This window comes from Bos mutus, unplaced genomic scaffold, assembly GCF_027580195.1.
Source record: "Bos mutus isolate GX-2022 unplaced genomic scaffold, NWIPB_WYAK_1.1 CTG172, whole genome shotgun sequence".
NCBI classification, from domain to species: domain Eukaryota; kingdom Metazoa; phylum Chordata; class Mammalia; order Artiodactyla; family Bovidae; genus Bos; species Bos mutus.
In genome coordinates this window covers 556,132-628,220 of record NW_027219175.1, presented here as the reverse complement: position 1 = coordinate 628,220, position 72,089 = coordinate 556,132, and the positions used below count along the sequence as shown (strand labels likewise).

The window sequence follows — 72,089 nt, the reverse complement described above, 5'->3', positions numbered from 1 at the left end:
AGACTACAGATCCCTTCAAGAAAACTAGAGATACCAAGGGAAAATTTAATGCAAAGATGTACAGAATAAATGATAGAAATGGTATGGACCTAAGAGAAGCAGAAGATATTAAGAAGAGGTGGCAAGAATACACAGAAGAACTGTACATAAAAGATATTCATGACCTAGATAATCACGATAGAATGTTCACTCACCTAGAGCCAGATATCCTGGAATGTGATGGGCCTTAGGAAGCATCACAGCGAACAAAGCTAGTGGAGGTGATGGAATTCCTGTTAAGTTATTTCAAATCCTAAAAATATGATGGTATGAAAGTACTTCACTCAAAATGCCAGCAAATTTGGAAAACTCAGCAGCGGCCAGGGAACTGGGAAAGGTCAGTTTTCATTCCAATCTCAAAGAAGGGCAATGCAAACAATGCTCAAACTACCACACAATTGCACTCATCTCACACACTAACAAAGTAATGTTCAAAATTCTCCAAGCCAGGCTTTAGTAATACATCAACCGTGAACTTCCAGATGTTCAAGCTGGTTTTCAAAAAGGCAGAGAAACCAGAGATCAAGTTGCCAACATCTTCAGAATCATCAAAAAAGCAAGACATTTCCAGAAAAAAAAAATATTTATCTCTGCTTTATTGACTATGGCAAAGGCTTTGACTGTGTGGATCACAATAAACTGTGGAAAATTCTGAAAGAGACGGAATAACCAGACCACTTGACCTCCCTTTTGAGAAATCTGTATGTATGTCAGGAAGCAACCGTTACAACTGGAAATGGAACAACTGACTTGTTCCAAATAGGAAAAGGAGTACATCAAGGCTGCCTATTGTCACCCTGCTTATTTAACTTCTATGCAGTATATAACTCGAGAAATGCTGGGCTGGATGAAGCAGAAGCTGGAATCAAGATTGCAGGGAAAAATGTCAATAACCTCAGATATGCAAACGACACCACTTTTATGGAAGAAAGTGAAGAATAACTAAAGATTCTCTTGATGAAAGTGAAAAGGAGAGTGAAATAATTGGATTAAAACTCAGGATTCCAAAAACTAAGATCATGGCATCCATTTCCATCACTTCATGGAAAATAGATGGGGAAACAGTGAAAACAGAGGCTACACCTACCCTCTGTATGTCACCCAGATATGTATGATCGTTGCTCTTATACACCACTTGGAAACATCCCTTATTCCTCCCCTCAAATCTGGGAAATGCAAACAGATCTGTCAGTTCATGAACAAGGCAGGCCTGTCAAAATCCAGCTGCCAGCTTCAGTCTTTATCTTCATCATTTATCTTGAAAGAAACTTGAGTGTGGTTCATAATCTGCTTTAGGTCAAGAAGCCATTCAGGCCACATGCCGGCAAAGACGAGTCAGGATAATCAGCCCTAGTCTGGGGTGGAAGAAGGACAGTGGAACAGGCATCTGCAAGGATGTTGGGCACTTCCACTTGCCCAGCCAACAGTGATGTCCTCAGGCCCTGCCGTACCATTAGACACGCTCATGGCTCTGGGTTCCTTGTGGTGTTTGGCATCTGAGGTGGTCTGCATTCCCCAAAGAAGGGCTGTTTCTTACTGCTACTGAACTACTCCAGACCTGTGTATGCTGTGCATGAATGTCACTGCTTACATGGTCAGACTTGCAGTCCTTGTGACAAACCATGTCTTAAAGCAAAGGGGTTGGTGTGTGTGTCTCCCATGTCTCAGCTATATCTTGGGATCATCCACATTTACAATAATTATCTGCAGGGGCTACTCTGGTGTACTGTCTCTGGTCATTGCTGACTTACAGGTCTCGTGTGCTGCTTCTCCTCAGATGCAGGCCTGATGGAGACACTCAAAGGCATGGTTGTGACATGTACATGTGTGGCTTTGCCAAGATCCTACTCAGCTGTGCCTTTGGAGCCTGCCAATTGCCCAGGCCCACACTTCCTTCAGAGGACTCCAGAGCCCTTCCTGTGCCCTAGCCCCCAACCCTCCTCCTGCTCTGGCCCCTCCTCTGCCTCCTCCTGAGCAGTGGACCCCAGGAAGCAGCAGGAAGGATACAGCTCTGGCCCAGAAGCCAGGGATGCCCTGGATGATGGCATTTCTTCAAGTGAAACTTCCTTTTCTGATGATTCTTTCACATGAATCAAACATAGGCCCTGCGGTTTTTCTCATGCTCAGAGCTCAGTTCCACCTACAAAGCGGCCAGTGACTGCGGAGCATCTAGTGCTGGGCGCTTACTTGGGCCTCCAGGTCTTTCCTGGCCCAGCTGCTCCACCGTCTTCTCCTCAAGCTCATGGGAGGACCACTGTTCCTGCTCCTAATCCACCACAATCTCCACCTCCATCATGATGTCTCCCGCCAGCAGCTAGAACTCCCACCTGATCCCTACCACGTCTCTGTCCACCAGGGCCGTGCTGTCCTCCACTACCTCCACCATGAAGAGGGTGGCTTTTTGCCTGGCGTGACAACTGGTGGCTGAAAGTTCCCAGCCACGCACAGCATCACGAGGGCAGGCCATGGGGCCCTTGCCACCTGAGCACCCGGGCTCACAATTAAGAAGGTCCAGGGTCCTGGGACGCTCCCGCCTTCCTCTGACTGTCTCTTATGCTCCTCTTAGCCCTGGCTGTGACCCCGAGCTGGGGTAGATGCGAAGGGACACAGCATAATAGCACAGCAAGTGGTATGCAATGGTGGCCCAGGCTGCAGTAAACCTGTGGGACCCACTAGGTTTTTGGGGGCGGGGAGTGAGGGGGACCATGCACCCACCCCCTCCTCCCAGTTCAAACACACACAGCAACATGGTAGAAATGGTGAGCATGTTTTGTATTTGGTCTAATTGCAGATTTCTGGAGCCATGGTCCAGAGTTATCACTGGCCATACTTTCCTCATTCCCATTATGGATAGGGTTACTGTGGAGATTGGGCAACCAACCACCCTCAGACTGGGGATGCCTTGTGCCTCCTCTTCTGGTTGTTTGGCACCTCCTCTCCTGTTGCCTTCATCTCAGCATCTGTCCTGGGCTGGACACATGAGGCCGGGATATGGCAGGACCCACGGAAGGATAGTTCTGACATAGATACTTAATTCACCCTGCGTCTAGTAGTATCACCTAGGACTCTCACGCTGCAACCACAGCTGATTTGAGGGAGGCTTGATTCGCTTATGGACACACCGAGTCCCCAATCCCCTAGTCTCAGCAGGTCACCTGCTACATGCATGACCCAAACTTAGGCTCTGAAGCCAGCTAGCATGAGGCTGAGCATTCCCATTTGCGAAATGACAGTGTCCTGGCTACTGCACGGCTATCCCTTCAGGGCCCTCCTCCAGACCCCTTCACCACATGTGTTTCTGTTAGTTATCTCTCATGGAAGAACCTTCCGCCCTGGGGTAGTACTTCATGGGATCATCCCACACATCTTCACTGATGATCTGCTGAAAACACAAGCAAGTCAGCCCGGGGCTGACTAGGCCTCGACACCCCCGTGGGCAGCCAAGAACTCCAACATCAATTTCCAACTGTGTGTAGGCCCCAAACAACACAACCTCAGCAATCCTGTTCAAATCTGGACAGTTGTGGCCTGACAACCAGTTGAGAAAGTTAAGGCTCCTGGTGTCCAGCCTGTGGCTGATTGCTCCCAGTTCAAAATCCCAGAACCAGTGGGCTGGAGTTGAACAATATGCCATGTACCCTGCAGAAAGACAGGGAGACTGGGGCGGATCCCACAGGTAGAGCATCCACACCTTTGTACACCCACACTTATCACCCCAGGAGTCATGTTTTACCAGTGATTTCAAGGTAATACTCCTTAATGATCACCATGTTCAAGAAGTAGGAGCTGTCCTGAAAGGAAAAGATCAGCTTGTTACAGGACCGTGGATGGCTCCACACCTGCACCTGCCAGGATAGGGAGAAGGGAAAATGTGCAAGCGTCTTGGGGCCTCAGCTTGCCTCCCAGGCCGGCATTAACAGCTTCTATGATGCCTCTCCAAAGTCTCACAGCGCAGGAACATGGATAACATGATCCTCCCACTCCCTGACAGATCCCATAACCAGACATGCTCAGTCTCCCTCACTGACCCTCAAGTTGATCATGTAGCCGAGAAACTTTCGGTCACTGATCCTGACAGAAACTTGAGGGTGGTTCATAATCTGCTTTAAGTCAAGGAGCCATTCAGGCCATATGCCGGGCAAGGAAGAGCCAGGAGCATCAGCCCTAGCCTGGGGTGGAAGAAGGACAGGCATCTGCAAGTATGCTGGGCACTGCCGCTTGCACGGCCACCACTGATGTCCTCAGCCCCTGCCATATCATCAGACATGCTCATGGCTCTGGGTTCTTTGTGAAGTTGTACATCTGAGGTGATTTGCATTCCCCAAGCAGTGACTATTTCTGACTGCTACTGTTCTCTTCCAGACCTGTGTATACTGGGTAATGGCATGCCACTGCTTATATGGTCAGACTTGTAGTCCTTGTGACAAACCATGTCTGAAAGTAAAGGGGTTGGTGTGTGTGTGTGTGTATACATGTGTTTGTGTGTGTGTGTGTGTGTGTGTGTGTGTGCGCGCGCATGCGCGCACATGACTCCCATGTCTCAGCTATATCCTGGGATCATCCACATTTACAACAATAACTGCAGAGGCTGCTCTGGTGTACTGTCTCTGGTCATTGCTGACTTAGAGGCCTCAGGTGCTGCTTCTCCTCAGATGAAGGCCTGAAGGAGACACTCAAAGGCATGGCTGTGACACATACATGTGTGGCCCTGCCCAGACCCTACTTGGCTGTGCCTTTGGAGCCTGCCAATTGCCCAGGACCATATTTTCTTCAGGGGACTCCTCAGCCCTTCCTGCACCCTTGCCCCCACCCCTCCTCCTCCTACTGCTCCTGCCCTTCCTCCTCCTGAGCTGCTGACCCCAAGGAGCAACAGAAAGGATACAGCTTTGGCCCTGAGGCCAGGGATGCCAGGAACGTCCGGGGTCTGGGGATGCTCCTGCCTTCCTCTCACTGCCTCTTACGCTCCTCTTGGCCCTGGCCATGATCCCCACCTGGAGCAGATGTGAAGGTACACAACATAATAGCACAGCAAGTGGTATGCATTGTCAGCCCAGGGTGCAGTAAACCTGTGTGACCCACTAGCTCTTTGGGAGTGGGAAGTGAGGAGGATAGTTGGGAACTGGGGGCTGGTGTGTGAGCAGTGGGCTAAGGCTGAAGAAAGGGGTGCTGAGCAGCCAGGACAGGGTGAAGGGACCCTGGGAAATCAGCAAACCAGCAGGTCCCTTGGCTGTGAGCCATGCACAGGCTGCTGGCCCAGATCTAGATCAATGGCTGAGAGGGTAGTGGGCGGCACTCTTGTGGACACGCCCCTAGACTGGAAGGCATCTTTCATGGTTCCTGCGATCTTGCGCCCACAGGTAGGCAGATTCTTCTCCAGGGAGATAGCGGGTTTTTCATTTGCCTGCAGATGGTGCTTGTAGCCACGAGATTAAAAGGCGCTTACTCCTTGGAAGGAGGGTTATAACCAACCTAGATAGTATATTCAAAAGCAGAGACATTACTTTAACAACAAAGGTCCGTCTAGTCAAGGCTATGGTTTTTCCTTTGGTCATGTATGGATGTGAGAGTTGGACTGTGAAGAAAGCTGAGCACCAAAGAATTGATGCTTTTGAACTGTGGTGTTGGAGAAGACTCTTGAGAGTCCCTTGAACTGCAAGGAGATCCAACCAGTCCATTCTGAAGGAGATCAGTCCTGGGTGTTCTTTGGAAGGAATGATGCTAAAGCTGAAACTCCAGTACTTTGGCCACCTCATGGGAAGACTTGACTCATTGGAAAAGACTCTGGTGCTGGGAGGGATTGGGGGCAGGAATAGAAGGGGTAGACAGAGGATGAGATGGCTGGACGGCATCATCGACTGGATGGACATGAGTTTGAGTGAACTCCGGGAATTGGTGATCGACAGGGAGACCTGGCATGCTGCAATTCACAGGGTTGCAAAGTGTCGTATATGACTGAGCGACTGAACTGAACTGAACTGAACTGAATTGGGGTAGCCCCAGTCGCTGTCATTGACCTGGCTCTGGAAATTCCAGCCACGGGTTCCTGGTCTGAAATCCAAATACCACACTCCTGTGTCCCCCAGGACCATCAATAACTGGGAGCTCTCCCTGAGTATCCAAAGGATATGCAGGGGCGCCAAGTGGTTGGATACTTTTCTCTAGGGACAAAGAGTCAGTTGCTGTCTGGATGCTACTGGTGCTGCTGCTAAGTTACCTAAGTCGTGTCCGACTCCATGTGACTACATCGATGGCAGCACAGCAGGCTCCACAGTCCCTGGGATTCTCCTGGCAAGAACACTGGAGTGTGTTGCCATTTCCTTCTCCGGTGTATGAAAGTGAAAAGTTAAAGTGAAGTCACTCAGTCCTGTCTGACTCTTAGTGACCACATGGACTGCAGCCTACAAGGCTCCTCCATCAATGGGATATTCCAGCAAGAGCAATGGACTGGGCTCTCAATGCCCTCTCCATGTCTAGATGCTAAGTGGGTAGGGAAAACCCCAACCGTTTGCTACAGTTGATTTCCACTGTTCATGGACACCAGAACCTTAGGATACAGAGCTCGCTCTATGTCCCTTTATCTCTGCTTCTGGCATAATTCTGTTTTGGATAATTCTTCTGTGTGTGTACCAGTGGCTAGTGTCTGTGTGTCTCCTTCTCTCTAAGTGGTGCTGTTGCCATCTGCCACTCTCAGGACACCAGCACTCAGAAGAGATGCTTATCCTTGGCATGAAGGCAAGCCCTTCCCCTCCTGAGTGAGTTGCACCAATGGGAGATCAGATTGTTATAGTCCACACGTTCAGAGAATGCTTTCTCAAACTTTAAAGCTAGCAGTGGGTGGTCACTGCTGAACCACAGAAAGGGATGGGCGACCCTCCCTCCCTCGCTGGACAGACATGAATACTCCACAGGCCTGAGGCAGCTTGGCCACACTTTTCACAGAGGTAGAAATAGGGCACGCTCTGCTGGCATGAGGGAACTCCCTGAACCTTGTTAGAATGCCTTCAAGGGAGATGCTAAGGACAGCTCCCCGCTAAGTTCCATGACTTACCAGTGCCAGAGACATGCACATCTGCCCATTTACCCTATCAAGGCCCTTTCAAAGTGGTTCTATTCTCCATGTGAGATCACATCCCAGCCTGCCCGGTTTTCCAAGCCTATGGGGCCGGGAGCAGCAAGAGAATCAAGCTGAGCCATTCATCTATAGTCCTGATGCCCAATATATGCATTCTGCAAAGAGTACAAAGAGTGATGTTTCAAACTGGAAGACTGCGGGTAGCAGGTGCTTATCTTGCAGTGCTGATACATCTCTGAAACATCACAAAAAAGGCAAGGAGTGCTCATGCTCATGACAAGGTCAATTAAAGAATGTCTGGTATTTGAGAAGGAGGGAAAGACCCCAGTATCTGGGTGTCAAAGGGGCTGTGGGGTCACCTCTCACAGCTTCTGTGTCTGGGATTGCAGCCTGTTCTTTGTCTCAGCTCCTATGCACTCTCACTGGTCTTCCCCATGTGCTTTCCTCCTGCCTGTTCTTTCTGCCAGGCATCCTCAGTGCACCACTGTGATTCCACTTAGAATTTGCTCACTCAGTGAGATAACAGGGATTGATTCCCTGGCTTCAGTGCTTCTGGTGGCCAGATTCTATGTACCTTTCCCTAATACTTTCAGGTTTTTGCTCTCCACCACCTAGCTAGGTCACTCACAAGCATACTGGCAAGCACTTATGCGCACACTTGTGCACACACATGTATATGTACACACTAACATCTCTGAGAAGAAATTGCACATATGCAGATGTACACACTTTCTTCTCCAGGAACTGAATTTTGATAAGCACCAGACTTTCTTTGTCCTGGTTATTTACTTTCACTCGCTCATCGATCATGTCCGTTTGCACTACTAACTCTGTGACTTATTCTCAAAGGTTACAAAATCTTGGCGTTTTCTCATGACAGGGACTGACCTGTAGAGCAGCAGGCAGGGTTGGAAGTGCTCGCCTTTGACAGCTGAATGACATGCACCTGTGTTCTGCATTCTCCCATCACCTTGGAGAGCTTCATGGTACCAGTAACATTGGCCTGATCCATTGCCTGTGCATTCCTTCAGGGAACCAGAAAACAAGGACCACTGGGCTCAGCTGACTTGGAGAACCACTTTCTCAGTGTACACCTATCTAGATCATTCCATGTCAATGTTGTGGCCCTGTTGCTAGCCTACCACACCTTAGGGCCCACAACATTCTTAAATAGGACCCCTGTTCTTCCTATCTGTGTAGCTGTCTGTGTGCCTATGTCTACCTGTGCCCCAAAGCACTATCTCCCTGTATCAGGAAAAAGTCAAAGAGACGCCTGAGCCTCCAAGAGCCCCAAGAGACTGTGACAGACCTGGGTAGGTCCAATGTTGTGAAGTAGGTGCAGATGAATACAGGGTCTCTTCTGATACAAGGCATGGAACCTGAGGCCTTTAAAGGTACGGTGGCATCCCTACACATCATCCCTTCTGTTTAACACTACTCAGACACATGGAGTCCTCAAACAGATGATGCCCTGGGAAACCTGCCTTTTCTGGGCCCACAGTTCATGCCTTCCTTGGGCAGAAAACAGTTTTTCTATTTAAATTCACCAAGAGGGCTTGAACCCCCCAAGCCTCACTGACTTGCTAAATGCCAAGACTCTCTTTCAGTTACTCTCGTTAGCCCCAGGTAGGACTCCCTACAGTCAGGCATCGCTGCTTGCCTACACAGCCCACATGCCAGGGAGCCAGCCTCCAGCTGGGCCCAGGGGCATCCAAGACTGTCGGTCACCTGGAAGGCAGGGTCCCTCTGAGTGTCACCTGGTGCAGATCCCCTAGGACAAAATCCTGATTCTTCTTCAGCTAGTATGCCAGAATCCTCCCTCTGGTGCCAACACACACCTTTGTCCCTCTGGCCCCCACAGCCAGAGGCAAGACCCCAGAGGAAGAAAGGAATTCGCATCAGGATTTTCAGCATGAGTCTTGGAGTATCTGGCAGGACTGCTATTGCCTAGACCCTTGACCTTGGAAATCAGCAGGCTCTGAACTGCCTCCAGGGGCTTCCCTGTCTCCCACTCTCCCAAGGCTGTTTCATTTTGTGTTGCATTGTGCCAGGGTGTGCCACCCTCTTGTAGAGGGTGTGCTGGCTGATGGGCTGATCCTAGGCAGCACTGGCCCAGGACCTTCCTGGGTCTCCTTCTATATGTGGAACAAGTCTCCAGTGCCGCAGGCAAACTGTGCCTATTTTCTTTCGGGTATCTGCCCTTTTCTGCAGGACCTTAGCCTCCTCACCATCCCGGGTCCTGCTCTAGCCACGCTCACCATTTCCACAGGCTGGCCCACATCCCCACAGACTGAGGGCTCCACAGGTAGTGGTTTCAAAGCCCACTCCACCTGATTTGCCCTGGGTGAATTCTCAGACCATGAACCCCCTCTTCCCGGTCCAAACACACAAAAACATGGTAGAAATGGTGAGCGTGTTATGTATTTAGTTTATATGCAGATTTCTGAAGCCACAATCCAGAGCTATCACTGGCCATCCTTTCCTAATTCCCATCCTGGACGGGGTCAGAGGTATGGCGACTAAACACCCTAGACTGGGGACGCCTCGTGTCTTCTCATCTGGTTGCTCGACACCTCCTCTTTTGTCGCCTTGATCTCTGTGTCTGCCCTGGGCCGGATACACACATATGAACACACACCCACATAAACACAGGCGACACAAACACACATGTGTATACACACACATTCTTGGCACGGGGGCACAAACGCAAACAGGGAACACAAGTGTTTCAGGAACTGAAGACGCCCGTGTTCAGCAATGTCAGAGATGGTGACAGTAGGCAACATGTCCTGTCCTTGGGGCTACCTGTTCACCTCCTCCCCGGGCTCTTCTGTATTTTCCCAAGGCAGCCTGAAGCCGCTTCCAGTGCAGCATGTGTGGTGGTCATGAGATGCCAAGTGTTGGAAGTGAAAATTCACAGAAGATCGCAAAGTCAGCATACAAGTGCACTGGGACCCTGAAGAGGATGCCCTTTCAATGACAGGCCTTTCCACGGTAAGGGGCGGGAGTGAAGGGCCCAGGCAATCTCAAACTCAGTGAGAAGCAGGAGGCCGGGAGATGGCAGGACCCACAGAAAGATGATTCTGACAAAGATACTTAATTCACCCTGCCACTAGTAGTATCACCTAGGATTCTCATGCTGCAATCACAGCTGATTTGAGGGAGATTTGCTTCTCTCAGGGACACACCAAGTGCCCAGTTCCCCAGTCTCATCAGGCCACCTGCTATATGCATGCCCCAAATTCTGACTCCACAGCCAGCTTGCATGAGGCTGAGCATCCCCATTTGGGAAAGGAGAGTGTCCCGGCTTCTACACAGATGTCCCTTCAGGGCCCACCTCCAGACACCGTCACCACATGTGTTTCTGTCAGTTATCTCTCATGTCAGAACCTTCCTCCCTAGGGTAGTTACTTCACAGGATCGTTCCACAAGTCTTGCCAATGATATTATGGCAACACTAGCAAGGTCTGCCAGGGGCTTACCAGGCTTTGAACCCTCCCGTGAGCAGCCATGAACTCCAACATCAATTGCCAGCTGTATGAAGGCCCAAAGCAACCCAACTTCAGCAATTCTGTCTGATTCTGGGCACTTGTCACCTGACAACAATTTGAGAAATGTAAGGCTCCTGGTGTCCAGCCTGCCGCTGGGTCCTCCCCATTCAATGACCCAGAACCAGTGGACTGGAGTGGAACAATATGCCCTATACCCTGCAGAAAGACAGGGGACACAGGGGCAGATTAGACAGGTGGATCATCCACCCCCTTACATACCTACATTCACCAGCCCGGAGCCACGTTTTACCAGTGATGTCAAGGCAATACTCCTTAATGATCACTGTGTTCTAGAAGTAGGGGTTGTCCCATAAGGAAAAGATCAGCTTGCAGTGGGACCTTGGATGCTCTGCACCTGCACCTACCAGGATAGGGAGGAGGGGAAAGGTGAAAGCTTCTAGGGGCCTCAGCTTTCCTCCCAGGCAGGCATTTAACAGCTTGCACAACACCTCTCCAAAGTCACATCCCTTGAACATGGACACCATGATTCCCCAACTCCCCACCAGGTTCCATACCCACCCGTCCTCAGTATCCCTCACTAACCTTCAAGTTGATCTGGTAACTAAGAAAGTCTTTATCTTGGTCGCTGAACATGATGGACACCTGAGGGTGGTTTATAATCTGCTTTAGGTCAAGGAGCCATTCAGGCCATATGCTGGGCCAGACAATCCAGTAGCAAGAGCCCTACTCTGGTGGAAGAAGGACATGGAATAGGCATTTCCAAGGATCCTGTGTACTTCCACTTTCCCAGCCACCACTGATGTCCTCAGGCCCTGCCATACCATCAGACACACTCATGGCTCTGTGTTCCCTGTGGTCTTCTACATCTAAGGTGGTCTGCATCCCCAAAGCACGGGCTGTTTCTGACTACTACTGTCCTCCTGACTTGTGTGTGCTTGGTAGTGTCATGTCACTGCTTACCTGGTCAGGATTTGCAGTCCCTGTTGCACACTGTGTCTTCAAGCAAGGAGGTGGTGTGCATGTGTGTGTGTGTGTGTGTGTGCGCGCGCGCGTGCGCACGCGCACACGTGCGCGCTTTTGTGTGTCTTCAGCAAGAAAAACCTGAGTCTCTGTCCTGCTTCCTATCTTCACAATGAATGGCAGGCATGTTTCTGAGCTCGTCTGGCACTCAGAGCAGATGAGAATAGCAGTCCCTTCCAACTCCACCTTGCTTGTGGGCATCCTCGTGCCTTTGCACTGCACTAGTGAGCACAACTCCAGGGGGTCTGACTGACCGCTCTCTCAGCTATTTCCTGGGATCATCCATATTTACAACAATAACTATCTCCGGTGGCTGCTCTGGCCAGTCTTGACCTAGAGGTCTCAGATTCTGCTCCTCCTCAGATGCAGGCCTGAAGAAGACACCCAAAGTCATGGCTGTGACACTTACAGGTGTAGCCCTGCCAGACTCTTCTCAGCTGTGCCTTTGGAGCCTGCCTCTCCCCCGGACCACACTTCATTCAGGGGTCTCCCACAACTTCCCTGTTCTCTTGCCCTGTGTCCTCACCTGTTTTAGCAGTCTCTTTAGCACAATCATCTTGAAGGTGTTTTTTTTTTTTTCTTTTGCCATTATTTAATTTAGCTATAAAGCTCACAAGATTTAACAGCACAGTAACACAATTTTTCTAATATACACTGTTAGAGTTTGGTGAGCTCTTGGTGAGTTTCTTGGTTTCAGTTAGAAAGCCCTGCATAACTCTTAGGGCTGTCGAATCTTCTGAAACTGAAGGAAATACTACAAGTATTCCAGACTAATTTGATTATGCTACATTTTTCTAAAGAATTAAACACTTTATGATCCCCCTGCCCCCCCAAAAAAATTACCCCTAACTCCTGAAGTTTTTCATGATTTTACTGTGGGACTCTGGTAGAATTGAGATTTCTCAGTGATTCGTAATTTCATCAGTAAGATTTTCTGAGGTGAAAAATGTATTGGAATTAGTTTTTAAATTAGTCCTGGTCCAGCTATCAAGGAAAAAGGAAGTAAAAGGAATACAGATAGGAAAAAACAAACAAACAAACTATAACTGTTAAAAGATGACATGACCCTCCACAGAGTGAACACTAAGGATGCCAGCAGAAAATTACTTGAGCTAATCGATGAATAGAGTATAGCTGCAGAATAAAAAATTAATACTCAGGAATCCCTTTCATTCTGATACAATAGCAATGAAAAATGAGAAAGAGAACTTAAGGAAAGTATATCATTCACCAACCAATGAAGAGAATAAAATATTTAGGAATATATTTCCCTAAAAAAAGCAAGTATCTGGTACAGAAAACTATAAAGCCATGTTGAAAGAAATCAAAGATGGCACAAACAGATGAAGAAGTATACCATGTTCTTGGATCAGAGGAATCAATTTAGTGAAAATGAGTATACAACACAAGGCGATCTATTGACACATTTATTCACCATTGATATTCTCAGATTCAACTGTGGAATCCCTATCAAAACACCAACAGTGTTTTTCACTGAACTAGAACAAATAATTTCACAATTTGTGTGGAAACACAAAAGACCTCCAATGAGCAAAGCACTCTTGAGAAACAATGGAAATGGAGGAATCAGCCTTCCTGACATGACTATACTACAAAGCTACAGTCATCAAGATAGTAAGGTACTGGGCCAAAGACAGAAATACAGATCAACGGAACAAAATAGGAAGTCCAGAGATGAAGCCACACACCCACGACCACCTTGTCTTTGACAGAGGAGGCATAAATATACAATGGAGAAAAGACAACCTCTTGAACCAGCAGTTCTGGGAAAACTTTTCAACCACATTAAAAGAAAGAAATATTTTCTAACCCCACACACAAAAATAAATAGAAAATTGATTAAAGACCTAAGCGGAAGACAGGAAACTATAAAACTTTTAGAGAAAAACATAGGCAGAACACTCTGTGACAGAAATCATAGCAAGATCCTTTCCTCTATGACACACCTCCCAGAGTAATGGAAATAAAAACAGAAAGAAACAAAAGAGACCTAGTTAAACTTCTAAGCGTCTGCACAGTGAAGGAAAATATAAGCAAGGTGAAAAGACAGCCTTCAGAACTGGAGCAAATTACAGCACATCAAACAACTGCCCAAGAGTTAATCTGCCACATATACAAGCAGCTTATACAACTCAATACCAGAAAAACAAACAACCCGGGTAAAAGTGGGCCAAAGAACTAAACAGACATTTCTACAGAGAAGATATACAGATGGCTAATGAACACAGGACAGATGCTCAACGTAACTCATCATCAGAGAGATGAAAGTCAATACCACAATGAGGTGTCATCTCACACTTGTCCACAACGACCATCACCCAAAATCTCCAGCAAGAAACACTGGAGAGGGAGTGAAAAGGTAACCAACTTACACTGTTGGTAGGATGAAAACTGGTATAGCCACAGTAAACCATATGATTTCTTAAAAACCTGGAAATAGAATTGTCATGTGACTCACCAATCCCAATGCTTGCGTAGACCCCAAGGAAAGCAGAACTGAAAGAGACACATGTACATAAATATTCATCCCAGGACTATTTACAATAGCTAGGACATGGAAGCAACCTAGATATCCACTGCAGATGAATGGATAAGGAAGTTGTGGTATATACACACAATGGGCAATTACTCAGCTGTGAAAAGGAAAGCATTTGAGTTCATTCTAGAGAGGTGGGTGAAACAGGAGCCTGTTCTACAGAGTGAAGTAAATTCATTAAGATAAATACAAATACTGTATAGAAATGCATATGTATGCAATTTGGAGAGATGGTCACGATGATCCTACATGCAGGGCAGCAAAAGAGACAGATGGAAAGAATAGACTTTTGGACTCTGTGGAGAGGGCAATGGTGGGGTAATTTGAGAGAAGAGCATTGAAACATGTACATTACCATATGTAAACAGGTGACCGGTGCAAGTTCACATATGATGCAGGGCACCCAAAGACAGTGCTCTGGGAAAACAAGAATGGGGAGTTAGGTGGGAGGAAGGTTCTGGATGTGTGAACACGTGTGTAGTGGTGACTGACTCTTGTTCATGGAAGGCAAAAATTAGCCCAATAATGTAAACTGAATATCTTCCCATTAAAATAATTTTTAAAAATGTAAAATTTGCTTTCTGAAATTTCAGTGTTTGGAGCTCATGGTCCAGCATATCTTCTGAACCTATGTAACAATGTCTGATTTTAATGAGGGTAGAAGGCAATGGTACCCCACTCCAGTACTCTTGCCTGGAAAATCCCATGGGTGGAGGAGCCTGGAAGGCTGCAATCCATGGGGTCACTGAGGGTCAGACACGACTGAGCAACTTCACTTTCACTTTTTACTTTCATGCATGGGAGAATGAAATGATAACCCACTCCAGTGTTCTTGCCTGGATAATACTAGGGACGGGAGAGCCTGGTGGGCTGCCGTCTATGGGGTTGCATAGAGTTGGACACGACTGAAGCGACTTAGCAGCAGCAGCAGTGTCAAACTATGATGCTAAGAACTGTGTTCCCACACTCAAAAATCCTACAAAACAGAACTGTGAAGTTTCTATTAAAATATTACTTTGTGTTCCCCTTCAGAGTATCTTATAGAATATTTCAAATTACTGGAGAGGAAACAAAAGAGATCACTCACTTTTAGGCACAAATTAATTTGGGACATTCAATTCTGAATAAAGTTTCTAGGCCTGACAAAAATTTACCTATACAATCTCTACATGACATGTATCAAAATAATTCTTCCATATAAAATTGCACATAAGCAACTCAAGATGATACAAGATGCCTCACAGTTACTAAACAATGAGAAAAAAAATATGTTGTCACCAGTGTTTAACTTCATTCAAGTTCTTACGTCAAAATACTACAAACTGGCTTCTCAACAATGGAAAGTTTCATTTCCAGTCATGGGAAATCTAGGATTAGTGTGCGGGTTAGGTTTCTGGTGTAGATCCTCTGATTTGCAAACTGCTGAGTTCTTGCTGCCTCTGTTCATGGTGAACCCTCTGAAGCCTCCTTTATACTTGGACAGATTCCTTTTGCAACAGTTCCTCCATGGTGGCAGAAGGACATTCCAGAGGGCCTGCTTCCCAATACTATCAACTTCTGGGTCTAGGGGACTAGTATACAATTTTTAGGAAGATAAAAACAAACAAACAAAAAAAAACAAACAAGCATACAACAATCAGACCATGACAACTGTTACAATTTAAGTGCAGATTAAATCTTTGGACAAACCTGTATGTGTTTGAGAAAGTCCACAGAAAAGTCTTTTACTTTGTCATGTGTGCAGATTCTGATATTTTTGGCAAAGGATTGAAGAAAGATATGTAAAAAGACTAAATCACCAGGAAGTTTCAATTACCCATAAAGTGAACTTCTCAAGCTTTTTCTTCAGCATACTAAAACTAATCCTCCATCTCAAATACATTCAGGACCTCCACAGATGAAGCACCACACACCACATCAGAGAACTTTTTCTTGGATTTAATTCTGTATACACTCAGTTTATAAACTTGGGAAAAGAAACTCTAGCAAAATTAAATGAAACCATCTGAGGGTTTACTTCCCCTTTTTTGTATTACAAAACCCAGCTAAATGTGTATTCCCTATAAATTCTCAGAAGCAATATATTTCAGAAATTACTTAATGAATGGTCTATCACTACACACAAGTATACTTTTATTGAGTTTAATGAACTAGCCCTGAACTTCATTTCATCTTACTACAGAAGATGCATTCAAAGCACACTTTTAAAAAGCAAGGTTAGTATCTAAATTTGCAGGAAAATATGAACACACAAAAATACACTGTGTGCAACACTTTCTCGAATTTTTCAGTGGCTGTTCCTTCCTTTCCCTTATCTCAGCTAAGGGATAAATTTATGAAAGTCTTAGTTTATAGTATTTATTTATGAAATTAGATTTTCATTCATACAATGTAGTTGTAAAGTGAAGTAGCTCAGTCGTGTCCGACTCTTTGTGAATCCATGGACTGTAGCCCACCCAGGCTCCTCCATCCATGGAATTTTCTAGGCAAGAGGACTGGAGTGGGTTGCCATATGATTCATCAAATTCAGCAGTATTTGGTTACAGTGCATCTGACTTTTGAGAATGAAATGACATACAACCTATTTTATCTGTAAAGGATCATCCAGTTATTTTAACCTTAATGGTTGTTATACTTGAGAAATATTTAAAGTGTTAACTAAAACACTCTCAACAAACAGATAAAAACTTTCAACGTTAGGAAAACTGAGTATTACTTTTTTTTTAATTTTATTTTATTTTTAAACTTTACATAATTGTATTAGTTTTGCCAAATATCAAAATGAATCCATCACAGGTATACATGTGCTCCCCATCCTGAACCCTCCTCCCTCCTCCCTCCCAATACCCTCCCTCTGGGCCGTCCCAGTGCACTAGCCCCAAGCATCCAGTATTGTGCATCAAACCTGGACTGGCATCTCGTTTCACACATGACATTTTACATGCTTCAATGCCATTCTCCCACATCTTCCCACCGTCTCCCTCTCCCACAGAGTCCATAAGACTGTTCTATACATTAGTGTCTCTTTTGCTGTCTCGTACACAGGGTTATTGTTACCATCTTTCTAAATTCCATATATATGCGTTAGTATACTGTATTGGTGTTTTTCCTTCTGGCTTACTTCATTCTGTATAATAGGCTCCAGTTTCATCCACCTCATTAGAACTGATTCAAATGTATTCTTTTTAATGGCTGAGTAATACTCCATTGTGTATAGGTACCATATCTTTCTTATCCATTCATATGCTGATGGACATCTAGGTTGCTTCCATGTCCTGGCTATTATAAACAGTGCTGCGATGAACAGTGGGGTACACGTGTCTCTTTCCCTTCTTGTTTCCATGTTCATGGATTGGAAGAATCAATATAGTGAAAATGAGTATACTACCCAAAACAATTTATAGATTCAATGCAATCCCTATCAAGCTACCAACAGTATTCTTCACAGAGCTAGAACAAATAATTTCACAATTTGTATGGAAATACAAAAAACCTCGAATAGCCAAAGCGATCTTGAGAAAGAAGAATGGAACTGGAGGAATCAACCTACCTGACTTCAGGCTCTACTACAAAGCCACAGTTATCAAGACAGTATGGTACTGGCACAAAGACAGAAATATAGATCAATGGAACAAAATTAAAAAGCCCAGAGATAAATCCACACACATATGGACACCTTATCTTTGACAAAGGAGGCAAAAATATACACTGGATTAAAGACAATCTCTTTAACAAGTGGTGCTGGGAAACCTGGTCAACCACTTGTAAAAGAATGAAACTAGAACACTTTCTAACACCATACACAAAAATAAACTCAAAATGGATTAAAGATCTCAATGTAAGACCAGAAACTATAAAACTAGAGGAGAACATAGGCAAAATACTCTCTGACATACATCACAGCAGGATCCTCTATGACCCACGTCCCAGAATATTGGAAATAAAAGCAAAAATAAACAAATGGGACATAATTAACCTTAAAAGCTTCTGCACATCAAAGGAAACTATTAGCAAGGTGAAAAGACAGCCTTCAGAATGGGAGAAAATAATAGCAAATGAAGCAACTGACAAACAACTGATCTCAAAAATATACAAGCAACTCCTCCAGCTCAACTCTAGAAAAATAAATGACCCAATCAAAAAATGGGCCGAAGAACTAAATAGACATTTCTCCAAAGAAGACATACAGATGGCTAACAAACACATGAAAAGATGCTCAACATCACTCATTATCAGAGAAATGCAAATCAAAACCACTATGAGGTACCATTTCACACCAGTCAGAATGGCTGAGATCCAAAAATCTACAAATAATAAATGCTGGAGAGGGTGTGGAGAAAAGGGAACCCTATTACACTGTTGGTGGAAATACAAACTAGTACAGCCACTATGGAGAACAGTGTGGAGATTCCTTAAAAAACTGGAATTAGAACTGCCTTATGATCCAGCAATCCCACTGCTGGGCATACACACTAAGTATTACTTATTGTAGAATTTCTGCATCTTCTAATCATACGAATTGAAAATTATAACTCCATCCTGTCTTCTGAAAACTTCACTTTGGAAATGTCCTTCTTATGATAGTGGCAACACAAAGTGATGAAAATGATATATGTTACCAAAAGTTATTAAAACTACACGAGCAATGTACATAAGAAAATAGCCCTTTTTATTAACTTCAAATGCATATTTCTGCTTTCCTTAAATTCTATCAAAAATCTAAAGAAAATGTTTAGATAAGTGGAATATACAGAAAGACTCTGCAAACAGATGAGTTCATTCTAGGGCTTATGATGATGAGACAATTTATTCAAAACATCTGTCAACTGGAGGTAAAACAGGAGAGGAATCTTTTCTCTTCTTTTTTTCTTCCTAGTGTTTTCACAGCAGATTTTGTGGTCTTTACCCCTAAGTAAAGGGGTCTTTACCCCATTATATTGAAAGAATCAAGTGTTAACATTTTCCTCAAAATAATTCAGCTTCATTAGTTTTTAAAAGAAATATGATAGTTTAAAACAATGAAAATACACCATTGGTTATTTAAGGCACAGTGTACTTTAAACTACATTCATACTGAAGTACACTTCTTAAAAGGTGATAACCAAAATTCAAGCTGTAGCATGATCTCAGACCTCTGAGTTCAATTCTGATCTGTAAGTGAAAAGAACATCATATCTACAGAAAAGTTAATTCTTGTAATAATACATAAGGGATCTTCTTTACAGTATTTAGAAAACTAATCCTTTTGAACTAAAGTTAAGGACACCAACCAGATTGATTTCTCCATTCTTATCTTTTTTCACGGAATCTCTATGATCACCGTGAGAACATCACATGGTATGCAAGCTATAATTTTTAATATATTTTAAACTAATTTATTCATTTTAATGGGAGAAGAAAATGGCAACCCACTCCAGTACTCTTGCCTGGAGAATCCTGTGATCAGAGGAAACTTGAGGGATGCTGTCTACAGAGTCTCACAGAGTCAGACATGACTGAAGCGACTTAGCATGCACGCATGCACTGGAGAAAGAAATGGAAACCCACTCCAGTATTCTTGCCTGGAGAATCTCAGACACAGAGGAGCCTGGTGTGCTGTCGTCTATGGGGTCGCACAGAGTCAGACATGACTGAAGCGACTTAGAAGCAGCAGGAGCAGCAGCATTTATTTTAATTGGAGTTTAGCATCTTATTTCCTCCTAAAGACTGAAGGGTGGTACTAAATCAAAGTCTTCTGACTCAATATGATCATAGGAGTAACAGTCTAGTAAGTCACTGGGATAACTGACTCTGGTTAAGAACTAGGATTCTGACATAAAACATATAAACCTAAACAAAATTTCCAAATAAACACAGATTCTTTGACTCTTTTCATTACCATTGCCTTTTGTCTTTTCCCCAACTGAGCCGCTTAGTCACAGCTTCAGAAATCTGTTCTCTTTTCCTTCTAAGGAAAGGCTTAACTCTGTGGGGCTTGGTATTCAAGAGTTCCCTTTGGCTGGATTCCTTGCCTTCAACCCCAGCTCAGTTGTGACAATCTTCAGGTGTCAAATAACATACTATGCAACTGGTGCATTTTACATTCTTACCACAGAGGATAACTGTCAGTTGTACCTCCAGAGTATTAACTTAGCCACAAGGAAGCTCTGGCAAAACTGAACAAAATGTTAGAGAGGACAGTATTTGTATGAAAGCTGTTGTCAGCATTACAAACGACCTATAAACTACAAATACATCACTAAATAGACATCAACTTAATACACATTTCATTACTGGTTTTTTGATTCGTATATAATCATTTTATACTTTCTTATTTGCAACTGATTCATAAACCTGGGGTCCACTTTTTCAAATAAAACTTTTTTTTTTTAAGCTAAGATTTAATGGACGTCTTTAAGATGTTCATTTTAACATTTACATAATTCATAACTCCAAATACATAAAAGATGATGACAAAAACATCACAAATATATAAAATAAAAATTTATGTATAATTTTTGGCCTCTGGTAATAGCAAAACTGGAACATAAAAAAATTTAAAAACATTAATGATATTTCAACAATATTTTCCTAATCTTTTCATTTAATATTACTCGTGTGTTTTACAGTGCATTACAACATCAGTATAGTATTGGGCTTCCCTAGTGGCTCAGAGGGTAAAGCGTCTGCCTGCAATGCAGAACTGGGTTCCATTCCTGGGTTGGGAGATCCCCCGGAGAAGGGAATGGCAACCCATTCCAGTATTACTGTCTGGAGAATCCTATAGACGGAGGAGCCTGGGAGGCTAAAGTCTATGGGGTTGCAAAGAGTCGGACACAACTGAGCAACTTCACTTTCACTTCAGTAGAGTATTATCATTTGTTTTAAAATCTATAAAAATCTGGTAAAAAATTTCATCATTAAAGGTACATATTCACCTGTGGCAGATTCATTTCGATATTTGGCAAAACTAATACAATATTGTAAAGTTTAAAAATAAAATAAAATTTAAAAAAATAAAGGTACATATTCAGCTATTCTAATTCATGGTGTGAGTAATCTGAAACAACTTGGGTTTTCATTGTGAATTGTGGCCATGCAATCCAGGATATGGCTCATTCTTTTCCAACAAGGAATTAAACTCGTGATCCCTACAGTGAGAATCTTAAAACACTAGACCACCAGGGTAGTGCCTTGTTTTCATTTCCTAAATGATTTGGAAAATCCATCAAAGTATAATATGGACTGGTATAAACAGGATAGATGTGACACACTGAGTAGAAAATTGTAAACTGTATAATCTTGGTGAATATATGACTGCTCAAGTCAAATTAAAATTCACTTTCTCTGAGTGTCTGAAAATGCTCTTAATAAGGACGCTGGTGACTGAAAGATCTTGAATCTGTGTTCTAGGTCAGTGATACAATTTAGACTTCCTAAAATCTGTTTCTGGAATTCTAAACTTCAACTTAGTATTCAATCAAGAACTAATTGATTCTTTTACACTTTTGGTTTCTACAGTACAGTTTTACTACAGAAGTACCGAAAGAAGAAGTCTAGCAGGCCTTACAAGAGTATAAGCCATACTGTCATTCCAATTACTTGATATGCCTGTCTAATAAGTCAAGAGATACAATCAAGGAAATGTTTACTTAAATACATCCAAAAAGTGAGGCATTTAAAACTCCTATCATCACTATTTCCTTACCAAGATAAACAACCATTTCCCACAAACTTCAAACTAAATTTTGTCCTAGAGTGATACAGGAAAATTAATGTAATCTCTAAATACATGGGCAACAATACAGGCCTTCACTTTAAGAATGCTTTGGAGTACACTGAAATTACAATCTTCAGCAAGGTGGCTTCAACTTGCTTTTCCTCTTTAAATGTACCTGCCTTGGGAGATGAAACATTTTAAAACTGTCTTCTAAACTTTTTACTACTATCACTGTAGACCCCCTTGCCTAGTAAAGTGTCGTTATGGAGTACCCAGTGTCAGACCTAATTGATTAAAAAAAAAAAAAAAAGATCCAAAGAATTATAAAGTTCCTGAAAATTTAAAAGGTTGCCACCTGGCTTCTGAATATTAATGAATATTCAAATTCGTGGATGCATAAGCCTCAATATATATTCAATTCAATGTTCAACCTTCTGAGACCTAAGACGGTGAAAGATCTGACTACTTTCATATATAAAACAATAAAAAGCACACACAGACGGTTCAGCCTGGACTTACACATCAATGTCTTCATTCTCACCTGCAGGGTCCCTAAACTGGATTTCATCATCATCTTCAGGATCAAAGGATCTGTTTCACTAAGTTCGGCTAAAAAGAGTAAGAGCATACTTTTAAAGATATAAAATCAAGATGTTACTAGATTAATTGTGTATTTAAAGAAATAATACTGATTAATACTAAAACACTGAACTGTACAAGAAACTGCTTGTATTCAAACCTGGTTCAACAATTTCATTCCAAGAAAAATCTTCCTAACTACAAACATATCACAGAGAACAAAGTCATGATGAAACCTCTATAAGAAATTTACTGCCAAGTTAGTATTGATCTGATTCGCAATTATCTTAGTATTTTTAAACGACCTATATGTCATTAGAACCTTCACTCTTACTCAAAAACTCATAACTTTATAATAAAATGCACTGTGATAGAATAAAAAAAATTGCTATTATGTTCAAAATGTGAGTTTATTACACTTGCTCTTTTTTGTTACTAGAAAATTATTTTAATTTTTCCAAACTTACCAGAGGAAGAATAGAATACTTTTGTCTGTAAGAAATATAAGGGGAAGATGGCGGAGGGAGGAGGAGCTAAGATGGTGGAGGAATAGGATGGGGAGACCACTTTCTCCCCCACAAATTCATCAAAAAAACATTAAAACGCTGAGTAAATTCCACAAAACAACTTCTGAAAGCTGGCAGAGGACATCAGACACCCAGAAAAGCAGCCCTTTGTCTTCAAAAGGATGTAGGAAAAAATAAAGACAAAAGAAAGAGACAAAAGAGGAAAGGATGGAGCTCCGTCCTGGGAAGGGAGTCTTAAAAAGAGAGAAGTTTCCAAACACCAGGAGACACTCTAACTCCCTAGTCTGTGCTGAGCCTTGGAAGTACAGAGGGCAACATAACAGGGAGGAAAAATAAATAGTTAAAACCCACAGATTATGAGCCCAACAGTAACTCCCCCAGTGGAGAAGTAGCACAGACACCTGCACCCGCTACTAGCAAGCGGGGGCTGCACAGGGAAGTGCGGGCTGCATCGCTTAGAGTAAGGATGTGGCCTGAATGCCCCGAGCACAATCTGAGCGAACTAACTTGGGTTAGTAAATCAGACTGTGGAATAACTACCACACAAAAAGCCAGCCCTAACCTAAGACACTGCCAGGCCCGCACACTGAACAGAGATAGCCAGCTGCAGACCATCCCCCTCCGGTGACAGGCAGCCAGAGCTGGAAGTGGGCAATAACAGCCCCGGAGAGACATTATCTACAAAACTGTAAACAGGCTTCTTTGCTAACTAAGACTTCTTGGGGTTCTGGACAGTCAACATCCACCTGAGAAGGTGTGCCGGTTGTACATCCAGAAAACCGAGTGGCAGGGAGGCAATTGTTTGCAGCGACCATGCTCTCCAAATACCTCATCACCTGAGCTGCTCGGACCTGGGAAGGGCATAAAATGCAGGCCCAACCAAGTCTGTGCCTCTGAGGACTACCCGAGTGCCTGAACCTGAGCAGCTTAGACCTGGGAGGTCCATGCAGCCCAGGGCCGGCCTCGGATGTTTCCTGGTGGAGCAACCTAGAGCCTGAGCAGTGTGGGCAGGGAATGTACATGCACCGTGAGCCAGGGCAGGCCCAGTGTGGCTGAGTCACTGCGAGCACACGCCAATGTTACTTGTTTGCAGCGTCCCTCCCTCTTCACAGTGCAACTGAACATGTGAGCCTAAAAAAAAAAAAAAAAAGTGTCCACTACCGCCCCCTTTGTGTCTGGGCAGAAATCAGACACTGAAGAGACCAGCAAACAGAAGAAGCTAAAACAGAGGGAACTGCCTTGGAAGAGACAGGTGCAATAGATTAAAACCCTGTCGTTAGTACCGACTACATAGGAAGGGGACTATAAATCTTGAGAAATATAAGCCAGACCAAGGAACTAGTGGAAAATGAACTGAACCCACAATAACCACAACACCAGAGAAAGTCCTGCTGCTGCTGCTAAGTCACTTCAGTTGTGTCCGACTCTGTGCAACCCCATACACTGTAGCCCACCAGGATCTCCCATCCCTGGGATTCTCTAGGCAAGAACACTGGAGTGGGTTGCCATTTCATTCTCCAATGCATGAAAGTGAAAAGTCAAAGTGAAGTTGCTGAGTCTTGTCCGACTCTTAGTGACCCCATGGACTGCAGCCTACCAGACTCCTCCATCCATGGGATTTTCCATGCAAGAGTACTGGAGTGGGGTGCCATCGCCTTCTCTGAGAAAGTCCTAGATATATTTTTACTATTTTTAAAATCATTCTTTCTTTTTTTTTTTTTAAGTCCACTGTTGCTGCTGCTGCTGCTGAGTTGCTTCAGTCATGTCTGACTATGTGAGTCCCCTATTACTCCTTTAATTTTCACTTTTATAACCTACTATTACTTTGCAAAAAAAAAAAAAAAGACCCTATTTTTAAAAAAAAAAAGCTTCATATATATATATATTTTATAATTTTGTAACTATTTTTCTTTTTTCTTTCTCTTTTTTTTTCCTTCTTTTCTTTAACATTGTATTTTTGAAATTCAAAACTCTACTCTAGATTTTTAATTTTTGCTTTTTTTGGTATTTGTTATCAATTTTGTATATATATATTTTTTTGACTTTTTTTTTTCCTCTTTCTTTTTCTTATTCTTTTCTTTAACATTGTATTTCTGAAATTCCACACTCTAGATTTTTAATTTTTGCTTTTTGGTATTTGTTATCAATTTTGTACCTATATATTTTTTTAATTTTGTGACTTTTTTTAATCTTTCTTTTTCTTCTTCTTTTCTTTAACATTGTATTTTTGAAATTCCAAACTCTACTCTAGATTTTTATTTTTTTCTTTGTGGTATTTGTTATCAATTTTGTACCTTTAAGAACCCAATCTTCACTATCCATTTTTACTTGGGAGCGAGGTTACTGGTTAGACTATTCTCTGCCCCTTTGGACTCTCCTTTTTCTCCACCTGTGGTCGCCTGTGTCTCCTCCCTAACCCCTCTCTGCTCTACCCAACTCTGTGAATTTCTGTGTGTTCCAGACAGTGGAGAACACTTAGCCGGCTGATCACTGGCTAAATCTGTTTCTCTCCTTTTCATTCCCCCATTTTATCTTCCTGTCTACCTCTGTCTCCTTCCGCCCTCTTCTCTTCTCTGTAAAACTCCGTAAACATCTCTGAGCGGTCCAGTTGTGGAGTGCACATAAGGAAGTGATTACTGGCTAAACTGCTCTCTCCTTTATTGATTCCATCTCATCTCATTCAGGTCACCTCTAACTCCCCACTCCCTCTTCTCTTCTCCATATAACTCTGTGAACCTCTCTGGGTGTCCCTCACTGTGGAGAAACTTTTCATCTTTAACCTAGATGTTTTATCAATGGTGCTGTATAGAAGGAGAAGTTTTGAGACTACTGTAAAAATAAGACTGAAAACCGGAAGGAGGAGGCTTAAGTCCAAACTCTGACTCCATGGAACTCCTGACTCCAGGGAACATTAATTGACATGAGCTCATCAAACGCTTCCATATCTACACTGAAACCCAGCACCACACAAGAGCCAACAAGTTCCAGAGCAAGACATACCACGAAATTCTCCAGAAACACAGGAACACAGCCCTAAACTCCAATATACAGGCTTCCCAAAGTTACTGCAAAACCATAGACATCTCATAAGTCATTACTGGACACTTCAATGCACTCCAAAAAGAAGAAATCCAGCTCCACCCACCATAACACCGACACAAGCTTCCCTAACCAAGAAACCTTGACAAGTCACCTGTACAAACCCACACACAGTGAGGAAACTCCACAATAAAGATAACTCCACAAACTGCCAGAATGCAGAAAGGACACCCCAAACTCAGCAATATAAACAAGATGAAGAGACAGAGGAATACCCAGCAGGTAAAGGAACAGGATAAATGCCCACCAAAACAAATGAAACAGAAAGAGATAGGGAATCTACCTGATAAAGAATCCTGAATAATGATAGTGAAAAAAATCCAAAATTTTGAAATCAAAATGGAATCACAGATAAATAGCCTGGAGACAAAGATTGAGAAGATTCAAGAAAGGTTTAACAAGGACCTAGAAGAAATAAAAAAAGAGACAATGTATAATGAACAATGCAATAAATGAGATCAAAAACACTCTGGAGGCAACAAATAGAAGCATAACAGAGGCAGAAGATAGGATTAGTGAATTAGAAGATAGAATGGTAGAAATAAATGAATCAGAGAGGAAAAAAGAAGAATTAAAAGAAATGAGGACAATCTCAGAGACCTCCAGGACAATATTAACTGTATTTCAAAAATACAATTCGAATCATAGGAGTCCCAGAAGATGAAGACAAAAAGAAAGACCATGAGAAAATACTTGAGGAGATAATAGTTGAAAACTTCCCAAAAATGGGGAAGGAAATAAGTCACCCAAGTTCAGGAAACCCAGAGAGTCCCAAACAGGATAAACCCAAGGCAAAACACCCCAAGACACATATTAATCAAATTAACAAAGATCAAACACAAAGAACAAGTATTAAAAGCAGCAAGGGAAAAACAACAAATATCACACAAGGGAATTTCCATAAGGATAACAGCTGATCCTTCAATAGAAACTCTTCAAGCTAGGAGGGAATGGCAAGACACACTTAAAGTGATGAAAGAAAATAACCTACAGCCCAGATTACTGTACCCAGCAAGGATCTCATTCAAATATGAAGGAGAAATCAAAAGCTTTACAGATAATCAAAAGCTGAGAGAATTCAGACCAAACCAGCTCTCCAACAAATACTAAAGTATATTCTGTAAACAGGAAACACAAAAAGGGTGTATAAATTCGAACCCAAAACAATAAAGTATATGGGAATGGGATCATACTTATCAATAATTACCTTAAATGTAAATGGGTTGAATGCCCCAACAAAAAGACAAAGACTGGCTGAATGGATACAAAAACAAAACCCCTACATATGTTGTCTACAAGAGACCTGCCTCAAAGCAGGGGATACATACAGACTGAAAGTTAAGGGCTGGAAAAAGATTTTTCATGTAAAAGGAGACCAAAAGAAAACAGGAGTAGCAATACTCATATCAGATAAAATAGACTTTAAAACAAAGGCTGTGAAAAGAGACAAAGAAGACACTACATAATGATCAAAGGATCAATCCAAGAAGATATAAAAATTATAAATATATATGCACCCAACATAGGAGCACCACAATATGTAAGATAAATGCTAACAAGTATGAAAGGGGAAATTACCAATAACACAATAATAGTGAGAAGAACCCCAGGGTTAGTAGAAGGAAAGAAATCTTAAAAATTAGGGCAGAAATAAATACAAAAGAAACAAAAGAGACCATAGCAAAAATCAACAAAACTAAAAGCTAGTTCTTTGAAAGGATAAATAAAATTGATAACTGTTAGCCAGATTCATCAAGAAACAAAGGGAGAAAAATCAAATCAACAAAATCAGAAATGAAAATGAAGAGATCACAATAGACAACACAGAAATACAAAGGATCATGAGAGACTACTATCAGCAATTATATGCCAATAAAATGGACAACGTGGAAGAAATTGACGAATTCTTAGAAAAGTACATTTCAAAACTGGACCAGGAAGAAATAGAAAATCTTAACAGACCCATCACAAGCATGCAAATTGAAACTGTAATCAAAAATTTTCCAGCAAACAAAAGCCCAGGTCCAGATGGCTTCACCGATGAATTCTACCAAAAATTTAGAGAAGAGCTAACACCTATCCTACTCAATTTTTTTTTTCAGAAAATTGCAGGGGAAGATAAACCTCCAAACTCATTCTATGAGGCCACCATCACGCTAATACCAAAACCTGAAAAAGATGCCACAAAAAAAGAAAACTGCAGGCCAATATCACTGATGAACATAGATGCAATAATCCTTAACAAAATTCTAGCAATCAGAATCCAACAACACATTAAAAAGATCATAAACCATGACCAAGTGGGCTTTATTCCAGGGATGCAAGGATTCTTCAATATCCACAAATCGATCAATGTAATACACCACATTAACAAATTGAAAAATAAAAACCATATGATTATCTCAATAGATGCTGAGAAAGCCTTTGACAAAATTCAACATCCATTTATGATAAAAAAAAAAAAACTCTCCAGAAAGCAGGAATAGAAGGAACATACCTCAACATAATAAAAGTTATATATGACAAACCCACAGCAAACATTATCCTCAATGGTGAAAATTTTAAAGCATTTCCCCTAAAGTCAGGAACAAGACAAGGGTGCCCACTTTCACCATTACTACTTAACATAGTTTTGGAAGTTTTGGCCACAGCAATCAGAGCAGAAAAAGAAATAAAAGGAATCCAAATTGGAAAAGAAGAAGTAAAACACTCACTGTTTGCAGATGACATGATCCTCTACATAGAAAACTCTAAAGACTCCACCAGAAAATTACTAGAACTAATCAATGATTAAAGTTGCAGGATATAAAATCAACACACAGAAATCCCTTGCATTCCTATACACTAATAATGAGAAAATAGAGAAATTAAGGAAATAATTCCATTTACCATTGCAATGAAAAGAATAAAACACTTAGGAATATATCTACCTAAAAGAATATATATATATATATATATATATATATATATATATATATATATATATATATATATATATATATATATATATATATATTCTACCTATATATAAAACACTGGTGAAAGAAATCAAAGAGGACACTAATAGATGCAGAAATATACCATGTTCATGGATTGGAAGAATCAATATAGTGAAAATGAGTATACTACCCAAAACAATTTATAGATTCAATGCAATCCCTATCAAGCTACCAGTGGTATTCTTCACAGAGCTAGAACAAATAATTTCACAATTTGTATGGGGGGGGTGGGTGGGGAAACCTCGAATAGCCAAAGCTATCTTGAGAAAGAAGAAGGGGACTGGAGGAATCAACCTGCCTGACTTCAGGCTCTACTACAAAGCCACAGTTATCAAGGCAGTATGGTACTGGCACAAAGACAGAAATACAGATTAATGGAACAAAATAGAAAGCCCAGAGATAAATCCATGCACCTATAGACACCTTATCTTTGACAAAGGAGGCAAGAATATTCAATAGATTAAAGACAATCTCTTTAACAAGTGATTTTGGGAAAAGAGGTCAACCACTTTTAACAATGAAACTAGAATATTTTCTAACACCATACACAAAAATAAACTCAAATTGTATTAAACATGTAAACGTAAAACCAGAGACTATAAAACGCCTAGAGGAGAACATAGGGAAAACACTCTCCGACATAAATCACAGCAGGATCCTCTATGATGCACCTCCCAGAATATTGGAAATAAAAGCAAAAATAAACAAATGGGACATAATTAAACTTAAAGCTTCTGCACAACAAAGGAAACTATAAGTAAGGTGAAAAGACAGCCTTCAGAATGGGAGAAAATAATAGCAAATGAAGCAACTGACAAACAACTAATCTCAAAAATATACAAGCAACTCCTACAGCTCAATTACAGAAAAATAAATAACACAATAAAAAAAATGGGCCAACGTACTAAATAGACATTTCTCCAAAGAAGACATACAGATAGCTAATAAACACATGAAAAGATGTTCAACATCACTCATTATCAGAGAAATACAAATCAAAACTACTATGAGGTACATTTCACGCCAGTCAGAAGGTGTGATCCAAAAGTCTAGAAGCAATAAATGCTGGAGAGGTTGTGGAGAAAAGGGAATCCTTTTACACTGTTGGTGGGAATGCAAACTAGTACAGCAACTATGGAGAACAATGTGGAGATTCCTTAAAAAACTGGAAATAGAACTGCCTTCAGTTCAGTTCAGTTCAGTTCAGTCACTCAGTCGTGTCCAACTCTTTGCAACCCCATGAATCACAGCAGGCCAGGCCTCCCTGTCCATCACCAACTCCCAGAGGTCACTCAGACTCACATCCATAAAGTCATTGATGCCATCCAGCCATCTCATCCTCTGTTGTCCCCTTCTCCTGCTCCCAATCCCTCCCAGTATCAAAGTCTTTTCTAATGAGTCAACTCTTCACATGAGATGGCCAAAGTACTGGAGTTTCAGCTTTAGCATCATTACTTCCAAAGATATGCCAGGGTTGATCTCCTTCAGAATGGACTGGTTAGATCTCCTTGCAGTCCAAGGGACTCTCAAGAGTCTTCTCCGACACCACAGTTCAAAAGCATCAATTCTTTGACACTCAGCCTTCTTCACAGTCCAACTCTCACATCCATACATGACCACAGGAAAAATCATACCCTTGACTAGATGGACCTTTGTTGATAAAGTAATGTCTCTGGTTTTGAATATGCTATCTAAGTTGGTCATAACTTTCCTTCCAAAGAGTAAGCGTCTTTTAATTTTATGGCTGCAGTCACCATCTGTGGTGACTTTGGAGCCCCCTGCCCCCCCCCCCAAAAAAAAAAAAGTCTGACACTGTTTCCACTCTTTCCCCATCTACTTCCCAGGAAGTGATGGGACCGGATGCCATGTTCTTCGTTTTCTGAATGTTGAGTTTTAAGCAAACTTTTTCACTCTCCTTTTTCACTTTCATCAACAAGCTTTTGAGTTCCTCTTCACTTTCTGCCATAAGGGTGGAGTCATCTGCATATCTGAGGTTATTGATATTTCTCCCAGCAACCTTGATCCCAGCTTGTGTTTCTTCCAGTCCAGCGTTTCTCATGATACACTCTGCATTTAAGTTAAATAAGCAGGGTGACAATATACAGCCTTGACATACTCCTTATCCTTTTTGGAACCAGTCTGTTTTTCCATATCCTGTTCTAACTGTTGCTTCCTGACCTGCATACAGATTGCTCAAGGGCAGGTCAGGTGGTCTGGTATTCCCATCTCTCAGAATTTTCCACAGTCTATTGTGATCCACACAGTCAAAGTATTTGGCATAGTCAATAAAGCAGAAATAGATGTTTTTCTGAAACTCTCTTGCTTTTTTCATGATCCAGCGGATGTTGGCTATTTGACCTCTGGTTCCTCTGCCTTTTCTAAAAGCAGCTTAAACATCAGGAAGTTCACGGTTCACATATTGCTGAAGCCTGGCTTGGAGAATTTGGAGCATTAATTTACTAGCATGTGAGATGAGTGCAATTGTGAGGTAGTTTGAGCATTCTTTGGCATTACCTTTCTTTGTGATTGGAGTGAAAACTGACCTTTTCCAGTCCTGTGGCCACTGATGAGTTTTCCAAATTTGCTGGCATATTGAGTGCAGCATTTTCACAGCATCATCTTTCAGGATTTGAACTGCCTTATTACCCAGCAATCCCACTGCTGGGCATACACCCTGAGGAAACCAGAATTGAAAGTGATACGTGTATCCCAATGTTCATTGCATCACTTTTTATAATAGCCAGGACATGGAAGCAACCTAGATGCCCATCAGCAGATGAGTGGATATGAAAGCTGTTGTACATATACACAATGGAGTATTACTCAGCCGTTAAAAAGAATACATTTCAATCAGTTCTAATGAGGAGTATGAAACTGGAGCCTATTATACAGAGTAAAATAAGCCATAAAGAAAAACACCAATACTAATGCATATATATGGAATTTAGAAAGATGGTTACGATAACCCTGTATACAAGACAGCAAAAGAGACTCTGATGTATACAACAGTCTTTTGGACTCTGTGGGAGGGGGAGAGGGTTGGATGATTAGCAGAATGATATTGAAACATGTATAATATCATATATGAAAGGAGTCGCCAGTCCAGGTTCAATGCACGATTTGAAAATATTTTTCCCAAGTAATACTACAGGGAAGTCTAGTGTGCTGCAGTCCATGGATGGCAAAGAGTTGGATACTACTGAGCAACTGAAATGAACTGAACTGAACTACGATATCCTAGCCTGACCATATAGAATGGACAAATAAACTTCCCTGCCCTACCTGGGGAAAACATGCTGTCTACTCAAGAAAAAGAAGATATTTTCCCCCTCCCTCTTCCTCTGATTGTGAAAGTGTAACTGAGTACTTAGGGCAACACAAGGCTTGTGAACCTTCCAAGTGTCCTACTGTAATAAATGACTTCTTTTCTAGCACTTCACTTTTCATATAATTTCTTTCTAGTATTAAGTATTAGTCGCTCAGACATGTCTGACTTTTTGTGACCCCATAGACTGTAGCCCATCAGGCTCCTCTGTCCTTGGGATTCTCTAGGCAAAAATACTGGAGTGGGTTGCTATTTCCAACTCCAGTGGACCTTCCCAACTGTACATAAAGGAGACTTCATTAACGTGCAGTAGAGGATACCCCCAGTTAACCTGTTACAGAAAATTGCCTCTTAAGTCTTTAAATTCTATATCAGTTCTATACCTCTGCTTGGCCGATTGCTTATTTATGTAGGTTTTAAGGTGAATGACCTGGGGCTATTTGTTCTATCATGACACAGAAAGGACTGTGGTGCCAGAGCTCTTGGGAGCCCTGGAAACAATACCTAATAGTTTCACAGGGTCTGACTGTTTCTTTTTGCTTAAGGGAGATGCCAGTGTCTGTCCCTCCTTCCTATTTCCAAGGGCACATGAAGGGAGCACTGAGACTGGACACACAGATGAGAGAGGCTCAGAGGAAGTGGGTGCGGGCAGCTTGGGAGGGAATATTTCTAATATTTACAAAGTGGCTAGCTGGCATTCTTCTCGGTGACTGGAAGGGACACCTTGTGAGACAATCATGTTCATCTTCTAGTAAGCAGTATGTATGAGGCAGGTGACATACAACACAAGCATAACTAACACTGTTTTGTTAGGTGACATACAACACAAGTATAACTAATGTTTTATATTGGATATAAAGGTTAATACTGGAGAAGGTGATGGCACCCCACTCCAGTACTCTTGCCTGAAAAATCCCATGGACGGAGAAGCCTGGTAGGCTGCAGTCCATGAGGTTGCACAGAGTCGGACACGACTGACCGACTTCACTTTCACTTTTCACTTTCATGCATTGGAGGAGGAAATGGCAACCCACTCCAATGTTCTTGCCTGGAGAATCCCAGGGAAGGGCGAGCCTGGTGGGCTTCCGCACAGAGTCGCACAGAGTCGAACACGACTGAACAACTTCCCTCCCTCCCCTCAAAGGTTAATAGAGTAAACCCTAAGAGTTCTCATCAAAATGAAAATACTTTTTTCTATTTAAAATTGTATTCAATTTATCCAATGATAAATGTTCACTAGACTTACTGTGCTCATCATTGCAGGATGGATGTAAGTGGATTCATGATGCTGAACACCTTAAACTTACACAGGGCTATATGTCAATTCTATTAATGTCTCAGTAAGACTGGAAAGAAAAATTAAAAAGCCATGATATTCCACTCAGGTTGTCTGAATAAACGAAAAGCAAGCAAGCCTCAAATATAATGACACACAGCATCAGGTGGCCAAAGTTTTGGACCTTCAGCTTCAACATCAGGCCTTCCAATGAATATTCAGGGTTGATTTCCTTTAGGATTGACTGGTTGTCAATGTTTAGAGAAATAAAAATAGTAAACCTATATTTTTAATATCCTGTGACCTTAAGCATTAAGAATTAAATTGTTTCATTTCTTTGATAAACGTCAGCAAGGAGTCCTCTCAACTCTACTTCCTTTCTTCTCAGCATATAACTTTCAATTGGGGATGAGCATCTTTCCTATACACCACCTGGCCAATTGTCACCCTACTTCCTAAGCCTGGATCTGCTTCCAATGACTCATTCTTTGTACTTTCAGGCCTGATACTATCTCCAAGTATCTTTATTACTACCAAGTGAAGTAACATTTGCTGGCATCATTGACTCTGAGACATATTCACTTCTTTTGTCACAAACACATTCTTTATTCAAGTTTCTCAAGGAGATGGGGAATAAGAGCCTGAAGCTAGTTTTTAAATCAAAAATGACAGTACCTCGTATTTGGCAGATTTTAAATCACCAAATGTTTCACTTTCCTCATCTCAGTTTCTTCCTCAAAAACTGAAACATCGTCAGATCAACAGGGGCCTTATCGTGCTTTTTACTTTTCATAGGCAAGGCCTGGGGCTCAAGAAAGTGTTACAGAGGGGGCCACAGAGAATGACATGGGAATGATTCCTATAGCCAGGTCCAGGTCTCCCTAAGCCATCCCTGGCCAGGGAAGTCTCTGAGGACTAGAATACCCTACTCTGTTTGTGGGCAATGAAAAGCTTAGGGACTACCAGAGCACAGAACAGGAGCCTCTTTTCAGGGGACACCACCCACTACAGTCTAGGAATTCAGCAGATGTGTGGGTACTGCCAAGTAATCCAGGAGGATGGGGCAATGGTGCAATACTAGGGGAGAAATCCAGAAAGTCCTAGATTTACACCTTACCTCAGCTTAACAGCTGTTCTCCAAGGGCTCAGGCTTAGGCCAGCTCCCAGGAAGAAACCTCCCAGTACTGCCTGCCCTCCACAGGGCCAAGTAGGCAGATTCACTGATGGGATGTCACCAGCAGGATTTAGGGAGCAGCTGTGCACAAAAGCCCCTCCCACAGGTAAGGAAGGAGATATGATGGGTGTGGGGACCCTGGTCCAGTGCCGTGACTGCAGAAGAAGAGCTCTGGGACTCTCCACCATGGCCTGGGCTCTGATCACACTCTGTTGCACAGGAAGGGGACTGGCTGGCAGCCCCAGGCTGACGCTTTTCTCCCTCAGCCCTGAACTCCCTTGGATTCATGACCTTGACCTCTCTACTTTGCACATCTTTCTCCTCTCATGGTCCTGGCCCCAGTCAGTCCTGACACAGACACTCAAGAGTCTGTAGCTCTGAGACAGAGGGTCCACATATTCTGCTCTGGAGACAGCAGTGATACTGGTGGTTACAGGCAGGTGTGCTGTGATCAGCAGCGGCCAAGGGCTACCCAGCAGCCCCAGTGCATAATGTCATCCTTGCCTTTGGGGTCCCTCTCCTTTCTCCGTTTCATGTCTGGCCATATGGCCTCCATGGGCCTCCTCCAGCTGCAGCTAGAGGACTCACTCTGTTGCCTGGAGCATCTCACTCCCAGGGGTTCCACACTTAGGGAGAGCAAAACTTCCCTGGGCTCACCACCCAGCCCTTGCCCAATACCACACAGGGGTCAAGTGTCTGGGGTCTGAAACCAGCCTCCCAAGCACAGGTTCTGAACCTAACCATGGCTTCGGGAATAGATCCCCAACACGCTGCCGCTACCTCTTCCAAGACAGCAGCAGGACCAAAGCTCTCTTAGGAAAATGACTTGGGAAACTAAAGGTTGCTCATCCTCCTCCTGCCCTGAGGGCCTCGAGCTGCAGACACTACCCAGCTCCACGATGACAAGCATGGAGGTGGAATCAGAGGTGGTGACGGAGACCAGCTTACCTGAAGATGACTTCCACCCACACTGGTTCAGCTCACAATGGCCTTAGGTCCTCAAACACCTGATTTCACTGATCTCCTATCCTCTCAGTCACCCGTGTCCACCTCATCCTGAGAGCAAGAAGCAAAATGCTCCAAAAGCAAGCAGACGGTATGTTAAAGTGTGTATTTAGGAAGCCAAGCGATAAACTGAAAACTGGAGAGCCAACCCCGCCATGTGAGTGTGATTGTCCTCTTTTCTCCAAATCTGAGCAAACATTTCAAGGGCTGGACCAGTGGACAATTGAAGTGCCGAGCTGGTGCTCGGGTCAAAGAGCCCTTCTAAGGACACTGACCACCATCCCAAAGTCCTATTTCTGTCCCTTTCTCAGCCCACCACATCCTGCCACCTCAAGAAAGGGACCCCATGTCCAGTGCCAAGTGGCAGCAGACCCTAGTTCACTGGATTATTGAGTCCACAGAGTGGTTCCACAGCCTCTTTCTGGAGCACGTGGCCCTGGCTGGCTCCTCACCTGCTTCAGCCTTCACTCCAGCCACTCGTTCAGATAACTCATTTTATGGCAGCAAATAGAAATGGTGGTCCGTGGGGGTGAACCAGGGACTAGCTGAAGGTCACCTTGTGGGAAAATGGGGGGCCCAAAGTTGGAATTTAATGTTTGTGCAGCTGCGCCTCACAACTTGTCCCTGCTGAACCCTGATGGGAGAGAATTGGTGACTCAGCAGTGTCCGGAAATCACGTGGCCCAACCAATCCCAGCTCCTGTTTCCTCCTGGAACAAAGCTCATGAGATCTTGGGATCGCCAGTGGGTCTCCCAAGGAGTCCAGAAGGGGCTTATTTAAAGAGGCAGGGAGGGCAGGGAGAGAGGGGGTCTTGTTGCCTATTGGGGGTAAGGCTTGGTGGGGGGTGGCGTGGTGGTGGGATGATGGCTTGGGGGTAGGGAGTGGGGTTGGGATAAGGTGGGGTGGGGGGTGGGGTGGAGGTGGGGTATGGGGTCAGGGTAGGGGAGTCAGGTGAGGTTTGGTAGAGGTGTCGGGTGGGGATGGGGGTTAGGGTGTGGGCTGGGGGTGGGGTGGGGAAATTGGGAAGAGGTTCTTGTAACTGGATGTCCAAATGGCACTTGAGGGCACAGGTAGACAGGTGCACCCAGAAATCTACACAGATAGGAAGAACAGGGGCCTCACTCAGAATGTTGTGGGCCCTAGGAGGTGGTAGGCTAGCAACAGGGACACAACATTGACAAGGAATGACCTAGATAGGTGCACACTAAGAAAGCGGTTCTCCCAAGTCAGCTGAGCCCAGAGGTCCTTGTTTTCTGGTACCGTGAAGGAATGCACAAGAAGTGGATCAGGCCAACGTGACTGGTACTGTGAAGCTGTCCAAGGTGATGGGAGAATGCAGAACACAGGGGAATGTCACTCAGCAGTCCAGGGTGAGTGCTTCCAACTCTACTGGATGCTCTTCAGGTAGGTCCCTGTCATGAGGAAATGCCAAGATTTTGTAAGCTTTGAGGATAAGTCACAGAGTTAGTGTAACCTGACATGGCTGGTGCTTCTGCATATGTCCAAGTTTACTCACAGGGATGTTAGTGTGTACACACGCATGTGTGTGCACACGCATGTGTGTGCACAAGTGCGAGCAGAAGCACCTTCAAGTACGCTTATGGTTATGAGCTGTCAGAACTGACCTAGCCAGATGATGGAAGTTGGGTAGTGAAAACATGAAAGTCATAGGGAAAGGTACATAGACTCTGGCCAGCAGAAGCACTGAAGCCTGGGCATCGATCCCCGTTATCTCACAGAGCGAGCAAGTTCTACATGGAATCACAGTGGTGCACACAGGATGCCTGGCAGAAAGGAGTGGCAGGAAGAAAGTGGCTGGGGGTGCCCAGTGAGAGTGCAGAGGTTCCAAGACACAGAACAGGCTGCAATCCCAGACACAGAAGCTGCAATGGTTGACCCCACAGCCCCTTAAACACCTGACTACAAGGGGCTCTCTGTCCTTCTCAAGTGCCGGGCATACTTTCCCTGACCTTGCCATGAGCATGAGCAATCCTTGCTTTTTTGGTGTGTGGTTTCAGTGATGGACAAGCACTGCAGCATAAGCACCTGCTACCTGCAGAGTCTTCCAATTTGAACCATCAATCTTTGTGCTCATTGCAGAACACATATATTGGGTATCAGGACTATTGGATGGGTGGCTTAGCTTTACACTCTTGCTGCTCTTGGCTCCACAGGCTTGGGCAACCAGGCAGGAAGGGATGTATTCTCACATGGAGAACAGAACCTCTTTGAAAGGGCCTCAATAGGGTAAATGGGCAGACGTGCATGTCTCTGGCACTGGTGGGTCGTGGAACTTAATGGGGAGTTGTCCTTAGCGTCTCCCTGGCAGGCATTTGAATAAGGCTCAGGGAGTTCCCTCATGCCAGCAGAGCATGCCCTGTTTCTCCCTCTGTGCAAAGTGCAGCCAAGCTTCCTCAGGCCTGTGCACCGTTCACGTCTGTCCAGCGAGGGAGGGAGGGTCACCCGTCCTCGTTTGCACTTCAGAAGTGACCGCCCACTGATGGCTTTCAAGTTTGAGAAAGCACTCTCTGAACGTGTGGACTAAAAATGTTTGATCTCCCATTGGTTCAACTCACTCAGGACGAGAAGAGCTTGCCTTCATGCCAAGGATAATCCTCTCTTCTGAGTGCAGGTGTCCAGAAAATGGCAGACAGCAAAGCACCACTTAGAGACAGAGACACATAGACACCAGCCCCTGGTACACACAGAGAAGGATTTCCCAAACAGCTGTATGCCAGAAGCAGAGATAAGAGACAGAGCAAGCTCAGTACCCTAAGGCTCTGGTGTCCCTGAACAGTGGAGATCAACTTTAGCAAACGATGGGAATTTTCCCTACTCCCCTAGCATCCAGACAGCAACAGGCTCTCTGTCCCATGGAGAAAAGTATCCAGCCACTTGGCATACCTGCATATGCTTTAAATACTTCAGGGAGAGCTCCCAGTTAGTTATTGACGGTCCCGTGGGACACAGGAGGGTCCTGTTCGGATTGTGGAGTGGGAACCAGTGGTTGGAATTTCCAGACCAAGTCAATGACAGCATCTGGGATTTGTGGCAGAGGCAAAACCTGCTATCTCCCTGGAGCAGAATGTGGCCACATGGGGGCGCTGGAGTCCAGGAACTGCGGAAGATGCCCTCTGGTCTAGGGGAGTGTCCATAAGGGTGCTGTCCACTACCCTCTCAGCCAATTGTCTAGATTTCGGCCAGTAGCCTGCGCATGGCTCATAGCCTAGGGCCCCACCTGTTCAGGTGATCCTGGAAGATATGTTCACCCTGTCCTGGGCTGTCTGTCTCCCCTTTCTTCAGCCTCAGGTCACCCCCACACACATCAGCCCCTGCCTCCCGACCATCCCACACACTCCCCGCCCCCAAAGAGCTAGTGGGCCCCACAGGTTTACTACAACCTGGGCTGCCATTGGACACCGCTTGCTGTGCTATTATGTCCTGTCCCTTAGCATCTGCCACAGCTCGGGGTCAAGGCCAGGGCCTAAAGGAGCGTGAGAGGAGGTCAGAGGAAGGCAGGAGTGTCCCAGGACCTTGGACCTTCTTAGTTGTCAGCTCGGGTGCTCAGAGGGCAGGGGCCCTGCGGCCTGCTGTCATGATGCTGTCCATGGCTGGGACCTTGCAGCCACCAGTTGTCATGCCAGGCGAAGAGGCCACCCACTTCAGGGTGGAGGCAATGGAGGACAGCGAGGCCCTGGTGGACAGAGATGTGTCGGGGATCAGGTGGGAATTGCAGCTGCTGGTGGAAGACATCATGGAGGAGGTGGAGGTTGTGGGCGGATGAGGAGTGGGAACAGGGGTCCTCCCAGGAACTGGAAGAGTAGACGGTGGAGGAGCAGGGCCAGGAGAGGCCTGGAGGCCGGAGTGAGCATCAGGCACTAGATGCACTGCAGGCACTGGCTGCCCTGCAGGTGGAACTGAGCTCTGAACTTGAGAAAAACTGTAGGGCCTACATTCGGTTCATACGCAAGAACCATCAGAGGAGGAAGCGTCACTTGGCTCAGAGAAGCACCATCATCCAGGGCATCCCTCGTTTCTGGGCCAAAGCTGTATCCTATCTGCTGCTCCTTGGGGTCTGCTGCTCAGGAGGAGGAGGAGAGGCAGAGGCAGGAACAAGAGGAGGGTTGGGGAGGAGGGCACAGGAAGGGCGCCAGAGATCCCTGAAGGAAGTGTGGTTCTGGGCAATTGGAAGGCTGCAAAGGCACAACTGAGTACAGCCCAGGGAGGGTTACAATGGTAAGTGTCATAGCCATGACTTTAAGTGTCTCCTTCAGTCCTGCATCTGAGGAAGAGCAGCACCCAAGGCCTCCAAGTCAAGAATGACCAGAGAGAGTACACCAGAGCAGCCTTGGCAGACAGTTACTGTCGTAAATATGGATGATCCTGGGATATAGCTGAGACATAGGACACACACACACACACACACACACACAGACACACACACAAACACCTTTGCTTTCAGACACGGTTTGTCACAACTGCAAGTCTGACCATGTAAGCAGTGACATGCCACTATCCAGCATACACAGGTATGGAGGAGAACAGTAGAGATCAGAAACAGTGCCTGCTTGGGGAATGCAGATCACCTCAGATGAAGAACACCACAAGGAACCCAGAGCCATGAGCATGTCTGATGTTATGACAGGGCCTGAGGACATCAGTGTTGGCTGGGCAAGCAGAAGTGCCCAGCATCCTTGCAGATGCCTGTTTCAGTGTCCTTCTTCCATTCCAGACAAGGACTGATGCTCCTGGCTCTTCTTCACCCGACATGTGATCTGAATGGCTCCTTGACCTAAAGCAGATTATGAACCACCTTCAAGTTTGGCATGATTAGTGACCAAAATAACAACTTTCTCAGATACATGATTGAGTTGAAGTTCAGTGAAGGAGACTGAGGACAGCTGGGTATGTGACCTGATGGGGAGTGGGAGGATCATGTTATCCATGTTTCTGTGCTGTGAGACTTTGGAGAGTCATCGTGGAAGCTGTTAGTGCCTGCCTGGGAGGCAAGCTAAAGCCCCTAGAAGCTTGCACCTTTTCTCTCCTCCCTATCCTGGCAGGTGCAGCTGCGGAGCCATCCATAGTCCTGCTGCAAGCTGATCTTTTCCTTTCAGGATAACCCCTTCTTCTTGAACATGGTGATCATTAAGGAGTATTACCTTGACATCACTGGTAAAATGTGGCTCCTGGGGTGATGAGTGTGGGTGTGCAAGGGTGTGAATGATCCACCCCAGTCTCCCCTGTCTGTCTGAAGGGTATAGGGAACATCATTCCACGCCAGTCCAGTGGTTCTAGGACTTTAAATAGGGAGCACCAAGCAGCAGGCTGGACACCAGGAGCCTTAAACTTCTCAACAGGTTGTCAGGCTTCAACTGCCCAGAATCGACAGGATTGCTTAGGTGGAGTTGCTTTGGGTCTGCACACAGTTGGTGATTGATGTTGGAGTTCTTGCCTGCTCTGAACAGGAGGGTTCGGAGCCTGGTCAGCCCCAGGCTGACCTTGCTAGTGTGGCCAGCAAATCATCAGCAAAGACGTGTGGGACAATCCCCTGAAGTACTACCCCAGGGAGGAAGGTTATTCCATAGGAGGTAACTGACAGAAACACATGTGATGAGGGGGGTCTGGAAGTGGGTTGTGAAGGGACAGCCATGTAGTATCGGAGACACTGTCCTTTCCCAAATGGGGATGCTCAGGCTCATGCAAGAGTAGGCCTTATTATGAAGAGATGTGTGATTGTGACTTTGGAGTGGGGTGCTTTGGCATGAACACCAGTGAGATTATAAGGAGACACACCAAGTTTTTAAGATAATATATTTAAGTTCAGCTTGGACTGAAAGAACCAGCAATAATATAAAATAGGAGAGCCGTGGACTTCTACATTCTACAAGCAGGAAGCAGGCTAGGCATACTGTTTCACTGTAACCATCTACTACCCACCTTTCATGCAATGGAATCATGTCAGAGGGCAGAATTAAAAAATCAGAGATTGAAGCTTAGGAAGTTTCCAGGCCTTGAATCTTAATCCAAGAAATGTCAACAAGAACGTGTGGGATTTCAGAACTGATACTATTGACTCCCATCTCCCGTCCCGTTTCTGTAACAGGAGTGTCTATGTAGGTGATCTATGCTGACCCACCACTGTATGCTGGCTGTGAAAGTGAGCAGATTAACTCATCTCTTTTGTTCACGGACCCTCAGGTCTAGAGGAACTACACTAATTTGAACTGCTGTGTTGGAGAAGACTCGAGAGTCTCTTGGATTGGAAGATCAAACCAGTCAATACTAAAGTAAATCAGTCCTGCATATTCATTGGAAGGACTGATGCTGAAGCTGAAGCTCCAATACTTTGGCTATCTGATGCAAATAACTGACTCATTGGAAAAGACCTTGATGCGGGAAATATTGAAGGCAGGAGGAGAAGGGGACGACAGAGGATGAGATTGTTGGATGGCATCACCAACTCAATGGACTTGACTTTGAGCAAGCTTCTGGAGTTGATGATGGACAGGGAAGCCTGGCATGCTGCACCCCATGGGGTCACAAAGAGTAGGACACAACTGAGCGACTGAATACTTGAGATACTACACAACTGGACAGTGATCCGTATCTGGACCTGACTTAGATGACAAGGTCCTGAACTTAAAGTTAGTGCTATAATGGATAAAAACTTTCAAAGCACTGGCAGGAAAACACTTTGGACATACAGTATGTAAACAACTTTTAGCCATGTGTATACTACGTGGTTTTAGATTATGTCCACAAATCCTTTCCTTCAAGGGTGGATCTTCACATGTGGGCTCGACTTAGTGGCTCACTTCTTATGTTAGAATATTGTAGAAATGAAAATGAAGTGTCTGAGACTAGGTCAAAAAAGGCACTGCAGCCTCATTTCTCATTCTCTTGGGTCACTCACTCTAGAAGCCAGCTTAGTCGTATCTTGAGAATGCTCAGGTAGCCCAGTAGAGAGGCCCACGTGAAAGAACTGAAGCTTTCTTCAAACACCCAGCAAGGAAACTGGTTTAAACAACTATGTGAGTAAGCCATCTTGGAAGGAAATCCACCAGCCCATGTCAAGGCTTCAGATGATGGCAATCTCATGAAAATCTGAGGCAGAACACTCAGCTGAATTACTCCTGAATCCCCCATTTTCAGCAGCAGTATGAGATGATATTGTTTTAAGCTGTTAGTTTGGGGTAATTTAGTTATGCAGCAGTAGTTCATTAATGCATTGCCAATGTCTTTATCCAGGGGCACCTGTCCATTTAGTCCAATCTAAGGCAGAATCTGCTATGTCAGTTTAGAAAATACACCCCACACTTGATCTGACCACTCTCAGTATCAGATCAAATTCCTCATCACTCACCTCAATATCTTATCAGCCTTGCCTAGCCTCAGCAATGATCCTCTCAGTTTAACCAGAACTCACCTCACCCTCACCCTCACCCTCATCCACCCTCACCCTCACCCTCACCCTTATGGTCCACCACCACCCTCATGCTCACCCTCACCCTTATGGTCCTCTTAACAAGTTTCCATCCACTGACACTCACCCTATTTTTGTTGTTGTTCATTGCTTTTCAGTCTCCCAGTCTCTCTTTGCAACCCCATGGACCCACCCTATTCCTTAGTTATAAATTCCAGCTGTGTCCCTGTTGGAGTCAGACTTAAGCTCAATCTCTCTCCCCTATTATAAGACCCCGCTGTAGTACTCTTACCTTGAATAAAGTTGTTCTTAGCACCTTTAGTAAGTGTTATGAATACTTTTTTAACATTTACAAGTTTGGTTACTAGGAATTATTCTCAAAGGAATATTTTTATACCTATACATTTTATACTGTATTCATTTGGGGGAACAGACTTCTAGAATTAAAACAGTTCACGTTTCTACCATACAACAGAAAATATCTTTATATATCTTTAAAAAAAATGCATGTAGTGATATGAAAAGAATGTATATATAGACATGTCAGTGTATATACACACATACCCCCAGAGTTCCAAGGAAAACTGAATTCTCAGTAAACTATAAATTAAAACATTCAGGCTGTAAATAATGAAATCTTTGGAATTACCTTGCCAAAAATCATAGAGAATGAAATTTTAATTAAAAAAATGTATACAAAAAATATTTGGGATTCAGACAAAATTGCTATTTAAATAAAAGTATGTAAAATCCTAAACCCTTTATAAAAAAAATAAATACTCAGTACCATGCATTAACCTATAATGGAAAATAACCTAAAAAAATAATAGATATGTATCTGCATAACTAAATCACTCTGATATACATCTGAAACACAACATTGCAAATCAAATATATTTCCATAACGATTTGTAAAGATGGCCTTTAAAATACAAGGTTATAACCAAATCCTAAAGAAAGTAGAAGGTATATATGAATTGAAACAAAAATAGAAAACAACAAAAATAAAACTTGTTGGGATAATAAAACAAGCACTGCTTCTTGGAAAACATAAATCAGAAACATTGATATAACATTGGAAAATCTAATAAGGGGAAGAGGAATTTAATTCCAATACTAGGAGTAGAAATGGAATGAGACTTCAAGAGGATAATATTCAACCCTGATTGGAATTACTTTTGTTTCAGGAAAGATCCAGTCAAGCAAAAACCTGGGGAAAGAAAGGGAGGAAGGAAGGAAAGACATAGGATGAGAGACAGGGGAAGAAAGGAAGGGAGAAAGAAATGTAAATGGCTCAACAGATGTTTTAATCTATCCAATAAAACAATTATCTTTAAATTATAAAAACAGAAATAGAAATTTATTGATATACTCATTGCCTTTGATGGTACTAAGAATAAGAAAACCCATTTACACATCATTGTTTAGAAGTCCTGGCCAACACTAAAAGATTATTTTAAAAAGTTAAAAATATCCCATGTTATTTGTAAAAAGACAGATAGAAGGAATAATTTTGAATAAAGATTTTATTTCTATAAATAGTAATTTTACTTACAATTTTTAAGACATTAATAAAATAATACAATTTATCTGAAATAACAAAATAGACAAGGGGATTCACAAAGGGCAATGACAAAATAATAATCTTGACAGATATTAAATATATTTGTAAACAAAACAAAGTGACATTGCCTTAAAAAATCAATAGAAAAACAGAGAAAGCTCCTGAAAGAATTCAACTCACTGTTAACTATTGTCAGGAGTCTTGCTAGGCATTACTGATAAAATGGAGGCATGGCCCCAGACCCCTCTCCTCATTCCACAGGCACGGTCCCAGGATGAAGGAGTTAGGCCTTGTAATTCTGACTTGTCTTTTCCTCTCCTTGGCTGAATTGACTGAAAAGGAATATTAACGTGCTTATTGTTTTTGAGAGAAGCATGAAAAGGCACAAAGCCTTCTGCAGCCATGCTCAGAGAATAATTCATAAAGTTAATCACTGACATATGTTCAAGGACTTTTACAAAAAAGTGTTCCAGGGTGAGCACAGAAGCCGCAGCTTGAGACCATGAGAGGGATTGCTATCTGAAGCCTATTTGTGAGGAAAGTGTTTATGGCAAAGGAGTTTGCTGAATTTAGGGCTTAGGAATATTTAAAATAGAAGCTATAAGATCTAAGGGCTACTGTAATGTTAGCATATTCTACTATAGCTTATAGAAATTAGGGACTTTAGAGATATTATTAGCTAGAAGCCCTTTCTAAGAAATAGTGAGCTTAGGATACTGGGAGCAAACAGGACTTAGACAGATAAGAAATAAACTGAGGAATGTGGTATTCAGCCCAGGCATTTGCATGAGTTACAGTGTATTCACAAGGACACATGGGAAAAAGTATATAGAATCGCTGAGGCAGAAACTCCTTTTGAGGGGCAACAATGATTTATGGAGACAACACATCTGGGTCAGGAGTATTTGAAAATATCAAACCTCTGACCTAATGCTTTTGTAAAAGTATAAAAGAGAATCATAAGCTTGAAATAAACAGGCAGTCCAAGAAAACTGAGAGGCTGCCTCAGTTTCTCACTGACACCGCTCACCCCTTCAGGTTGAATTCCTGGCTGCTGGGAGCTGGACTCTGGCAAGTGGTGCCCAGAGCAGGGGACACTAAAGGGTAGGTAATTTGAAATTGTAACGTGAGGCAGTTAGGATTGTACCTGTCAGTGGCCGGCACCCCTCTGCAGTTTAGGCAGGGTGATGAGGGTACAGAATGAACAAGAATATTCTCTAGAATATAAGAATAGACACATACTTATTGAAATATTACTTCACATGTTAGCCCATAGAGGCATTAAAGAAAGCACAGGAAGACTGTTTAAATTTCTATGTTTGTTTTATACTTTGCGTGGGCCAGAAAAGTTTCCTGTAGATGCTTTTGCTCTGTGGAATATGATTAGAAATGCCCTGGACCCATGTCATGAGGCTGTTAGACAGCCTATGGGAGAGGCTATAGCAGTGGATTGTGGGTCTCCACCTTTTGCTCAGATCATATTTTCTGCCATTGATGAAGAAAAGGAGGGAGACTGTGCTCTACCTCCTGAGAAAGGAACGGGCTTACAGGACGCTGCAGCAAGATACCCTGGCGAGCCCCCTCCCCCCTCTACTCAAACCTGTAAAAGCTTATCCACCACTTTCTTATTTAAAGCGATCGCCCCGCCGCTGCCTCCATTTGCACCTCCCAGGGCCCAGGAGTTCCCCACTTTGCTCCCAAAGCCTCCCAGAGCGTTATCTAAGGCTGAGGAAGAAATAGAGTTTTTTGAACAAAGGAGCTTTTAAAGCAGAGGCACACACAATATGCAAAGTGTGCTCTTGGAGAAAACTCCCTCAGGAGGGCCTCACCCAGGCTAGGAGAGAAGCAGAAAGACGAGGGGACTTGGCAACAATATTAATCCCTGACATGCTGGTTACTCCGACTCCAACGGGAGTGGCTGGTCCCCTACCTGAGGGCATTGTAGGACTTGTGCTGGGGCTGGGGCATAACTCGCTTACTCTTCAAGGAATTTCGGTGGTGCCTGGTGTAGTAGATTCTGATTATATTGGGAAAACTACAGTTTTGATCTCGCCGCCTACCAAAACTTTGTAAATTGATAAAGGTCAAAGAGTAACACAGCTTTTGCTTTTACTTTATTATCAGAGAGGAAAAAACTTGACTTCTCAAGCTAGGGGCCACGGAGCATTTGGATCTAATGATCTAGCCTTTTGGGTGCAGGAAATTACAGCTTCAAGGCCTTTGAAAGATCTTTTAATTCAAGGGAATAAAATGTCAGGGCTGTTAGATCCTGGAGCAGATGTCTCTTGCATTGCTGGAAAAGATTGGCCCTTGTCTTGGCCAACACGCTTGACCCATGCCGGCCTGGTAGGAATAGGGTCAGTGCCCTCGGTTGCTAAGAGCTCACAAATTTTAACCTGGTCAGATGAGAAGGGGGCACACGGCACCTTGTCCATATGTGATTCCTTCAGTACCTTTTTCTTTATGGGGAAGTGATATATTATCTCAGATGGGAATGGTTTTATATAGCCCAGATAAAATGGTTACTAATCAAATGCTGCAAGTGAGGTATACTCCTGATAAGGGGCTTTGGTGAAGATCAGCAGAAAATTGTTTCTCCATTAGAGGCGGTTCCTAACAAAAATCTGGAAGGTCTAGGATATTCAAATTTATCCTACAGTCTGTTGCTCTTGCAGCTGACCCTATTATCTGGAAATCTGATGATCTGGTATTGGTGGAACAATGGCCCTTAACAGCTAAAAAGCTACAGGCAGCTGAGGATTTAGTTGTGGAACAACTGGCAGCCGGCCATATAGAGCCCTCTAATAGCCCCTGGAATACTTTTATTTTTGTTATTAAGAAGAAATCAGGAAAATGGAGATTTATTACAAGATTTGAGAGCTATAAATGCAACTATGGAAGACAATGGGGCCCTTCCCCAGTGGCTATGCCTTTTCAGTATAATGTGGTAGTTATAGATCTACAGGATTGGTTTTTGTTTTTTTGTTTGTTTGTCTGTTTGTTTTTGTTTTTTGTTTTTACCATTCCCCTGGCTGATCACGATTTTAAACAGTTTGCCTTCAGTCTCCCTTCAGCTAATTTTAAACAGCCCTATAGAAGGTTTCAATTGAAGATTTTGCCTTAGGGAATGAAAAAATAGCCCCACCTTGTGTCAGAAATTTGTAGACCAAGCTGTGCAAAATGTTAGAGGAAAGTATAAAAATCTATATTTGATATATTATATGGATGATATCTTGACAGGTCATTAGGACAGAACCTTGTTACAACAAATTTTATCTGAATTGATTGAGGCCTTGGAAAACTGGGGTTTAAAGATAGCTCCAGATAAGATACAAGTAAATCCTCCTTTTTCTTATTTAGGAGGGTATTAAATATCCATACCATGGGTCATTCCCCTTTGCAGCTGTGGAGAGATCATTTACTAACTTTAAATGATTTCTTGAAATTATTCAGATCAGATCGGTCGCTCAGTTGTGTCCGACTCTTCACGACCCCATGAATTATAGCACGCCAGGCCTCCCTGTCCATCACCAACTACCGGAGTTCACTGAGACTCACGTCCATCCAGTCAGTGATGCCATCCAGCCATCTCATCCTCTGTCGTCTCCTTCTCCTCCTGCCCCCAATCCCTCTCAGCATCAGAGTCTTTTCCAATCAGTCAACTCTTCGCATGAGGTGGCCAAAGTACTAAAGTTTCAGCTTTAGCATTATTCCTTCCAAAGAAATCCCAGGGCTGACTAGGAGATATTAATTGGATATGCCCACATTTAAAACTGACTACTGCAGATTTGAAGCCTTTGTTTGATTACTTAAAAAGCGATCTTAATCCCAGTTCTAAGAGAAAGTTGACTAGTGAGGCAGAGTCAGCTCTTGTTAAAGTGTATGAGGCTTTAAATGATCAGTTAACTAGGATTAATATTACCAGAGGATGAGATATAATTATGGTCACCACAGAGAATACACCTACAGGATGCTTGTGGCAAGAAGGCCCATTGGAATGGCCCATCTACCAATGACCCCAAGAAAAATAGTTTTATCTTATCCCAGCTCGGTGGCACAATTAATTATAAAAGAAAAGAAAAGGGTGGAAAATTATAAAAGAAAAAGAAGTGTGGAACTTTTTGGAAAAGAAGTAGCAAACATAGTGATTCCATTCAATAAGGATCAACTGCAATTTCTTTTACAAAATAGTGATGATTGGCAACTTGCCCTGATAGATTTCAGGGGTCAAATTTTGTTTCATTTGCCCTCAGGCCCCCTGTTGCATTTTTTGAAAACTCATCCAGTGATTTTTCTGAAGAAATTTTCTATTCAACCTTTGGAAGGGGCAATTTTAGTTTTCACAGATGGTTCCTCTAATAGTAAAGCAGTCACAATTATTAATATCCCATGTTCAGGTAACTGAATAGACATCTGCCCAGAAGGCTGAGTTATGAGCAGTTATTTGGGCTTTTCAACATTTAAGAGACCACACCTTCAATCTTCTGACTGACTCCCGATATATTGTAGGGTTGTTTCCTCATATTGAGACTGCTAATATTCTGAAAAATAAAATTACCATTTTTTCCTTGTTATCTGATTTACAGGAATAGGTTAAACATAGAGATAAACATATTTTGTGAGACATATTAGAGCCTATTCCAGTTTGCTCAGCCCTTTACATGAAGGAAATGCTTTGGCAGATACATTAACTAAAGTAATTGCTTTAAACTTACATGAAAAGATTGACAAGGCCAAAAATTCTCACAAAATTCACCATCAAAATGCAGCTGGTTTAATGTATGAATTTCATATCCCTAAGGAAACAGCTAGACAAATAGTTATGTCCAAATTGCCCAATATTTGAATCGTCTCCACCATTAGAAGAAAAATCCCCTAGGCTTTAGGCCTAATGCTCTCTGGCAAATGGATGTAACTCATATCTTTGCCTTTGGAAAACTGTCCTTTGTGCATGTTACCATGGATACCTTTTCTCATGTTATTATAGCCTCTGCCAGATCAGGTGAAGCAGCAAGAGATGTAATTCAGCACCTGTTTCAGTGCTTTTCCCAAATAAGACTCCCTGAGCAGATAAAAACAGATAATGTCCCGGCTTATACTTCTGCTGCTTTTAAGAGATTTTGTCAACAATTTTCCATAGTTCATTCAAAAAGAATACTTTATAATCCCCAAGGTCAAACCATACTGGAAAGGGTGCACCAGACTTTAAAAAAATCAGATAGCTAAATTAAGATGGAGAAAATTTAAGTATTTCTCTCCACATCATGTTCTACGTCATGCTTTGTTTGTAAGAATCATTTAAATTTAGACACACAGGGGCAAAATACAATGATGAAACACTGGATTCCTAAAGGGGCTACGACTCAGCCCCTGGTGGGCTGCTGTCTATGGGGTCACAAAGAGCTGGACATGACTGAGCAACTTTACTTTCACTTTTCACTTTCATGCATTGAAGAAGGAAATGGCAACCCACTCCAATATTCTTGCCTGGAAAATCCATGGACGGAGGAGCCTGGTGGGCTGCAGTCCATGGGGTCGCTAAGAGTCGCACATGACTGAGAGACTTCATTTTCACTATTTGTTTTCATGCATTGTAGAAGGAAATGGTAACTCACTCCAGTGTTTTTGCCTGGAAAATCCCAGGGATGGGGAAGCCTGGTGGGCTGCCATCTCTGGGGTCACACAGAGTCGGACACGACTGATGAGACTTAGCAGCAGTGCAGCAAGGAGACTCAACTCCAGGAACCCACAGAGGCAGCCAAGTGTGCTGATGTTCAGGAATCAATACTTAGAGGGTACCCCACAGGTCTGTGAAAGAGCCCTTGGAGACCACAAGAAAAAAGATTTCCACAAGTATAATCACAGATTAGATAGTTGGATATTGTTAGGTAGGTAGAATAGTGAAAAGGAGTCCAAAATGGCGGTGGCTAAAAGACAAGGAAGGTTAAAGGAAGGTCCGAGGACCAGAGTAAAGACTTCAGGCAGCTGAGCCCAATTTGCATAGGGCAGGCCCAGGTGGAGGGGAAAAAACATATAAAAGGAAGAGCCAAAGCGCTTTCTCACTGACTGTCTCTCTCTCTCCCTCCCTCCCTTCCCCCCACCTCTTTCTCTCTCTCTCTCTCCCCCTCCCTCCCTCCCTCCCCCACACGCTCCTCCACTCTCTTCTCTTTGAGTCTTGGATTCTCCTGCTATCTTCTAAATACAATGGAGCTGTAATACTGATTTGCCTAAGAGCTGTAGCACAGTTTGTCCAAGATCCGAGAGCTGTGACGTGCAGAGGGCTTTAATGTCTGTCGCTCCAAATCTTTGTTGTGATGAGACAAAAAACTGAGGAACATACACTAGTGTGACATCTGCGGTGCTGTGACTCAGATTTAACCGGGCTGAAACAACCTCTGCGCAGAAGAGGCCAAGCACAGCAGGAGCCCAGCTCAGCGAAGCTCCCTCGCTAGAAGTGGAAGGCAAAGAAACTCAGTGCAGGGGAAGGCCCATAGTGCTGGAAACTGGGACCATGAAAAATGAACTCAGCAGAAAGCTCATGCGGCCTAATCTCAGATTCCAGAAGACTTCTGGTTAAGGTAAGAGGTCCTCACTCCTATGGCTGGAGGGACCTTTACAATCTCTCATTTCTTATTTCCTCAAACCTGCCACAAACAGGTGGACAGCAGAAGGCACAATTGAGGGACTCTGGAGAGGCTACTCCTCAGCATGTCCCAAAGGTGCTATCTGCTGAGCCCCAGTAGCTGTTACACAAGCTGGTGGAGTTCTTCTGTCCTTTCTTTTCTCTGTGCCAAGGATCAGACCAATGAAACTGTGAGCACCAGTCAGATATTTAGCAAATTTTCTGGTGGGCTATGAAGGGGATTCCTTGGCACGTTTTCCACACTGCTTTTTCCTCCTGTCCTTCAGCTCTCTCCCAGGACTTAAGCCCGGCCAAAACTAATGAAACTCAGGCTCTGATATCTCATTGCAAAAATTCATTGGGAGACAAAGCAATAAGAGGTGGATTTGTTAGGATCCAGAGAGAAGCCACTCTTCAGGGTGTGAATCATTGCTGAGGGCAAGGGCTGGGGCCATGGTATTAGACCTGGCTAGGTTTTGTGAGGGGATGGAATTCATATGCTGATGAGTGAGAGGATAATCCCAGCCATTGGGGAACCACCCACTCCTCCCTCTTTTGACTGTGCCTTGGAGCTGTCCTGCCACCTGTGGGTGTGTCTGTTGGCTTATAGATTGGGGATTAAGGTTTACTTGAATCATCTTGGACCCAACTAATTTTAATTGGTTTGCATTATACCCTTGTGCTATGTTATTCGTTCAAAGGTTGTGCTCTGCCTCCTTCCCTCCTGTCTCATGCTCTTGGGACATGAGCAATGTCCCATGCTCTGGCACATTGGGTGGCACTCTGCCCTCGGGACCCAAGAGCCTCAAGGTTGAGCGCCAAGCCTACCCTCACGATGGTTCAAGATGACTGAAGCTGCCCACTCCAGCCAGCCCGCCTGTCACAGATAACCATAATGGGGCTGGTGTCAAGGGTGCACTGGATGTGGCATGTAGGTCCGAGAATTTCTTGGTTGACACAGGGGCTACCTACTCTCTTGATCTCCTACTCCAGAGGCTTCTCCTCCCAAACCTGTACCATTTTGGGTGCTACAGGAAAAGCAACTACTAAAAGATTCACCTGAGCACTTTTTTGTTGCTGGGATGGACAAAATTTCCCACCAGTCTCTGGTGGTCCCTGAGTGTCCTACTCCCTTATTAGGAAGAGATATACTCACTAAACTGGGGACCACCCTTATGGTGGGAAGTTTTTCAGCCCCTAGAGCTCTACAGTTCCTGGTTAATACTGAAGAACTCATTATACCTTCAATAGAGAGGAACCAAAAACTATGGGAAGACAAAATTAACCCCCAGGTGTGGGACCAGGAGATTCCTGGATGAGCCCACCAAGCTGAACCGGTCATCATTGTCCTCCGAGATCCCACTTGGTTTCCTAACCAGAAACAATATCCTCTCAAAAGAGAGGCTTGGGAGGGACTACAGCCTTCAATAAATAATTTCCTTGTTTGTGGGCTATTGTTCGCCATGTAACACACCAATCCTCTCAGTAAAGAAAAAAGACAGAACCTGGCAAATGGTTCAAGATCTCTGGACCATAAATGAAGCTGTAGTCCCCCTCCATCCCACAGTACCCAATCCCTATGTAATCTTGGGAGAAATCCCACCCAGTGCTAAGTGGTTTACAGTCTTGGATCTCAAAGATGCATTTTTTTTCATACCACTGGCTAAAGAATCCCAATACCTTTTTGCCTTTGAGTGGGAGGCCCCAGGAGAAAAACACCAACAGATGACTTGGACAGTATTACCTCAGGCGTTCAGAGATAGTCCCCACCTGTTTGGACAAGCCCTTAGCCAGGACCTCCTAGATCTAGACCTGGGAACTAATGGGAAAATATTACAATATGTAGATGACCTATTCATCTGCTTTCCAGATGAGAAAAGTGCCCAACAACATGCAATTCAGGTTCTAAACTTCTTGGCAGAAAGGGGATATAAAGTCTCCCGTGCTAAGGCACAGATGGTCGAGACAAAGGTTACTTACCTGGGAGTTCAGATTACACACGGGTCCAGGAGGCTGTCCTCTGATCGGGTACAAGGAATTCTCCAGTTGCCTTCCCCCATGACTCGAAAACAATTGCGAGCTTTCCTGGGGCTAACTGGTTATTGTAGAATCTGGATACTCCATTATGGTCTAATTGCCCAGCCTTTATATGAAAGCTTAAAGGGACGAGATGATTCAATCCCACTAATGTGGGGAACTCCTCAAAAGAAGGCAGAGGCTACACTAAAACAGGCCTTAACTCAGGCACCTGCCTTGAGGTTGCCAAACCCAGAAAAAGCATTCCAAATTTATGTCCATGAAAGAGAGGGAATAGCCTTGGGAGTGTTAACTCAAAGGTTGGGATCTGAGCCCAGCCTGCAGCTTACTTATCCAAGAGGCTCGATCCAACTACCTGAGGCTGGCCCTCCTGCCTTTGAAATCTTGCAGCTATTGCAATCATGATAGAAGATGCTTTAAGACTCTCCTTTGGGGGAAAACTAACTACTTTTACCAGCCACTAAGTAAAACAACCTCCAAATGGGAGAGGCCATTTATGGATGTCTGATCAAAGAATCCTCGGATATTAAGTAATGCTGATGGAAAACCCAAGCCTTATTATATACCCTTGTGAGGTTCTTAACGCAGCCACCCTCCTACCTATCCCCAGGGCTCTCTCCCCTTTCACTCTTGTCTAGAAACCTTGGACCACTGGGAAAAAGCCCTAGAGGGATTGTCAGAAGATCCTCTGACCAATCCTGAGAAAATCTGGTACACTGATGGAAGCAGCTTTGTCTTGGATGGAAAAAGAAGAGCAGGGTATGCAGTAGTCTCCAATTTTGAGACCATAGAGGCTAAGCCTCTCCCACCAGGTACTTCAGCCCAATTAGCTGAGTTCATAGCCCTGGCTCGAGCTTTAGAGCTGGGAAAAGGAAAAAGAATAGCCATCTACACTGACTCCAAGTATGCCTTTCTGGTGCTACATGTGCATGTGGCCATTTGGAAAGAATGGGGCCACTTGACCACCCGAGGGTCCCCAATACTAATTTAGGAGAAAAGGCCCTCCAAAGATTACTAGAAAGGTCCTTCAGAGGAACAGGCTTCCAAACAACTATAAGACAGTTGGTCTCCTCTTGTCCTAGTTGCCAATTAAACAACTCCCAAGGAGCTTGAAGACCCCAGCTGGCCCAGCCCCTCCAAAGATGTGGGGCCTACCCAGGATAGAACTGGCAGATGGACTTCACCCAGATGCCAGTTTCTCAAAGGTACAAATACCTATTAGTTATGATAGATACATTCACAGGATGGATTGAAGGCTTTCCCACCCAGACTGAGAAGGTTGAGAAGGTGGTAAAAAAAACTGTTCCATGAAATCATTCCAAGATTTGGTCTGCCCAGGTCATTACAAAGTGACAATGGGACATCATTTACTTCTAAGGTCACCCAAGAGGTCTTGAAAGCATTGGGCATTACTTATTATCTCCATTGTGCCTGGAGGCTTCAATCTTCAGAAAAGTAGAAAGAGCCAATCAATTCTTAAAATCAGCGATAAAAAAGATAACCCAACAGACCTCCCTGGGGTGGAAGGAGGTTTTACCAATAGCTTTCCTCCGCACTGGCATTGCCCCTAAAGAACAGGTTGGTCTTAGACCTTATGAGATGCTATATGGGAGACCTTTTGTTTATGTCAATGACCTCTTCCTAGATTCAGAGGTTCAGATCCTCCAGTCTTATACCATGGCCATTGGGCAATTCCAACAAGATATACGCTTGTGGGGTATGAACCAGGACCTAAAAGATTCTAAAGAGTCACCACTATATGCTCCAGGAATTCAAGTCCTAATTAAAGTCTGGAAAGATGGGTCCCCAAAGGCTCAACTCCAGCCCACATGGAAGGGCCCCTACACTGTGATACTTTCTACCCCCACAGCAGTCAAGGTACCAGGACATGACTCCTGGATTCACTACTCATGAGTCAAGCCATGGAAGAAAACAGAAGAGGACACTCAATACACCTGTGAGCCCCTGGGAGATCTCAGATACCTATTCAGGACTACCAATGAGTCCAATTCTAATGAACACCCCCAAAATCTGGTTTCTGGGGATAAATTTCTCAGGATAACTCTAAAGAGCTAACACAGCTTGACAGAGACTGTACTCCAAAACAGACAGGAGATAGATCTTCTGATCCCTGAACAAGGAGGGACTTGAGCCATCCTGGCGATGTGTATTTAAATTTGACCAATGTCCCTACTAGTCTTTGTTATGCTATATTGATGATGCTTATGATTATTCCATGTACTATCAATTGTCTAACCTGTTTTGTCTCTGCCCAGGTCAACAAGCTACAACATGCAGTGCCAATTCAGCAAAGATATAAAACTACAGCCAACCACGGAAAATATCACACATATTTGGACACTGCTTTAAGGACTCTGAGGATTGAGACTAGCAAGAGGGGGAGGCCCAATACCCCTCGCTGACACAGTTCAGCAGGAAGTAGCCAGGAAGACCTCGATGTCCCTATTCCCAAAGAATTGGGCCTCCCATCTCTTGAAGGGGAAATGTTAGGTAGGTAGAATAGGGAAAAGGAGTCCAAAATGGCGGTGGCTAAAAGACAAGGAAGGTCCAAGGACCAGAGTGAAGACTTCAGGCAGAAAAAACAGCACTCCTGGCTAAGCCCAATTTGCATAGGGCAGGCCAAGGTGGAGGAAAAAACATATAAAAGGAAGAGCCAAAGCGCTTTCTCACGGACGTGTGTGTGTTCTTTCTCTCTCTCTCTCTCTCACTCTCTCTCAGCAAACATTGTATATAATAATGAAAAACTGAAAGCTTTCCCTCCAAGATTGGGAACAACATAAGGATGTCTATTCCACACTTTGGCTCAATATTATACTGGCAGTTCTATAACCAGGGCAATCAGGTAAGAAAAGGGAGTTGCTGCTGTTGTTGTTTAAAAAACAAACAAACAAACAAACAAAAAACAGCATTCAGAATGGAAAGGAAAAAGTCAAAGTATATTGGAGATAACATACTTTTGTATATAAAAAATCCTGAAGAAACCACAAGTGTTACAACTAATAAAAAGCTTGTGGAATACAAGATGACTATTTAAAACAATCAATCACATTTCCATACAGTAGCAACAAATATTCTGAAAATGAAGTTAAGCAAACACTTCAATCTACACTAGCATTAAAAAGAATGCTTAGGAAGTCAGAAAGAGAAAGACAAATATCATATGGTGTCACTTACATGTGCACTCTAAAATATGACACAAATGAACTTATCTATGAAACAGAAACAGGCTCACAGACATAGAGAGCAAACTATGTGATTACCAATAGGGGAAGCGTGGGGAGGCATAGTTTGGGAGCTGGCGATTAGCAGATGCAAACTATAATACGATAAACAAGTACTGTATAGCATAAGGAACTATATTCATATCTTGTTTTAAACAATAAAGAAAAGGATTAAAAAAAAAAACGGGCATATGTGTGTATACATTTGAAGGAAAGGAAAGGTAAAGTGAAGGAAAGGAAACTGTTGGCAAGCACATACAGAAACTGGATCCTTGTGTATTATGGATAGATTTTAAAATGGTGCAACTGCTACAGAAAACAGTAACAATATAAAGGCTCCTAGAAAAATAAAAATAGAACTACCACGTGATTCAGCAATTCCACTTCTGGATATAAATTTAAAAACAGTTAACATGAGATATTGAGATATTTGCCCAGCAAATGCTGTGCTCACAGCAGCACTAATCACAACTAAGGTGGAAGCATCTAAATGTCCATCATATGTGATATATACATACAATGAATCATTATTTAACCATATAAAGGAAATTCTGCCACATGCTACAACATTCATGATTCTTTAAGATATCAAGTTAAATGAAATAAGCCAGTCATAAAAAGGACAAATCCTGTGTGTTTCCACTTATATGAAATATCTAACACAGTCAAGCAATAGAAAAGAATCAAAGAAGAATGATGGATTCCAGGGTCTAGGGAAACGGGAGAAAAGAGGAGGTGTTGTTTAATGTGACACGTGACGGGTATAGAGTTTCAATTTTGCAGGATGAAAAGGTGTATAGATCTGTTTCACAACATTGTGATAAGGAATTCCCTGGTAGTTCAGAGGTTAGGTCTCCAAGCTTTCCTATCAGGGGCCTGGGTATGATCTTCAACCAGGGAACTATCATGCAAGCTGCATAGCATAGCTAAAACAATGAAAACAATAACAAAGCAACACTGTGACCATGTATGTGTGTGTGTGCGTGTGCGTGTGCGTGTGCGTGTGCGTGTGTGTGTGTGTGTGTGTGTGTGTGTGTGTTAGTCTCTCAGTAGTGTCTGACACTGGCATCCCCATGGACTGTAGCCCACCAGGCTCCTTTGTCCATGGGATTCTCCAGTCAAGAATACTGGTGTGGGTTGCCATTTCCTTCTCCAAAAAGGCTAATAAAAGTTTGTGAAATACTTAGCATGTAAAAATGGTTAAAATGGCAAAATTTAATTTACATGTTTTATTACTACAATAAATATGAAACAAAATATTTAACAACCAGGAAAAGAATTTGAATAGGCTTTTCACCAAAGATGATATACAAATGGCCAACAATCACAAAAAATGCTGCTTAACATGATTAGGAAAATGTAAATCAGTTTCAGTGATATACTACTTCACACCCATAAGGTTGGCTATAATCAAAAATAGTAATAATAACAAGTGCTAGAAAGGATGTGGAGAAAAGGAATCTTCATATATTGTAGATATAATTGCTGTAAAATGGTACAAACACTTTGGAAAAGTGGTTTGTCAGTACCTCAAAAATTAAATATAGAGTAGCCATATGATCCAGCAATTTCACTCTTTTGTATATATCCATAAAAACTGAAAATGTTAAGTCCATACAAAAACAATGTTCACAGCAACATTACTCACAAGAGCCACAAAGAGTACACCATCCATTAATTGATGAATGGATAAACTGTGGTACATGCTCACAATGGACCATATGTAAGCCTTATACCATATTCAGCCACAGAAAAACATGCGCTGCTATACATCCAGGAAATGGATGAATCTTGAAAATACACAAACTAGGGGACTTCCCTGGAGATCCGGTGTTTAAGACTCTGCACAGGTTGCATCCCTGGGCTGGGAACTAAGATCCCACATGCCACATATCTAAATAAATATTTAAAAAGAAAATATGATATCTGAATAAAGCCAGACACAAAGGTCACACATTGTATGTGGGAGAACTGTAGGTAGAAGAGAAGCAGGAAAGAGAAGCATTCTGCAATCCAAACGAAACTCCCCCCCCCCCGCCCCGCCAGGAGAGTGGGGGAGGAGGACGGAACAACTCTGATAAGGGCTGACAATAAATTAAATAAAATAAAAACTAAAAATTGACCACTAAATTAAACATTTGGAATTCACTGGTGACCTTGAAAAGAGTGGATTACAAGGAAAATGAGAGAATTGGAGATTACAAATTCTATAAACAACTCTATAGAAATCTACAATAAGCAAATATGAAATAAAAAAAAGCAGAGGCAGGATGTGTCACCAAAAGAGATTTTTAACGAGAGGTGACATTATAGTCAGTCTGTTTGCTGATGGGAACCGTCCGGAGAAACAGAAAACTTAACCCAGGACAAAGAAGAAACTTGCTAGAATATCACTGAATAAACAATAATTGAGTAGATCTAGCACACAAGAAGTGTACACAAGCCAAATAATTCACTTACAGTAAGAGAACTGAGATCATATATGAAAAATTGGCATGGTGGATTAATGGGTATGGTAGCCAGCCTTCAAGGTGACCCCAAGTGAATCACATCTCCTGATATTCCCACCCCTGTGTAGTTCTCTCTCAAACTATCACAGGGTTGACCTGTGAGACTAAGCAAATACAGAAGTGAAGATGTGTAACGTCTGAAAAAAGACTGCACTTTATTGTGGGTGCAAGTTCTTTCCTGAATCACTCATTCTGGGAAAAGACAGCAGCCTCCACACGAGCAGCCCCTTGGAGAGGTCCACATAAGGAGGAACTGAGGCCTCATGAGTACAGCCAAGTGAGAGAACTTAGATTCAATAAGCCAAGTCTTCAGAGGTTGCCAAACCAGATAAAAGCCTGACTACAACCTCAGGAGAGACCCCGAGGCTAACCTGCCCAATTGGATTCTAGACCAAGAGATAGCAAATGTAAGTTCTTTCAAACTATTCAATTTTGAGATAATATGTACAGCACAAACATGAATTATAATATCGTTCAACTAAAACTTACACACAGAAGCGTTCTACATCAAACGTACACACAGAGAGGTTCTCCTATAAATGTGGCAAAAACTAAAACAAACAAACAAAACAACACAAAACAAACCAAAATACCTAGAAACAGGAGTTGCCTGGCAGTCCAGTGGTTAGGACTCAGCCCTCTCACTGCCAGGATCCTGTGTTTGATCCCTGGTTGGGGAACTATTAGAGCTACAACTAACAGAACTACAGCAGAGCTGTAGGCACAAGTTTCTGGGCATAGAGCTACCTACCTATGATCTTGTTTACTGGCATGAAATGAACTCAGATGCCCCCCGCCCCCATCCAGTAGAGTTCAATTACTTAATGAAATAAAGCCCTTAAGGGTACAAAAATGAGCAAGTAATCCCATGTAAACATGTTAAATCACAACACATTTTCTCTGAATGAACCACTTTATTCATTTATTCATTTGGCCATACAGCTTGGCTTGTGGGATCCCAGTTCCCTGACCAGAGATGGAACCCAGAGCACTGCAGTGAAAGCCGGAATCCTAACCACCAGGCCACAAGGGAACTCTCACACATTCATTACTTTGATTTTGTAGCTAAAACCTTAGGATACGGGCATTGCACCACTTTAGCCTCACCAAGTGGTAGGAGTCAGCTCTACACAGCTTGAAACCCATTGTGCTCGTTTTTTTTTTTTTTTTTTTTTCAAGAAGGCAGGAGAAAGCAAGCAACCAACCTCCCTGCATGTTTTAAAGGTTTCAACTCAGAGAGCTTCAGATGACCTGAAACCATGACTGCCCTGTAGTCACCACCCACAATCAGGGTCAGTTAATCCACAATTAGGAGAACTCTCTCTCAATAGCAACATGTCAGCCCATGAGTGAAAGGAGAAAAATGGAAGGCAAGAAAGACACATCTTTCTTCCTTATTGTAAACATGTCTGTCACCTTACCTCAGGGCACACTGAATACCTGAGTGCTTGAGACTTCCCAGGCAGAAGGTTAATCCTGGGGACGGGCAGAGGGAAAGATCAGGGTGAACCACGTGTTCTGGGAATGTTTTACCCTGCAGGCCCGACCTGATCCTTCCCTACGGATGCTGATCAGGCGTCTCATACGCAAGCAGAGCAAGTGATTGAACTCTTCTTCCCTGAAAGTCTTCCTCCCACCCCCTTTCTCTCAGTAACAAACAGAAAAACAAATACTTCATTTGCCAACTTCCCAAAACAAAGGCCTGAATCTCGGGGCCCCCAGGGACAGAGGCAGCCCTCCAGTCTGAGGAGAGGCAGAGGAAAGGAAGCCACTAAGTCCATCCCACATGTGAAGTTCCACACTTGAAGGAAAGAATTTGTGGATATAATTTAAAACCACATGGTACACACATGGCCACAAATTATTTACATACTTGTATGTTCAAAAATTGCATTGTCCTGCCAATGCTTTCAAAGATTTTATACATTATAGCATTAACTTGAAGTTCAGGACCTTGTCATATAAGTCAGTTCCAGATACGGATCAGGATCCAGTTTGCAGTATCTCAAGTGTTCAGTCGCTCAGTTGTGTCTTACTCTTTGCTACCCCATGGACTGCACCACATCAGGCTTCCATGTCCATCATCAACTCCAGGAGCTTGCTCAAACTCAAGTCCATTGAGTTGGTAATACCATCCAACCATCTCACCTTCTGTCATCCCCTTCTCCTCCTGCCTTCAATCTCTCCCACATCAGGGTCTTTTCCAGTGAGTCAGTTCTTTGCATCAATTAGCAAAGTATTGGAGCTTCACTTTCAGCATCAGTCCTTCCAATGAATATGCAGGACTGGTTTACTTTAGTATTGACTGGTTGATCTCCTTGCAGTCCAAGAGACTCTAGAGTCTTCTCAAACAACAGTTCAAATTATACAAGTGTAGTTCCTCTAGACCTGAGGTTCTGTGAACAAAAGAGATGAGTTAATCTGCTCACTTTCACAGCCAGCATATAGTGGTGGGTCAGGCATAGATTACCTTCATAGACACTCCTGTTCCAGAAAGGCGAGGGTCGATGGGAGTCAATAGAAGCAGTTCTGAAATCCCACTGGTTCTTGTTGGCAGTCCTTGGATTAAGATTCAAGGCCTAGAAACTTCCTAGGCTTCAGTCTCTGAATTTTTAATTCTGCCTTCTAACATGATTCCATTGCATGAAAGGTGGGTTGTATATAGTTACAGAGAAACAGTCTTCCTAGCCTGCTTCCTGCTTGTAGAAGGTAGAAGTCCTCAGCTCTCTTATTTTGTACTATTGCTGGTCCTTTCAGTCCAAGCTGAATTTAATGTTATCTTAAAGCTTGGTGCGTCTCCTTATAATCTCACTGTTGTTCATGCCAAAGCACCCCACTCCAAAGTCACAATCACAAATGTCTTCATAATAAGACCTACTCTGTCTTGGATTTCCAGTGAGAGAGCTGAGGGATAACACACTGAAACTTGGTAGAAGTCCTATTGTGTGACTGAAATGAGTGACAATCCTAAACTCTTTGTAGGACATTGGCCTGACTAAATAATGCCATGAAGCATCCCCTTCCAGCTTTCTGATGCTTAACAAAGAATTTTACAGTCACCCTCATCTTTAGACCAATTTTATTTAAAAAAATAAAAATAAAGAACAAACATATAGGTGATATACAATGTTATATTTATATGCAATGCCCTGGATAGGATCCTTGCTTGAGAGCCATTAATTTTAGCATCTTCTGTCATCTTAAAAGACTGGAAAGTTTCCAAATCAGCAAATTGTGTCTCCTTTTTTAATAGTCTTTCTCTTAAATCTTTTTTTTTTTAATTTCCCTTCATATTTTACTATAGGCAGCACTTTTGGCTGTTTGGCTGGAAATCTCCTTAGCTAGGTAATTAATTAAGGACAGTTTCTCCTTCCACTCATTTGGTACATTTTCTACTTTTCATAAACTGCAGGAATAATGGACTTTGCTTTGCACACTACCCAGGCTTTTTCCTCCTGACTCTCCTTTCTGCAAGGGATCCTGGGTGCACCACTGTGATTCCATTTAGAATTTGTTCTCTCAGTGAGATAACGGGGATTGATTCCCTGGTTTCACTGCTTCTGCTGGCTAAAGTCTATGTACCTTTCTCTAAGACCTCCATGCTTTTGCTATTCAACTTCCATCACCTGGCTAGGTCAGTTCCTACAGCTCATACTCACAAGCGTACTGTCAGGCACTTCTACACGCATATGTGCACAAACATGCACGTGGACACAATAACAGAGGAAACTTGCACATGTGCTGAAGTACAAGCTTTCTTCTCCAGGAACATGAATTTTGGTAAGCACCCAACTTTCTTTCTTTCTTTTTTAGCACCCAACTTTCTTTGTCCTGGTTGTTTTCTTTCACTTGATCATTAATCATGTCACGTTGTACTTCTAACTCTGTGCTGCTACTGCTGCTAAGTCATTTCAGTCATGTCCAACTCTGTGTGACCCCATAGACAGCAGCCCACCAGGCTCCCCCATTCCTGGGATTCTCCAGGCAGGAACACTGGAGTGGGCTGCCATTTCCTTCTCCAATTCATGAAAGTGAAAAGGGAAAGGGAAGTCGCTCAGTTGTATCTGACTCTTCGCGACCCCATGGATTGCAGCTTACCAGGTTCCTCAGTCCATGGGCATTGCCAGGCAAGAGTACTGGAGTAGGGTGCCATTGCCTTCTCAATCTAACTCTGTGACTTATCCTCAAAGCTTACAAAATCTTGGCATTTTCTCGTGACAGGGACCGATCTGCAGAGCAGCATGCAGAGTTGAACGTGCTCATCCTGGACGGATGAGTAACATGCACCTGTGTTCTGCATTATCCCATCACTTTGGACAGCTTCACAGTACCAGTCACGTTAGCCTGATCCATTGCCTGTGCATTCCTTCAGGGGACCAGAAAACAAGGACCTCTGGGCTCAGCTGACTTGGAGAACCACTTTCTCGGTGTGCACCTATTTAGGTCATTCCCTGTCAATATTGTGCCCTTGTTGCTAGCCTACCACCCCTTAGGGCCCACAACATTCTGAGTGAGGCCCCCTGTTCTTCCTGTCTGTGTAGTTTTCTGTGTGCACCTCTCTAACTGTGTCCCCAAGTGCTATCTCCATGTAGCAGGAAAGGGCCAAAGAGACACCCGAGCCTCCAAGAGCCCCAAGAGATTGTGATAGCCTGTGTCTGATCCAATGTTATGAAGAAGGTGCACATGGATACAGGGTCTCTTCCTATACACGGCATAAAACCTGAGGCTGTAAAGGTAAGGTGGCATCCCTAAACGTCCTCCCACCTGTTTAACACTACCTACATACACAGAGTCCCCAAACAGAAGATGCTCTGAGAAACCCGCCTTTTCTGGGCCCACAGCTCATGCCTCCCTTGGGCAGAAAGCAGCTTCTCTATTTCAAATGCACCAAGAGGGCTTGAACCACCCAGACCTCACTGATTTGCTAAACGTAAGACTCTCTTTCAGTTGCTCTCATTAGTTCCAGGTAGGACTCCGTACAGTCAGGCAACCCTGCTTACCTACACAGCCCACATGCCAAGGAAGCCAGTCCCTGGTTGGGACAAGGGGCATCCAAGATGGTCACCTGGAAGGCAGGGTCCCTCCGAGTGTCACATGGTGCAGATCCCCTATGACAAAATCAGAGATTCTGCTCTAGCGAGACTGCCAGAATCCTCCGTCAGGTTCGGATGCATACCTTTGCCCCTCAAGCCCCGAAAACCAGGGGCACTACCCCACAGGAAAGAAGGAATTCACATCAGGACGTTCATCATGAACCATGGAGTATCTTTGGCAGGACCACTATTGCCTAGTCCCTAGACCCTGAAAACCAGCAGGCCCCAAACTGCCTCCAGGAGCTTCCCTGTCTCCCTTTCTCCCAAAGAACCTTGTGACATGCAATTAGCCCACCATCCTTGCTTCCTTCCTGTTCCCTCCCTCTCTGGCACACCCCAGCAGACAGGCACACACGTACACCCACCCGCACTTTCCTCGCCTTTCTGCACTGCCAGGGAGGCAGGCTGGAAGTGCCTGGAGGCTGCCACACTCACACTTTCTCTCCTAGGATGCCTGTGGTTTTGAAGGTACAGCTTACTTTAGCCCGTCATATGTTTTGTGTTGCATCGTGCCAGTATGTGCCACCCTTGGGGAGAGAGTGTGCTGGTTGATGGGCTGATTCTGGGCAGCACTGGCCCAGGACCTTCTCAGGTCTCCTTTTCATGTGTGTAAAACAAGTCTATAGTGCAGCGGGCAATCTGTGGCTCTTTCTCCTTTGGGTCTCTGCCCATCTGCCCTTAGCCTCCTCACCATCCTGGGTCCTGCTATAGCCACGTCCACCATTTCCATCAGCCGGCCCACATCCTCACAGACGGAGGGCTCCACAGATAGTGGTTTCAAAGCCCCACCACACATTATTTGCCTTCTGTAAATCCTCAGACCATTAACCCCCTCTTCCCAGTCCAAACACACACAACAACACGGTAGAAATGTTGAGCGAGTTTTGTATTTGGTATAGTTGCAGATTTCTGGAGTCACGGTCTGGAGTTATCATGGGCCATCCTTTCCTCATTCCCATCCTGGGCAGGATCACTGCAAAGATAAGCGACCAACCACCCTCAGACTGGGGATGCCTCGTGCCTCCTCTTATAGTTGCTCTGCACCTTCTGTCCTGTCACCTTCATCTCTGCATCTGCCCTGGACTGGACACACACACACACACACACACACACACACACAAGCTACACAAGGACATGTGTGTATACACACACATGCTCAGCATGGGGATAAAAATGCAAACAGGAAACAAAGGTGTTTCAAGAGCTGAAGATGACCATGTCCAGCAATGTCGGAAATGGCATCAATAGGCACTATGTCCTGCCCTTGGGGCTCCCTGTCCACCTCCTCACCGAGCTCTTCTGTATTTTCCCACAGCACCCTGAAGCCGCTTCCAGTGCATGATATGTGGTGGTGGTGAGACGCCTAATGGTAGATGTGGAAATTCACAGAAGATCCCAAAGTCAGCACACAGGTGCACTGGGACACCTTTCAATGATACGCCTTCTCAGGATAAGGGGCAGGAGTGAAGGGCCCAGGCAATCTCAAACTGAGTGAACAGCAGGAGGCTGGGGGATGGCAGGACCCACGGAAAGATGAGTCTGACAAAGATACTTAAACAACCCTGCCTCTAGTAGAATCCTCTGGACTCTGACACTGCAATGACAGCTGATTTGAAGGAGACTTGCTTCACTCATGGACACATCGTGTCCCCAAATACCCAGTCTCAGGAGGTCACCTGCTACATGCATGACCCAAATTAATGCTCCACATCCAGCTTGCAACAGCCTGTGCATCACCATTTGGGAAAGGACAGTGTCATGGCTACTACACGGCTGTCTCTTCAGTGCCCACCTCCAGATCCCCTCTCCACATATGTTTCTCTCCATTATCTCTCATGGAAGAACCTTCCTCCCCAGGGTAGTACTTCAGTGAGTAGTCCCACACATCTTCGCCAACGATGTGCTGGCAATATGAGCAAGGTCAGCCTGGGGCTGACCAGGCACCAAACCCTCCCATGATCAGCTAATAATTCCAAAATCAATCGCCAACTGTGCACAGGCCCAAAGTAACCACACCTAAGCAATCCTGTCGATTCTGGGCAGTTGTGGCCTGACAACCAGCTGAGAAATGTAAGGCTCCTGATGTGTATCCTGAAGCTGGGTGCTTGGTGTTCAAGGTCCCAGAACCAGTGGACAGGAGTGAAAGGACGTGTCCTATACCCTTCAGAGAGACAGGGGAGATGCGTGTGGATCCTGCAGGTGGATCATCCACATCTTTGCAAACTCACAGTCATCACCCCAGGAGCCACGGTTTACAAGCGATGTAAAGGTAATTCTACTTAGTGATCACTGTGTTCAAGATGTAGGGGTTGTCCAGAAAGGAAAAGATGAGTTTGCAGCAGGACTATGGACAGGTTCGCAACTGCACTTGCCAAGATAGGCAGGAGGGAAAAGGTTCCTGTGTCTCCTCCTCCTCCTGAGTAGTGGACCCCAAGGAGCAGCAGAAAGGATACAGCTTTGGCCCAGAAGCCATGGATGCCCTGGATGATGGCACTACTCCGAGCCAAGTGACGCTTCCTCCTCTGATGGCTCTTGCATATGAACCGAACCTAGGCCCTGCAGTTTTTCTCAGGCTCAGAGCTCGGTTCCACCTGCAGGGTGCCCAGTGCCTGCTGCAAATCTAGATCTGGAAGCTCACTCAGTCCTGGACCTTTCCTGGCCCTGCTCCTGCACCGTCTTCTCCTCCAGCTCCTGGAAGGACCCCTGTTACCACTCCTTATCCGCCACAACCTCCACCTTCTCCACGATGTCTTCCGCAAGCAGCTTGAACTCCCACCCAATCCCCGCCACGTCTCCGTCCACCAGGGGATCACCGTCCTCCAGCACCTCCATCTGGAAGAGGGTGGGATCTTCAACTGGCATGACAACTGGTGGCTGCAAGGTCCCCGCCGTGCACAGCATTAGGATGGCAGGCTGCAGGGCCCCTAGGCCCTGAGCACCCGGGCTCACAACTAAGAATGCCCTGGGTCCCAGGACGCTCCTGCCTTCCTCTGAATGACTCTCACGCTCCTCTTTGCCTTGGTCGTGACCCCAGGCTGAAGCAGGTGCAAAAGGATGGGACATAAGCACAGCAAGTGGTGGCAGTGGTGGCAATGTTGGCCCTGGCTGCAGTAAACTTGTGGGACCCACTAGCTCTTTGGGGGTGGGGAGTGAGGTCGATGGTGGGGAGGCGGGGGCTGGTGTGTGTGGGGTGTCCTGAGGCTGAAGAAAGGGGTGGTGGACAGCTCAGGACAGGGTGAACGAGCCCTGGGAGATAAGCCAAACAGGCGCGGCCCTAGGCTATGAGCCACCGAGAGGTTAGTGGGCGGCACCCTTATGGACATGCCCCTAGACCAGAGGGCATATTCAGCAGTTCCTGGGCTCCAGGGCCCCCACGTGGCCAGATTCTGTGCCCAGGAGTTAGCAGGTTTTGCATCTGCCACTACCCCTGGTACTGTCATTGACCAGGCTCTGGCAATTCCAATCATGGGTTCCTGCTTGACAGTCTGAATAGCACACTCCTGTGTCCCACGGAATCGTCAATAACTGGGAGCTCTCCCTGAGTATCCAAAGGATACACAGGGGCGCCATGTGGCTGGATACTTCTCTCCATGGGACAGACAGCATGTTGCGGTCCAGATGTTAAGGGAGTAGGGAAAAAAACCCACCATTGCTACAGTTGATCTTCACTGTTCGGGGACACCAGAGCCTTAAGGTACAGAGCTCACACTGTGTCTCTTTATCTCTGCTTCTGGCATAGCACTGTTTTTGGCAATCCTTCTGTGTGTGTACCAGGGGCTGGTGTTTGTGTGTCTCCATCTCTCTAAGTGGTGCTGTTTCTGCCTGTCACTCTCTGGACACAAGCACTCATATGAGAAGCTTATCCTTGGTGTGAAGGCAAGCCCTTCTCCTCCTGAGTGAGTTTCACCAATGGGAGATCAGACATTTTTAGTCCACATGTTTGGAGAATGCTTTCTTAAACTTGAAAGCCAACAGTGGGTGGTCACTGCTGAACTGCAGAAGGGGACGGGTGACCCTTCCTTCATTGCTAGACAGAAGTGAATACTGCACAGGCCTAGGGTGCCTTGGCCACACTTTGCACAGAGGGAGAAATGGGGCATGCTCTGATGGCATGAGAGAACTCCCTGAACCTTATTTGAATCCCTGCCAGGGAGATATTAAGGACAGCTTCACGTTAAGTTCCAAGACCCACCGGTGCAAGAGACATGCACATCTGCCCATTTACCCTATCAAGGCCCTTTCAAAGTGGTTCTGTTCTCCATGTGAGAACACATCGCAGCCTGAATGATCGTCCAAGCCTGTGGGGCAGAGAGCAGCGAGAGGATCAATCTAAGCCAGCCATCCTATAGTCCTGATACCCGATATATGCGTTCTGCAAAGAATACAAAGAGTGATGTTTCAAACTGGAAGACTCTGCAGGTAGCAGGTGCTTATGCTGCAATGCTGGTCCATCACTGAAACCTTACAAAAAAAGTCAAGTGTTACTCATGCTCATGGCAAGGTCAGGGAAAGAATGCCTGGAACTTGAGAAGAATGGAAAGGCCCTTGTATCTGGGTGTTCAACGGGCTGTAGTGTCACCCACCATGGCTCTGTTTCTGGGATTGTACCCTGTTCTGTGTCTCAAAACCTCCGCACTCTCACTGGTCGCCCCCAGACACTTTCCTCCTGTCTCTCCTTTCTGCCAGGCATCCTGGGTGCACCACTGTGATTCCACTTAGAACTTGCTCACTCAGTGAGATAACGGGGTTCGATTCCCTGGCTTCAGTGCTTCTGCTGACCAGAGTCTATATACTTCTCTATGACTTTCATGATTTTGCTATCCAACTTCCATCACCTGCCTAGGTCAGTTCCTACAGCTCATACTCATAAGCATACTGGCAGGCGCTTCTGTGTGCGCAGGTGCACACACATGCATGTGTACACACTAATATCCCTGAGAGAAAACTTGCACATATGCCAAAGTACAAGCTTTCTTCTCCAGGAACATGAATTTTGGTTAAGCACCTGACTTTCTTTCCCTGGTTATTTTCTTTCACTTGCTCATCGATCATGTCAGGTTGCATTTCTAACTCTGTGACTTAGCACCAAGAGTGCTTTAACCATCCAGGTCTCACTGATTTACTAAATGCCAAGACTCTTTCAGTTGCTCTCATTTGGCCCAGGTAGGACATCATATAATCAGGCATATCTGCTTGGATACACAGCCAAAGTGCCAATGAAGCCAGTCCCTGCTTGGGCCCAGGGACATCCAAGATGGTCACCTGGGAGGCAGGGTCCCTCTGTGTGTCACCTGGTACAGATCCCCTATGACAAAATCAGAGTCTACTCCAGGGAGACTGCCAGAATTCTCCCTCAGGTGCAGACCCCTCTGGACTCCACAGCCAGGGGAAATACCCCAGAGGAAAGAAGGAATTCAGGTAAAGCTTTTAGCACGAGCCATGGGTATCTTTGGCAGGACGGCTATTGCCTACAACCTAGACCCTGAAAACCAGCAGTCTCCAACTTTCCCTCCAGGTCTTCCCTGTCTCCCATTCTCCTGAGGTCCCTTGGGACATGTAATAAGGCCACCATCCTTGCTTCCCCCATGTTCCCTCCCTCACAGGCACATGCCGGCAGAGGGGCACACACGTAAACCCACATCTGCACTTTCCTCGCCTTTCTGCACTGCCAGGGAGGCTGGAAGTGCCTGGAGGAATGCCACAGTCACACCCTGTCTCTCCAAGAATGCCTGTGGTTTTGCATGGACAGCCTATCTTAGCTTGTCTTGCATTTTGTGTCACATCGTGCCAGCAAGTGCCACCCTCATGGAGAGAGTGTGCTGGCTGATGGGCTGTTCCTGGGCAGCACTGGCCCAGGATGTTCCTGGGTCTCCTTTCCAAGTGTGTGGAACAAGTTTCCAGTACAGCAGGCAATCTGTGCCTCTTTCTCCTTCTGGTCTCTGCCCTTCTCTGCAGGACCTTAGACTCCTCACCATCCCAGTCCTGCCGTAGCCACGTCCACCATTTCCACAGGCTGGCTCACATCCCCACAGACTGAGGGCTCCACAGGCAGTGGTTTCAAAGCCCCACCCTACCTGATTTATCCTGGGTAAATCTTCAGACCATGCACTTCCCTCTCCTCGATTCAAACACACACAACAACATGATAGAAATGTTGAGTGTGTTTTGTATTTGGTCTAGTTGCAGACTTCTGGACCCACGGTCCGGAGTTATCACTGGCCGTCTTTTTCTCTTTCTCATTCTGGACAGGGTGACTGCAGAGATACGACGACCAACCACCCTCAGACTGGGGACGCCTCATGCCTCCTCTTCTGGTTGCTCAGCACCTCCTCTCCTGTCGCCTTGATCTCTGCATCTGCCCTGGGCTGGACACACACACACACACACACACACACACACACACACACACACACACACACAGGCTTGGCATGGGGACACAAACAGGAAACACAGGAGTTTCTGGAGCTGAAGACGCCTGTGTCCAGCAAGGTTGGAGATGATGTCAATAGGCACCACGTCCTGCCCTTGGGGCTCCCTGTCCACCTCTCCAGCACTTCCATATTTTCTGAAGGCAACCTGAAACCATTTCCAGTGCAGCATGTGTGGTGGTGAAACACCAAGTGGTGGATGTGGAAATTCACAGAAGATCCCAAAACCAGCACACAGGTACACAGGGACCCTGGAAAGGACACCCTTTCAATGATAGGCCTTCCCAGGGCAAGGTGCAGGAGTGTAGGGCCCAACGAATCTCAAACTCAGTGAGCAACAGGAGGCCAGGGGATGGCAGGACACATGGAAGGATGATTCTGACAAAGATAATTCACCCTGCCTCTAGTAGTATCACCTAGGACTCTCGTGCTGCAACCACAGCAAATTTGAGGGAGACTTTGCTCACAGACACACTGAGTCCCCAAGTCCCCAGTCTCAGGAGGGCATCTGCTACATGCATGACCCAAACTCAGGCTCCTCAGCCAGCTTGCATAAGTCTGAGCATCCGCATTTGGGAAAGGACAGTGTCCCAGCTACTAAACGGCTGTCCCTTCAGGGCCCACCTCCAGACCACCTCACTACATGTGTTTCTGTAAGTTACCGCTCATGGCGGAACCTTCCTCCCTAGAGTAGTACTTCACAGGATCATCCCCCATGTATTCACCAATGATCTCCTGGCAACATGAGCAAGGTCAGCCTGGGGCTGACCAGGCCCTGAACCCTCCTGTGAGCATCCAAGAACTCCAACATCAATCACCAACTGAATGCAAGCCCAGAGCAGCCCTACCTCAGCAATCCTGTTCAATTCTGGGCAGTAATGACATGACAACCAATTGAGAAAGTTAAGGCTCCTGATGTCTAGCCTGAAGCTGGGTGCTCCCAACTCAAAGTCCCAGAACCCATGGAATGGAGTGGAACGACGTGCCCTGTACCCTGCAGAAAGACAGGGGAGACTGGGGTGGACTCCACAGGTGGATCATCCACACGCTTGCACACCCACACTCATCACGCCGGGAACCACGTTTTACCAGTGATGTCAAGGTAATACTCCTTAATGATCACTGTGTTCCAGAAGTAGGGGTTGTCCCAAAAGGAAAAGATCAGCTTGCTGGGGGACCTTGGATGGCTCTGCACCTACACCTGCCAGGATAGGTATGAGGGTAAAGGTGAAAGCTTCTAGGTGCCTCAGGTTGCCTCCCAGGAAGGCATTAACAGCTTCCACAATG

General features: G+C 44.3%; 1 pseudogene; it reads left to right on the top strand.

Annotated features, from left to right (window-relative positions):
* Positions 1-39,319: 39,319 nt before the first annotated feature.
* On the top strand, positions 39,320-41,479 carry LOC138986812 (testis-specific Y-encoded protein 1-like; annotated as a pseudogene).
* The last annotated feature ends 30,610 nt before the right edge of the window (positions 41,480-72,089 follow it).